This window comes from Saccostrea cucullata, unplaced genomic scaffold (assembly GCF_032062105.1).
Source record: "Saccostrea cucullata isolate Sc308-1 unplaced genomic scaffold, CSIRO_AGI_Scuc_v1 ctg29, whole genome shotgun sequence".
Taxonomy (NCBI): domain Eukaryota; kingdom Metazoa; phylum Mollusca; class Bivalvia; order Ostreida; family Ostreidae; genus Saccostrea; species Saccostrea cuccullata.
Window position 1 is genome coordinate 223,552 of NW_026936770.1, and position 71,530 is coordinate 295,081.

General features: G+C 34.7%; 6 protein-coding genes and 1 non-coding gene across 7 annotated transcripts in view; 4 read left to right on the plus strand and 3 right to left on the minus strand.

The window, feature by feature from the left end:
- Window positions 1-475: 475 nt before the first annotated feature.
- Window positions 476-21,587, minus strand: LOC134246528 (uncharacterized). Its single transcript, XM_062728912.1, has 10 exons — window positions 21,518-21,587; window positions 20,093-20,261; window positions 19,624-19,742; window positions 19,265-19,378; window positions 6,033-6,206; window positions 5,280-5,395; window positions 5,034-5,148; window positions 4,731-4,739; window positions 2,708-2,860; window positions 476-1,375 (listed from the first exon to the last, which is right to left on the minus strand). Exons 1-10 carry the CDS (start codon window positions 21,558-21,560, stop codon window positions 696-698), a joined length of 1,692 nt encoding a protein of 563 aa, XP_062584896.1. The 5' UTR covers window positions 21,561-21,587; the 3' UTR covers window positions 476-695.
- A 2,671-nt stretch (window positions 21,588-24,258) lies between these two features.
- LOC134246529 (L-fucono-1,5-lactonase-like) lies at window positions 24,259-28,629 on the minus strand. Its single transcript, XM_062728913.1, has 8 exons — window positions 28,491-28,629; window positions 28,087-28,248; window positions 27,303-27,379; window positions 26,862-27,019; window positions 26,339-26,386; window positions 25,964-26,077; window positions 25,423-25,489; window positions 24,259-24,606 (listed from the first exon to the last, which is right to left on the minus strand). Exons 1-8 carry the CDS (start codon window positions 28,531-28,533, stop codon window positions 24,415-24,417), a joined length of 861 nt encoding a protein of 286 aa, XP_062584897.1. The 5' UTR covers window positions 28,534-28,629; the 3' UTR covers window positions 24,259-24,414.
- Window positions 28,630-28,886: 257 nt separating this feature from the next.
- On the plus strand, window positions 28,887-37,731 carry LOC134246556 (serine/threonine kinase-like domain-containing protein STKLD1). Its single transcript, XM_062728946.1, has 19 exons — window positions 28,887-28,905; window positions 28,990-29,076; window positions 29,561-29,605; window positions 29,835-29,909; window positions 30,089-30,193; window positions 30,362-30,432; window positions 30,842-30,969; window positions 31,522-31,721; window positions 32,004-32,071; window positions 32,833-32,936; window positions 33,074-33,313; window positions 33,449-33,510; window positions 34,064-34,130; window positions 34,264-34,392; window positions 34,654-34,782; window positions 35,019-35,150; window positions 35,361-35,513; window positions 35,663-35,742; window positions 37,361-37,731. The coding sequence occupies exons 1-19, from the start codon at window positions 28,891-28,893 to the stop codon at window positions 37,433-37,435; spliced, it is 1,965 nt and encodes a 654-aa protein (XP_062584930.1). The 5' UTR covers window positions 28,887-28,890; the 3' UTR covers window positions 37,436-37,731.
- A 7,971-nt stretch (window positions 37,732-45,702) lies between these two features.
- On the minus strand, window positions 45,703-47,656 carry LOC134246557 (mediator of RNA polymerase II transcription subunit 22-like). Its single transcript, XM_062728947.1, has 4 exons — window positions 47,600-47,656; window positions 47,157-47,331; window positions 46,857-46,937; window positions 45,703-46,474 (listed from the first exon to the last, which is right to left on the minus strand). The coding sequence occupies exons 2-4, from the start codon at window positions 47,277-47,279 to the stop codon at window positions 46,256-46,258; spliced, it is 423 nt and encodes a 140-aa protein (XP_062584931.1). The 5' UTR covers window positions 47,280-47,331; window positions 47,600-47,656; the 3' UTR covers window positions 45,703-46,255.
- Window positions 47,657-48,625: 969 nt separating this feature from the next.
- Window positions 48,626-55,071, plus strand: LOC134246540 (large ribosomal subunit protein eL8-like; the record flags this gene model as incomplete). The annotated part of the gene is made up of 6 exons (XM_062728925.1): window positions 48,626-48,782; window positions 50,169-50,324; window positions 52,400-52,620; window positions 53,145-53,275; window positions 53,759-53,828; window positions 54,938-55,071. Coding segments are annotated over 6 exons (840 nt in total), but the record flags the coding sequence as incomplete, so codon positions are not given.
- Window positions 53,881-53,955, plus strand: LOC134246572 (small nucleolar RNA SNORD36). The gene has a single exon (XR_009987648.1). It is a non-coding gene; the product is annotated as a small nucleolar RNA SNORD36 (small nucleolar RNA).
- An 11,613-nt stretch (window positions 55,072-66,684) lies between the features above and the next one.
- LOC134246541 (atrial natriuretic peptide receptor 1-like) overlaps window positions 66,685-71,530 on the plus strand; it is a 10,360-nt gene continuing 5,514 nt past the window's right edge. Inside the window, exons 1-8 of the mRNA XM_062728926.1 lie at window positions 66,685-67,024; window positions 67,203-67,562; window positions 67,655-67,815; window positions 68,098-68,238; window positions 68,501-68,728; window positions 70,519-70,651; window positions 70,902-70,986; window positions 71,303-71,408. Of these exons, the coding sequence (XP_062584910.1) occupies window positions 66,721-67,024; window positions 67,203-67,562; window positions 67,655-67,815; window positions 68,098-68,238; window positions 68,501-68,728; window positions 70,519-70,651; window positions 70,902-70,986; window positions 71,303-71,408 (1,518 nt within the window). The 5' untranslated portion in view covers window positions 66,685-66,720. The remainder of the gene's footprint in view (window positions 67,025-67,202; window positions 67,563-67,654; window positions 67,816-68,097; window positions 68,239-68,500; window positions 68,729-70,518; window positions 70,652-70,901; window positions 70,987-71,302; window positions 71,409-71,530) is intronic.

Genomic DNA, 71,530 nt, shown 5'->3' on the forward strand with positions numbered 1-71,530 from the left:
ATTCCCTTGCATGTATTTCAGGTCTCATCTCTGCAAAAATACCAAACTCGACCTCCATAACAACTTGAAGGAGACGCTAACAACAGCCTATTTAGCCGGAAGTATGAATGGTGGGCAGAACTTCCGGCGATGGAAGAACTATCTCACGAGACACTGCCGATTTACCCGGCACGAGTACACCACAATTAGGAGGGACTTTATTTACTTAGAGAAGAATGGCATGCTTTCTGTGGGGGACTACAAGTTCCTGATCAAAATGTTTGAACATATAGATGTAAGGGCTATACCTCTAATCAAAAAGGTTGCCCTCAAAATCAACGAGGCACCCATTGTAAGACATAAAACTGGTTTCATTTACGATTTTAAGCTTTAGCTATTGTTTTTTTTACCAATTATTTTGTATGTTTATTATTTTAATTTATTAAAAGTTATTGTAATACACAGTACAGCACTAAATATGCCATATTTGGTTATTTCTACTGTTGTCTAGATTTGTTTTTGGATGGACAGTCATCTTGTATAATTATGTTTTATTACAAAAATATACTAGTAAATGTTTAATGTTTTGTTTCATGATGTGATCAAGGGATTGGCTTGCATGATGATTTGCAGAAACGCCAAAATCTTATGTACATACAATATAATAACGAATATTATTCTACACTTATTATTTTTAAATGATAAACTATAATAAACTATCCTTCAGCCATCACAAAATTGTACAAACTAGGCACTTGTGGTTCAGTATTTTGACCATGTGACACAGGGCGCACCTTGTTGTACGTTGATCTGCTGGCCCTAGACAATGTCTTATTCCTATCCGTAATCTCTGGCTCCGGGAATATAGTTCTGCCATCATCACTTCCAAAACCAGACGACGCTAAGGACTTGGCGTCTTGTTTGCTGGATAAACTGTAAATGGATAGTCTCACACTAGATGAACTCCTCATGGAGGGAAGCGTCCCCGAATAAAGACTACCGTCTGTCAATGTTTGTGTAGAACCTCGATGTAAGGTCCTAGATCGAGGCATGGAAGATTGTCTGCTGGCTACCGTCGGACGATAAAGAGAATGTTGGCTACTGTTGCGACTGAAGACTTGAGAAACTTTATGCATTTCTTTGTGGCGATAGCTTTGAAGTTTATCGATTCTCGGAACCTTCTTACTGATATAAAACCTAGATAGAGGACGAACATTGGCATTAGGTATAGGCACGATGTTATTCATTCTGTCTTCCATCAGTCTTGTTTGTGGTTGTCCTCCACCATCTAGAACGGAGATATGAGTTCCCTCCCGCTTAATGGCGGCGTTAACATCCGTTGTCGTCTCAGACTCGGCTAGAAGTTCATGTCCACCAGTCGGCAGCTCTTTTGGAACTGGAAAGGAATGTTCATCGTCATCAAAGCTATATTCCTGTTTGCTCATAATTATGTTGTTCTCAAGTAAAACTCATTACTTGATTAACTTTATTGTTTCTATAATATTAATGTTAATTCTCCATTTCTGCCTATTTGAGGTTTGAAAAAAGCTAATAATTCTTACAAACCTGATATCTTTGTTGTCCCCCGCTTGAAAAGTGGGGGATATTAATTTGGGTTTGTCCGTCCGTCCGTCTTTCTGTCTGTCTGTAACGCTTTCGTTTCCACACGATATCTCGAGAACCCTTTGAGCTTTTGCAATGAAATTTAGCATAGCAACTCCCTATGGACTAAAGAAGACCCCTATTGATTTTGAGGTCAAAAGGTCAAAGGTCAAGGTCATAAATAAGCAAATTCTGTCTGTTAAAACACTTTCGTTTCCACACGATATCTCTAGAACCATTTGAGCTATCGCAATGAAATTTTACATAACAACTCCCTGTGGCCTAAAGAAGACCCCTATTGATTTTGAGGTCAAAAGATCAAAGTTCAAGGTCGTAAATTTATACATTCTGTCTGTGTGTAACACTATCAGAATTTCAAGAAGATTTTGAGCTTATGCAATGTAATTTTATACCAAAACTCCATAGGACTTCTCTCACACCTCTCAAAGTGCCCCACCCCGTTTGTTTTATTAGTATTTATAGTATTACATGTCGCTATTTTTAGCGCAGGGGCATGAGGAGAGTTATTGCGTATAAAAAGGTTCTCGGCGGACTTTATGTTCTTATTTCATCTATTATAACTGTTTAATAAAGGCTAAATAAATCAAACACCATGGATTGTGTAAAATTTTGAGAATACCGAACATGAAAACATGAATATATACATGTATGTGACTTCAGTTCTGCATATACTTCACTCCATATACAGTGACTTCGTGGTCTGGTGGTTATGTCTCAGTTCAAATGTGAGAGGTTTTCAATAAACTTTTTTTTTTTTAAATTTTTTTTTTTACTAAATGATAGTATTCAGCATGTGAAATGAAAAATTTATGAGGTTATAAAATCATCATTACAGTGTGATAAATATTCCATATAAAAAAATCTTCTATACACATAATAAAGAATAAGCAATCAAATCTTTATATGCATATTGACATACATGTATTTTATTTCCTTCAGTATACATGTATACATTTAATAATTCTACAAATTCAGTCAGGGGGATCCGACTTTTTCCCTAAGCGGGGGACACGAATTCTCTGAATTAGCTTGTTTCACTAGGGGTTGGATGTGTACCAATGAAAGCGACAAGGAATTACCACAATAACAATTCCCTGTTACTTACTAATTAAAGGTTTCCTCTCCATCCTTTTCTTCCAGTAGGTTCGCCTATAACAATACAGGGATACAACCACGATCACGTAGATAACAAACAGAACGGCCAGGACAGACAAAACAATTGCTAACGTATCGTCATCCTCGGCTAAAGAAGTTGGAGCTGCGGAAAATAGAATTAAACAGGGAATTAAATCTTACCAACTTGAGGGCTCTTGAGAGTGTTCTCTAAATCAGTTTCTAATTTGTTCCATTTCTTGTAATGTATTTCTTTATAGTTTATGCTTGATACTGGTACGAGGAACATTTCAAAAGTTCTGAGAACTGGTACTGTAAAGGGGGAAATAACACACAGTGTAAACATTCGCTATATTTACGGTGTTAAAAAATCCGCGAATTCAAGAAACAGTTAAATAAGTTTTCAATAAACATTTTCTTTTAAAATTTGATTATAGACTCGATCGGATAGGTACACCAAAACTCGGTTATTACGAAGTCGCTGGGACCTATGAAATAAGTTCGCCATATCCGTAATTCGTTAAAACCGTATATGAAATTCATTAATTTATATAGCTGGGGATCCAAGACGACTTCGCTATATCCATGAATTCGCAATATCCGTGTTCGTACTTAACGAGTTTTACTATATGAGTCATTCAGTAATTACGAGTGGTACTTGTTATTCACTTATTTTAATCATTAAAGTCAATAGCTGAATTCCACACTTTTCTAAAGTTATGTCCTTTGGCCGCCATCTTTGGGGAAAAACCCATAGAATGCTCACAAAAATGGCAATCCTCAGCTGACTCCGCTACGCTCCATGTTATGTGCGAGGCATCCGAGGAACTCTGTGTGGAATCCTCACAGTAACCTTTGTAGTTTTCTGGTTTTAACTTCCTTATTTGACTGAAAAAAAATCTGTGCATCTTGTTTATTGATTGCCCTAGGATGGGGCTACCCATACATCAAAAGAAAAAATTAATCACGGTGGATTTATGGAAGCACGCCCAAATCTTTGGTAGCATATGAAGGAAAATGGCATTTCTTTCCCTTTTGCTTGACCCCGCAAAGGGACACAACTTTTGTAAAGTGTGGATTGGTCTATTGAAGATGACTCCCCTTCGGAGCGACCAGTTTGTGCAAATGGCGAAAAAGAAATCGTCGCTGTTCAAAATGCAATTGCTTATGATGCTAGATATACAGTTGAGGAAATAGCAGACTTAACTAGCATTATTTCATCAGCAGTTTCCGTATTCTAAATGAAAATTTAAAGCTTAGAAAAGTCTGCTTTTCGGAAGAGCAAGACACATCCGGGTAGCAATGGCTTCATCCTTACTAATAGTTTATGAAGATTGTGACCAGATGCGAATAAAGGAGATTGTAACTGGTGATGAAACATGGCTATATTTTTTTGAACTAGCTCAATAATAAAGTTTGGATCGGTGAAAATGACAAAAGGTCTCAAATTGCACGCAGAAACTGGACTCTCTGAAGAGTAATGTACGCCTTATTCTTGATTCCAAAGTTCCTGTTACTCAGGTTCCGGTTCCAGAACACAGCAGTGTTACTGGTCAATTTTATGTAGAAATTTTTTTTTCTCAGGTTATTGAGCATGAGTATGAAGGGTATATCAAAAGAGGACTAAACGACGGCATTTTCCATGTGGATTTCAAGACTAAAAAGTGTGTCAAGGTCAAGGGAGACAATTTTGACTGTTTGATATAATTTAATTTATGATATTGCTGTTCATTAATTTACCACTCACCGTTCTCATAACTTTTGAAATTCCCCTTGTATGTGAATTACTGTAAACTTTTATTCGCGACGACTTTACTTCGCGATTAACCGGGCGTAAACTCGTTCCCGACGATTAATTTTCGCGATCAAGCCCTTTTTGGATCTGTTATTTGTAAACACGGAGCTTTTCGGATCGGTTCGCGGCGAGAAAAACTCGCGAGGACGAGGCTCTCGCGAAATTTCTCGCACGCGAATAAAAATTTGTTGACAGTATAATATGAATATAGTTTACTTACCACAGGAAACTGAAAATACAAGGAAAACAAAACTTAAATCATTTACATAATCAATAAGAAGAAAAAAAAGAAACGCGAATTTAGCGTTGAATAAGTTGCATTGAAAATAAAAACAACCTATCAATAGTGTTTCAAAGATGATTTGCAAGATATGTGCTGTTTTGGATTGAGTTATTGCATGTCGTGTTAAGTCCCATTCGAGAATATTTCACTCATTTAGAGATGTCACCATGTATTCTCCACAGAAATCTTGAAACAGTATGTGCACTAAACTTGTCAAGTGCCGCATTTTGCATATTTTACCTGTTTGTGACAAACTAAGTAATGCTCCCGATGTCGGTAACACGCTGGCGGATTGTGACGTTTGGCAGTGGTCAGGTGACTGAGAGACATTGACGTAAGTTCCGGAAGACAAAGCCTGCATTTGATAGTGAAAATAACCATGGGATTGCATTTTTTTGTATACAAAGTTAAAAAAAAAAAGGAATTGAATGAAATTAAGTCAATTATATTTCACATCAATTAACATGATTTTCAAAGTATAATTACCAGACAGGTGTATCTTCTGGTTGCTGCACCATCTACTGTTGAATCAAAGTTATACAACCCTACATAGTAATTAGTTCCGGATTGGATTTTTACTACACATCCAAGCTTACCTCCAGCTGTAACAATGAAAAGCATGACAGCGATCATTTAATAAAACGTTGTTTATTTTAAGGGGGCTCTCTACAACGTCACAAACATGGCGTACTTATGCGTTAAAAAATAGAGAATTAAGAGGGTTTAACAAAATGAATTAAATATTTTAAATATTTTCAAAAAATAAAGTGAAATACTTTGGAACCTTATTTTATTGGATATTTAGCCTATTAGAAACAAATCCATGCAACATAAATCAATTTTCTTTCACAGGTGTAATATAGCATAATTTTTCATCTTATGTAGAGCTGATAAATAAAATCTGCTTCATAAATTTACAAAAACAGATCGGATTGTTCTGAAGTACAAATTGTGCCCATGGATATCCAAAATGAATGTTAAATACATTGTATTCAAAAACTCAGATTGTGTATGTACTTTGTTTTAAAAATCAAAGTATTATTTTAAATATCAATGTGATTTTGTTTCATAGAAGACTTCTACCAAGATATGAAAACGTCCACTTTTCATTCAATTGATGTCTAGGGGAATACCTTTATACTATAAAATTTAAAGTCATACATTTTGATGTTGTTAATATTGGAAAAAAATGTTCAATTAATAGTTCTTTCAACCTTTTTTTGAAACCACGTGACGTACCCGAGTAAGCTACGACCCTGCTACAAAGCGTGTAGTTGAGTGTGATACGTGAGGTATCTGTACATCCGTCCCACTCCGAGTTCGCCCCACATGACGTAGAACTGTCGTAATAAGTGTAGGTAAAAGAACCCAGTAATGGCGTAGGACAGGTCGTCATGGCGTTCTCCTCGGACCCTAAATCGTCAAAAATAAACATGCAGATTTTTTTTTTTAAAATTGAACATATACATATTTCTTACAGATGGAACAACTGAATAAAAAACCTGGAAGCACGTATAATGACAGGTAAGGGATTGTCTCCACCCACTTTTCCCTTTACGTAACCTTTTACTCTTGCCCTTGAAAATGTTTTGAAAGGGAAGTTGCCTTCCCCTCTAATTTTTTGTTGCAGCAAAATAAAATTGTCTGATGAATACATATTAATGTATATAAGATTTTTTGTGGAAAAATCTTACCACCCACAACCCCTGGACACAAGAGAAGACTTTCGATTTTTGGACAATTAACCTTTTTTTAAGTTGTCAACGATTTTTCTGGCAAGTTATCAATATTTTATCTGTCGACTCCCCCGTCCTCTACTTTCAGAAACGATGCCAAACGTGACTGATATGTACACGTTTTAGTATTAAGCTGTACTTTTAGGTTAACAAGATTTGTTTGTGAAACACTGATGCCACCGTATTTAGCAGCTTATGGCGGAGGTGGAAGTTTTTCAAATGCAAAGCAAAACTTTAAGGTCTGTTATACTATTAATTTCAGTTCCGTGTGAAGTTTTGCATTACGTCACGATCTCCTTCGACAGATGCATCCAGCGTAAAGAATTCACGTCATTGGTCAACTCATATTATCAACATTGACAGAGAAATAGTCTGTTGTACGAGCAACCAATCAGCGATTAGAAGAAATTCCAGTCGTAAAGCTTGCGGTTAGGAGACGTGCACTATTTACCTTGAGCGCAGCTGTCAAACTAGATCGTGATGTAATGTAAAACATCACGCAATCTATAGTAAAAGTGTGGCAAACTCTAAGGTCAAGTATGTTGATACCCAAAAGAAATGTCTTGTCACAATTAAGGAATGCACATGTGAATTATAAAGGCCATATCTACAACCAAGTCAATGTTAAAGGGCAAGGGAAATTTTCTTTTTGTGGATAAGCAGACACACAGCTAGACACAGATAGGCAAACGGACAGTGCAAATCAATATATTCCCAAATCAATCTGATTAAAAATCAGATCCTTGGTGGTCCTGTTTAACGGTCGCCCGGTGGCGCAGTGGTTAGAGCGTCTGTTCTAGAGTCGCGAAGTAAAGCGTCGATCCTTACGACACCCGTTTGAATCCCACGGCGGGACGTAAGATCGGTCCTTCGGATGAAACCATATACACCAAGGTCCCGTGTCGAAGTAGGTGCTGGCACGAAAAAGATCCATCACTGCTCAATGGTCCCAAGTGCCACGCCGGCGACAAAATTGACAATCAGAAAGACGCTGGTGATTTATATGCTTTTTATATTGTACAATTGTTTAAGCTTTATTGCACCTGTGTTATCCTGCAAATCATCGCGCCAGCCTCTTGTGGAATTTAATGGACACCAACCAAATGGTTTGCAAAGATGGAACCCTTATGGTCACCAAATTGCATGTGGTATACAGTATAGAGTGACATGAATTCCGATTTTTTTGTTCATCGAGAAAGTAATCATATTTGAACAAAGCTCTCTCTCTCTCTCTCGAGCAGAATTTATATCCCCTTGATAAAAAGAACTCTCCTACAAAAATAAAATTTAAAGAGAGATGGGTTTCTCCAAAAATATTTTGGAAAAGAACAAAAAAATGTAATTTGAAATATTTCTGAGGAACTTTATGTACAATACGAGGGATGATCAAAAAGTTCGCGAACTATCTCTATATTTACAAAACCGCAATTCAGATCAGAATGAAATTTGGCACACATAGAATCATATACATGTTCTATAAAAAGAATATGTGATGGAACGTTTTGTGATGTCACAATGTGAAAATGACGTCATAAGGTAGATCACGTGACAAAAAATGGTTGACTCAGACGTCTTCGAGAAACGAACGGCTGTGAAGTTAAACGTATATCTTAGAAATTCCTTTGTAGAAGTTCATAATAATTTGTACACGGTTTATGAAGACAAAAGACTTGCCATAACTTTTGTGATTATTATAGTTACATTCGCCCGCATGGCGCAGGGGTTTAAGAGCGTCTGCTCTCGCGATGTAAGGATTTGATCCTTACGTCGCGGGGTTTGAATCCCACTGGGGTAAGGGGAGACCGGTTCTTGAGATGAGACCGTTTAAACCGAGTACCTGGTCTAAGTAGGTGCTGGCATGAAAAAGATCAATGGACCTGAGTGTCGAAAAATTGCAGCTGTCATCCGGCAAGATTAGTGGTTGAGTCTCCTTATGATGGAAAAATTCACGAGAGAGGACGTTAAATAGAAAAACAAAAACATTAACCAGAAGTCTCTGTCGAGATTGTAGCTCTACTGGTTTATACTTAAAACAAAGGAAGAGAAAAGTAGCAGTTGTGACTTGAAACCTTAAAACAGCAATAAATAGTATAATGATCCTTGCCACTCATCAAAGCAAAAACCGATGCAGAGAATTATGTATCTTAGTAAAGTATACTTGTGTGCCAAGTTATATTGAAATCAGGCCAAAACTGTAGAAGGAGTAGCATTTTGAAAGAATTTCACAGAAATTTTTATTTTTAGTAACCATGGCAACACCGTTCATCGAAATCAAAAACCGATGCACAGAATTATGTATCTTAGTGTAGTCTACTTGGGTGCCAAGTCATATTGAAATATTGAGTAGCATTTTGAAAAATTGTTTACAGACAGACAGACGGACGGACGGACGCCGGACGCATTACTATCGCATAAGCTCTTCTGGTCTCTGACCAGTAGAGCTAAAAACTGCTTAGTTTGATACGTTTTAGATAAAAACAGTAAGGATTATTAATCTTGAGATTTTCAAAAGCAAATTGGAAAAATGAAATTGCTAGATTAATATGACATTAACTCATTTTGTTCTGCAAGCAGAGAGGATATACTCATCACAAATAATGTTCAGATTAATCTACGAACCCTCTTACCAACCCTAAACAGCTATGCCTCAATCTCAATCTTTTTCCTTACCTGTGGGACGTGTAGACCCGGCATTCGGATGAGACCATATAAACCGAGCTCCCGACTCCCGTGTTGCAGTAGGCGCTGACATGAAAAAGATCCCTCCCTGCCCAATGGCCCCAAGTGCCGAGTAAAGGACAAAATTTGTAACCATCCACCGGCAACTGGTGCCAATATCTTACCGGTACTCATATTTCTCTCCCCGTCGGTTATCTTTCAAAGCTGGAAATAGCCAGAGTTCACAAATTGCCATATCTGGGATTATATGCATATCTGGGCTGTTATGGGATAAGTTAGATTTTCTGTACCCAGTGTTTCTATGATTTCCATCACAACCCGACATTTACTTGGCTGGTAGTCCGATATATCTGACGTTTTCCAGGCTTTTTTGTATGGTTTTTAAATCGTACCAAAAAAAAAAAAAGCCTGGAAAACGTCATATGTATCGAAATATATTGCTAGGTGCGTTATCCTTGTGCAGAATGACTCCCATCGTCTCTAGCCATGGCCCGGAGTCCGCATATAGTTCTCTCCTACCCGTGGCTGCTTGATCACAAAAAGTGTCGTAATCTTGAATATTTACACCTCTCTATTGTGACGTCATATTCATTCAATGAGAAGTTTTGTTTCCATCGCAATTGAAATTTAAAACAATTTACATAAGCAGTATACAAGAAATATTTTGTACACTGCGATTGGGTATTGAAAGGTCACATCAAAGTTCATTATCCGACTATGCTTTACTCGCATTGGTCAATACTGTAATGAACTACGAGAAATTCTCTTCTCATTCAACCACGGCCAGAATACGAGAGAGTCGTGCATTTTGGCCTTGGTTTGCGACGATGAATGACTCCAGATTTGTACGATCTTGACGCTATCACTTTACTGTTCTCATCAAATCTGATTTGATAACCCGCGCCAAGTAGTCTCCAGTTACGGAAGTCAGTTTTGGGTAGTACAATGTGATTCAGAATACTAGTAATTTCGTTGATGTCACAGAAAACAACATAGCATAACATTCCCTGCTGTTTTCGTTACACGTGCTTTCAATGTTGATGGCGAGGATTGATTAATTGCATGTTGTTTAATGTTCATCTCGAGATTTTTTTTCACTCGTATGGAGACGCAACCACTTGCCGGTGGAAAGCTGCAAATGCAAATTCTGTCCTGTACTTGGCACTCAGGTTTATTGAGCAGGAAGGGATCTTTTTCGTGCCAGCACCTACTGAGACAAGGGAGCTTGGTTTATACGGTTTCATCCGAAGGACTGGTATCCACGTCCCACAGTGGGATTCAAACCCGCGTCGTAAGGATCAACTCCTTTCTTTGCGACCCCAAGCAGACGCTCAAACCACTGTGCCACGCGGGCAACATGATGACGAGGAAGGATACTTCCAAAAATAATTTTATTGCTTACTTTCTGGTTAATAAATTATATGCAGGTTTCATCACGTGTAACTATTTCATTAATAAAGAAATTTCCTGTAAAGGAACGGTCTCCATGTCCCAAAAGGCTCGAACCCGGTTCGCCCTGGGGATCGGTCCTTCAGATGAGACCGTTTAAACCGCAGTAGGTGCTGGCACGAGAAAGACCCCTCATTGCTCAATGGCCCTAAGTGCCGAGTATAGAACAAAATTTGCAGCTCTCCACCGGCAACTTGATCCTTATGAGTGAAAAATTCTCTCGAGAAACATGTAAAAAAAACAAACAAACGTAAGACTGGCACACAGGTCTATTGAGCAGGAAGGGATCTTTTTCGTGCTAGCACCTACTATGTTGTTCAATGTGCACCTGGAGAATTTTTCACTCATATGGAGACGCCACCACTTGCCGGTAGAGAGTTGCAAATTTGTCCTATGCTTGGTACTCAGGGCCATTGAGCAGTGAGGGATCTTTTTAGTGCCAGCACCTCTTGCACCTCGAGACCTCGGTTTATGAGGTATCATCCGAAGGACAGGTCTCCATGTTCCACAGTGGGATTCGAACCCGTGCACCGCGACGAACGGATCGAGTCCTTATTTCGCGACTGTAAAGCAGACGCTCTCACCACTACGTCAAGCGGGCGACTGTGTATAACTTTTCTTCCGATCGTATGTTTTCTTCTTTCCATCCAGTGCAAAACCACTTAAGTATTCTCTGCGTGATGGGGTGACTGTCTATATACAGTGCTCATAAAAGATTAAAAGCGTAGAGATGTGATGTCAAGTGGCTGGCACTGGCCAGCTGGGTCTTAAAGCTGTCCAGGGTTCTGGTCATCACCATTCCTCCTGGTAAGGAATTCCACAGCCAGATGGCTTAAGGGAAGAAGGAGGTCTTATACACTTCTGTCCTTGTGTGTGATACCAGGAATCGCGGGGTGTTGCCTCTGGTCCTCAGCGATGCTGGGTGTAAGTAGCTCTCCGCCGGGATGTCCACAAGATGGTAAACTATCCTATATATCATGAAAACTTTCCCGACGGATCTGAAGTGACTGCCATTAGAGCTGCTGTAGCATGGATGTTACACTGCTTGTGCGTTAGTAATCTCCAATGGTGAGTCTAGCTGCCCTACGTTGCACTGTCTCGATCTTCTTGATACTCTCCTTCTTAGCTGGGTTTATACGCTGGACATATGGAGAATTGGTGTTCATTCTGCTCATTTACATATTTGCCACATTGAAGCTATAATAGCGGCAGATTCCATAAAGGATTATACAGAGAACTTACAAAAAATTACAATTTTTTTTTTATAAACCAACTATTTCGGATAAAGTTCTTCCGTCGATTTTTTTTTTGTTTTTAGCTCACCTGAGCCGAAGGCTCAAGTGAGCTTTTCTGATCACATTTTGTCCGTCGTCCGTCCGTCTGTCTGTCTGTCTGTCTGTCTGTCTGTCCGTCTGTAAACTTTTCACATTTTCGACTTCTTCTCAAGAACCATTGGGCCAATTTTGACCAAACTTGGTACAAAGCATCCTTGGGTGAAGGGGAATTTAAATTATTAAAATAAAGGGCCGAGTCCCCTCACAAGGGGAGATAATCAAGAAAAGACAAAAATAGGGTGTGGTCATTAAAAAGTCTTCTTCTCAAGAACCACAGGGCCAGGAAAGCTGAAACTTATGTGAAAGCATCCTAGGGTAGTGTAGATTCTAAATTGTTCAAATCATGACCCCCGGGGATAGGGCGGGGCCACAATGGGGAATCAAAATTTTACATAGAAATATATAGGAAAAATCTTTGAAAATCTTCTTCTCAAGAACCACTGGGCCAGGAAAGCTGAAACTTATGTGGAAGCATCCTAGGGTAGCGTAGATTCTAAATTGTTCAAATCATGACCCCCGGGGGAAAGGCGGGGCCACAATGGGGTATCAAAGTTTTACATAGTAATATATAGGAAAAATCTTTGAAAATCATCTTCTCAAGAACCATTGGGCCAGAAAAGCTGAAACTTATGTGGAAGCATCCTGGTATAGTGTAGATTCGAAATTGTTCAAATCGTGACCCCTGGGGGAAGGGCGGGGCCACAATGGGGAATCAAAGTTTTATATAGAAATATATAGGAAAATCTTTGAAAATCTTCTTCTCAAGAACCACTGGGCCAGGAAAGCTGAAACTTATGTGGAAGCATCCTGGTATAGTGTAGATTCTAAGTTATTCAAATCATGACCCCCGGGGGAAGGGCAGGGCCACAATGGGGAATCAAAGTTTTACATAGAAATATATAGGAAAAATCTTTGAAAATCTTCTTCTCAAGAACCACTGGGCCAGAAAAGCTGAAACTTATGTGGAAGTATCCTGGGGTAGCGTAGATTCTAAATTGTACAAATCATGACCCTGGGGGAAGGGCAGGGCCACAATTAGTAATCAAAGTTTTGCATAGAAATATATAGGAAAAATCTTTGAAAATCTTCTTCCCAACAACCACTGGGCCAGAAAAGCTGAAACTTATGTGCACATGGAAGGATCATGGGGTAGTGTAAATTTCAAAATGTCTGAATTATGATCAGTGGGGTAGGATGGGGATGCATTATGTATTACAAGGGGGAAATCTGGTAAAGAACAGAATGGTCAAAGCTTCTCAGGTGAGTGATGTGGCCCATGGGCCTCTTGTTCTTTATTGCTAGCGCTCTCGAGCGCTAGCAACTACGTTAGTCCAAATTCCTTGAATACGCATGCTCGGCTTCACGGTCGTGCATTCTGGGAAAACTACTAAAGATAGACTCTATAAAATAGAGTTGCACGTTTTACAATTTTAAAAATTAAAGAAATTGTACATTTTGAGTTTTTGCAGGATCTTATGAAAATAAATGAAAAGTAAATCAGGTGAGAGCAACCTCATTAATAAACTGCACATTATTCCATATGGGGAATTCCCGATCGTGGGTCGTACCAGTTTGGAATAGCAATGTGCCTTGATATTAGTTGGACATCGGCTGATATTTCTGCCGGGGAAGGTCAGGGTGGAATTGGAGGTCTTAGTAATCTTATCGATGTGGGTATCCCAGCTAAGATTCTTGTGGATTGTGAGACCAAGATACTTGGCAGAGTCGACAGTGTTCAGGACTCGGTCGTTATGGTATAATCGGCGCAAAATGGGGATTTCCGGTTTGTAACTTCACACTTATCCGGGTTGAACTGCATGAGCCATTTGTCCTCCCACTCCTGAAGGTTATTTAAGTCGAGACGAGTGGTAGATGACACTGTTGATGGCAAGTCATTGATGAAGATCAAGAAGAGTAGTGGACCTAAGACAGTTCCCTAGGGGTCTCCCGATGAAACGATGGTGGCTGCTGACGATTGGCCATCGAGTACAACACGCTGGTTGCGTCCGGTAAGGAAACTCGAGGTCCAATGGTGGGTTTGACTTCTAATGCCATAATGGTGTAGTTTCATCAGAAGTCGGTTGTGGGGGACTTTGTCAAAGGCCTTGGAGATATCCAGGAGTACGCAATCCATTTGTTCTCTGATGTCTAGGCTCTGTGCAAGGTCGTTGACTGATAGGCTGAACTGTGTCTCAGTAGATCGATGCTTCCTGAAGCCATGCTGGCTATTCGCCAAGAGCCCATGGCTGTGTAAGTGACCAATGATGTGGCTATGGATTATATGCTCCATGACCTTGCTAAAAAACAGAAGTCAGGGACACTGGGCGGTAGTTGACTGCTGCACTCCTATCTCCCTTCTTAAAAAGTGGCGTGATGTTAGCCGACTTCCATTCATCTGGCAACCTGCTTTGGTCTAATTTAGCTTGGTATAGCAGGGTCAAGGCTGTGCTATCTGGTGGGAGGTTTCTTGCAGTAGTCATGCAGACTTCATCAGGTCCTGTGGACTTGTGGGGGTCGAGCTGTTCCAGTAGATTCTCCATCCCATTTTGATGAACGTTAATGCTTGGAACTGTCGGATTTGGGCTGGGTCCCATATATGGAAGTGGGTTGCTGGGATTCTCAGTAGTGAATACGGATGTGAATTGTTGGTTAAGGATATCTGCCTTCACCCTGGCACCCTTGTATGTTAATCCATCGCGTATTAGTGTTGCCACTCCGCATGCATCAGTTTGTTTACTTTTAATTAAGTTCCACAGTCGATTTGGTTTATGGTCTTCATCCATGATGATGTTGTGTAAATATTCATGATATCTTAGTTTGCGCCGAACATGTACAGCTTCTTAAGGTGCTTATACCGTGAGTGGTCCTGAGTAGATCTGGTTTTCACGTATTGCCTATAGGCAAGATCTTTTCTTCTGGACAGGGGCTTTAGATCTCCTGTGACCCAGGGCTGCTTGAAGTGTGTCGTTGTCATCTTTGATGGAACATTCCTATTCAGGGCATCAAGGCATCCACTTTTAAGGCTGGACTACAGATCCTCGATTGGGTGTAAGATTGGGTGGGACTAAAGGCAGTTATATTGTTTCTGAGGTCCTCCAAGTCTGCTTTGTTCCACAGGTACAACTTCCGACAAATAGGTCATTGAACCTGGACATCACTGTCGATAAATAATGCTTCGTGGTCACTTATGCCTGGGAGTGGTCTCGGACGATTTACTAGTAAGGGTCTGTTTGTAAGGAATAGGTCGAGGGTTGAATTATTCTTTGTTGGGAACTCCACCATTTGCAGTAGGCTAGAATCAGCAAAAAAGTTTAGGAAAACGTTGTTCAGCCCTTTTTGGATTTTGATTCCCATTGATAGAGTTGTTTGACCAGGAGATATCTGGGAGATTGATTTCACAAGTCAGTCAAAATTGGGAGGTAGGGTGTGCTTGTATGATGCTATGGAGCTCTTCACATATTCGTTTCGCTGCCTCTTGGTTGCTACTGGGCGGTCTGTATAGTCATGCTATATTCAGTGACTTGCATGTCCCTCTCTTCACCGATATCATCTCTGATGTTTTAGAGATATGGAGTTCATCGCATGGTGTATTTGCCTTTGTTATGATTATGACACCTCCAGAACCATCTTCACGATCCCTCCTATCTTTGACGACATAATCCGTAGGAAAGAATTCACTGTCATGAACATCAGGTCGTAACCACGACTCAGTGCCTACATTGATGCCAGGGCTAGCAGAAACTACAAGGTTCATGAAGCTCGCCTTTCTTTTCCGCACGTATGCTTTGTAAGTTGAGTGAGATAATGCGAAATTTGTGTTGTGGCGGTTTTGCTGTGGTACCTGGTGACGTTCCCTTCTTAGGCGAGGATGATTGTAATGGTGAGCCGGGATCCCCTGAACTACTCCTGCTAGAGTCAGTGTTGAAGCTGTTATAGGTGTTCGATGTGTCTATGATAAAGAACTCGGAAAGAGAAGTAGAAAAGTTCGGCAGGCCACACGAACAGCATATCCAGCTGACGTCAGAGTGAGCGTTGCATTGGTACATTTGACTTGGCATACCTAGGCATCACGTGGTACCACTGGTCACAGTTATCACATGCAATAGCACGCTGACCCCATCTGTAGGCCTTGTGACAAACCTGATATGGGTACTTGGGTGGGCGAGGGCCAGGGTTAAGCTCACAGTCAGCTGATCTAAGCAGTAGTAAAATGCTTATGTATAGGAAATGGTCATTCTTGCTGCGCTTCATAAGTGATTTAGCGCCACACCATTGTTTACGTTTTGCAAAACCGTAAGATACCGGTGAACTGATTCAAGTTTATGTTCAAAAAAAATGTTTTTTAGCATTTACATAGTAGATATTTATACCCCATGCAACAAGTTGTGTGAGGTATAATGTTTTTGACCCGTCCGTCAGTAAGTCAGTCAGTGTGTCAGTCCTGTTTTTGTCAGCGGAACTCCTCATAAATGGCTGCACAGAATTTCGTCAAATGCAGTTATTAAGAACACAGTGTGTAGATGTGCATATTACCAGGAAATTCCGATTCCTTAATTTTTTCCGGGAATTTCAGCACTTTTACAATTAGATTTTTGGCCATATCTTGAATATTGAGATGAACAGTTTGTCAGCGCAACTCCTCATAAACCGCTGCACAGAATGTTGTCAAACTTTGAAGATATTTGGACACAATGTTAAGATGTGCATATTACCAGAAAATTCGGATTTCCTGGGAATTTCCGCAATTTTCAACTTATATATTTTGCCATACCTTGAATATAGAGATGATCAGATTGTCAGCCGACTCCTCTGCACAGAATTTTCTCAAACTTTGTAGATATGTAGTACACGGTGTGTGTATATGTGCATATTACCAGGAAATTCCGATTCCATTATTTTTCTGGGAATTTCGACACTTTTCAACTTAGATTTTTGGCCATACCTTGAATATAGATTTACAGGAAATTGGGATTCCTTTAGTTTTCCCGGCTATTTCAGCACTTCGAGTTTTGGGGGAACGTGGGGTATGTGAGCTTGCTCACTTTTTTCTATTATCTTATCTGGATGGCTTGGTAGCTTGTTTGGAATCTGTTTTCAGAGAGATGTATCTTCTAAATTTTTGTTCTAAAGTACTTATATTGTGTGGGCCTCATGGACAAGAAGAGGTTTGCCTTGCAAAAAGGGACTTGTTCTAAATTTTCTTATGCTTTTTTTTCTGGTAACAAAGCAAGCAAAACAGATCCCTTGCTGAGTTACCGGAGCAAAATTATTTCAATACCATTGTGTAACTTTAAATATTCCAAGGATACTCATTCTAACTAGGCTTTCCCAATCTAAAAGCATTAAATAGTAAATACATCCATTTAGAGATGTTGTTGAAAGCTCTGTTGTCCTCTCCTGTCTAAAATCTGCTTATCATTTTAATTGTTAAAAGTTAATTATAAAATAATAGTTTTTTAAATTTTAAAAAAATCTGTCTATTATGTCTCTCAATATTTTGTACACATTTGAAGATAAACTAGAGGTACTGTGAGCAATGAGCTCACTAAATGATACCCCCCGCCTCCCATATGAATATGAATATAATGGCAGTGTCCATGTTTTGCTCTGGAAAATCAAAAATATATGTCAGATCAAAAAGTAAAATAGGAGGTGCACAATGGCAATATGTAATTAAGAATCTGTGAAAGTTTCATTAAATTCCCTGCAGTGGTATGAGAGGAGTTGCGGATAAGAGATGGGTACCCCAAAGCGTAACAGACGGACGGACGGAAATACTGATTACTATATACCTCCCACTTTTCAAGCGGGGGGTATAACTAGAGGTACTGTGAGCAATGAGCTCACTAAATGATAACCCCCTCCCCCGCCTCCCATATGTATAAAATGGCAGTGTCCACGTTTTGCTGTGGGAAACCCAAAATATGTGTTGGATCAAAAAGTAAAATAAGAGGTGCACAATGGCAATATGTAATCAATATTCTGTGAAAGTTTCATCAAATTTCATTCAGTGGTTTGAGAGGAGTTGCGGATAAGAGATTGGTACCCCAAAGCGTAACAGACAGACGGACGGACGGACATACCGATTACTATATACCCTCCCGCTTTTCAAGCGGGGGTATAATAAACCAATAATTGCATACTAATTGTTGACTTTTAGTAATAAAGAAGGTCGATTGAACCAGACCCTACTCCATTCATGTCAATCAGATGCAATAATGTTGTTTACAAAGCTTGATACAAGAGTTTATCTTGTTTTTGGTTTTCAGAACCCATACACAGTTAGTGGATGCCCCCGTATGGCAGATTTTGGCGAAGGTTTAAGTTTCTCAGATGCAAGTTCAACTCTCAAGGTCAAAACCAAACGTTACGGCCAAGGTAAAAGATTTTTAAATGTGGGTCAAACTAAAAGGTCAAAAATATATACTCAGTATATCGTTAGAAACGTCTTGTTATAAAAGATTCTAAGTGAAGGACGAAACTAGGAGCAAGTGCTCAAAAACTGTGGCCAAGGTAAAAGTTTCTTCTTTTAAATGTGGGTCAGACTAAAAGGCCAGGAGGTTAAGTATGTGTGTAGTCAAGGGAAGATTGATTGTAGATTGTTTTAACGTCCCTCTGCAGAATTTTTCACTCATATGGCGACGCCACCTCTTGTCGGTGGAGAGCTGCAAATTTTGTCCTATACCGGGCACTTAGGGCCATTGAGCCGTGAGGGGTCTTTTTGTACCAGCACATACTGCGACACGGGATTTCGGTTTATAGTCATTTGCATGGTCTCATCCAAGAGACCGGTCTCCACGTTCCAAGGTGGGATTTGAACCCGCGACGTAAGGATCAACTCCTTATACTGAATACTCCGCAACTCTAGAGCAGACGCCCTAACCACTGCGCCACGCGATTCGAAGATGAACTGTCACCAGGAATAGTAAACACATTTGACCTGCAAAAGTCATAGCTCCAACCAGTCAAAAGTTAAGGGCAATATTAAAGTTTTTGCAGACAAACAGCTAGACAGACGAACAGTTAGACAGACAGACGGACAGGGCAAAAACTATATACCCTTCATCTTTGTTGATTACGGGGGCTTAAGAAGTATATACACAAATTTGCCTGCTTTGCCAAAATGATTTTCTGATTTTGCACGAGTTTTTTAGTTTTGGGTTTAAATTACCGTACTGTGCGAGAACGAGAGTGCATATATGCAAAATCAACCTTTTGTGCATAATTTTGCATATTTTACAAATTTATGACGGTTACATTTTAAACAATGTACCTTGTTTAACAAGAACTTGGAAAAGTTCTACTGGAGTAGTTGTCGTGCACACGTCAGAAATTCCATAGGAATCAGACACGCTCCCTTTCATTCGCCCCAGATCGACGCTGTCCTCTATGATTCAAATCCAGAGAGAAGGTAAACATTTTTTGCAATGAACACAGTTTGTAGAATAAAAGATCGAGGAGAACGATGATACAGAAAATAAACATAATCAAAAAGGTAAATCTTTTATTCTATAAACAAAGCAGAAGAATGAATGCTGGCAAACATAGGTCATGAACAGATCACTTCAGCGGAAGTTTACTTAAGAAAAAAAAGCTTTTGAAGATTTGTAAACTTAAATGCAAAAGTTTTACCTGTTTGCTGGTAGTAATAATAAGAATATTGCGTAACCGTAGTAATATCCATACACAAATACAGGTACAGCTGAAGAGTTCCTATGGATCCATACGTCAGAGATACCGTGGTGGTGGTTCTATTATAGAAAGTCCGTTTATTGTTTATAGTATTTTATGTAGGACTTTAAACATTAACTAATATAAAGCTGAGAAAAATTAATGCACAATGATTGTGAAAAATGTTATATTAACTATTTTAAATAAAATTTCTTTGATATAATAAATATGAAAGTACATGATCATGAATTGTGTAAAATTCCTGAATGTTTATAGTCTTGAAATTGATAATTTAGTATGGCAATAGGAATTAGTGTTTTCTTATTTTCTTGAAAGCACATCTAAATATTAGTAACTCGAATACAAGTTTAACTTGTTAAAGATCCTCATTTTCATCTTTTATACAATTGAAGCTAAAATGTTCGGTTACCTTGCTAGATATTTAGACCCACTGACAGTTACACACGTCCAGTTTGTACTTGTAGCCCCTGTGCCGTACCCCTTCTGTGACATAAACATAATGCTTCCTGAAAAATGCACTGTTCCATATTTGCTGTCTGTCCAGCTCCCAGTGGAGAGCGGAAATGTACAGGTGTATACTTTAAAAAGAAAAAAATATACAGGTGTATACTGCTATAGGAAATTGCAAAGGTGTATAATGCTAAAGGGAAATGTACGGGTGTATACTGTTAATAGAAAAAATACAGGTGTATACTGCTTATGGAAAATGTACTGGTGTATAGTGCTAATGGAAATTGTACATGCACATTCTCCATTAGCAGTACATTTACCATAATCGCATACATACTTCTGCATAAGCAATTCCCAGAATGTAAGTGTACATCTGTACATTTTATAATTAGCAGTAAAAACTTGTACATTTCCATTAGCAGTATACGCCTCTTCATTTTCCATCAGCTCTATCTTCTAATTGGAAAGAATAATGCTGGTGGGAAAAGACAGATTATTTGAGAAATGTATATATTACTTGATGAAACCCCGCGCAAGCGCGGGATAATTTGTTTAAAACTTGTATCAAAACTATTCCAAAAAGTATCTTTCACATTCTACGGACTTTCTAGATCTTTCAATAAAGAGTGAGATCGGACGTAAACGGAAAGAATTTGCACATTTTGTTTCTTAATCAGTAATCGCATTTTATTTCTTTTATATTACATAAATCAAGTTTTGATTGAATAATTCATTAATGATGTTTTATGGAATAATTTTAAAACGCTTTCTTGATGTCAGCTTCATTAGAAAATGTCAGTAACTTGGATCCGCTAACCGGAACCACCACCGTACTCTCTTTTGTGCTATTTCGAGGCTGTTTACTAAAAATGAAAGTATACTTTTAATTAAATTCATTATAATTTCTATGCGAGTGAATTTTGAGTAAAGTTTACGGACATCACCTTATACCTGTGTATTTCTAGAGGATTAAGTAAGAACTCTGGTGTTGTCGTTTATTAGCAAAAATTTATTAAAATATAAGTATAGATATATGCATGATATGTGTACTCTAACAATACAACAGTACAGTAGTTAACAGGAATTTGATATACCGCAAAAATATGTTACAGTATTATATGTTTATATTGTTATGGGAAATAATGAGATATATACTGTATATAAAACGTGTATTTTTAAACGGAAATGACATCAGATATTAAAAAAAATGAAAGAAAATTATTATATGTTCAAACAATTTTAGTTTGTATTAATTTTTAATAACAATAAGCAAACTTTATGTTTGAATTAAAATTCATGTAATGCTGTTATCAACATTATTATCACAAGAACCTTCTATGATATTATAAGGTATCCTTGATATATATAAACATCAAAATCATACCTGCGGATGGAAGTAAGCTGAGGATAATATAATGTAGCATCATCCCTGTAAATCATGTGACTGAGTTGTGGATAACAGTCATACTGTAATAAGATTCGTTACTATTTAGTTCTATTTAAAGACTTGAAAGCTAAATTAGTTAATCAGTACTGTCAAATTGTCGTATCTAAGCCTTTTAAAGAACCTCTTACATTTAAAAGACATGAAAAAGTGTAGAATTTCAAAAGAATTCACTGGTCTGTAGGGAACAATACAAATCTAATGAATGAACTCTTTCTATTGTTCTATTAAATTAAATGTCGCAATTTATTGAAGTAATAGAACACAAGACAAAAATAGAACTGTAAATGCAATTGTGAATTAAGTTTTGTTTTCTCTAAAAGCGGGCAATATTTATTTGATTATATTCGTCTGTTATTACGTATATGTCTGTAAGACTTTTATATCTAAATTCTTTATAATCTGATAAAAAAAAACTTTTACTTTTGAGGTATAAAGGTCAAGGTCAGAAATTCACGTTACATATAATACCAGTAGTCTTCTTAATTCAAGTTGTTCAATCAGTTTTAAGGACATTTGAAAAGTAATAAATTATTGTTTCTCTCAAATCATTATACAAGCATGCTTCAATATACTCTATATCCATTGGAGCAGAAAGCATCATGCATATTTTGAATAATTCATAATCGAAGATTCAGGGGCACTTATATGTAGTTTTTGCTCTTTCTATCTGCCTGTCTGTCTGATTGCAAAAACTATAACATTCCTCATATCTGTTGATTGGTTTGAGGTATGGTTTTTATTTTTTTCATGTGTCTGTCTTTCCATTTGCTTGCAAATACTATAATTTACCCTCTTCATAACTTTTGATTAGTTGGAGTATTTGCTCTAATGTTTCCGTCTTTCTGTTTCTTTGCAAAATCTATAACCTTTAAACATTATTCTTGTGACCAGAGCTTTCTTTGGGTATTAACATTTTTGGTGTCTTGATCTTAAGGTTTTCACTTGAATTTAAGAAACTTTAACCTTTGCCATAAGCTGTTGGGAGCATCAGTGATTTAAAAACACATCTTGTTTCGATCCTCTAGCATCCTACATCAAAGCATTAGAGATCCATAATGTCTTTGTATAACATCTATGTTTAAATGATAAAAAGCAAATTCAAAGATAAGTTTAGTTTACTCAAATGACAATGTGGTTATGTGCCCCTTTTAATTGGAGATTCATTGTTCAGTGGGAATTCAGTTTTTAGGTCACCTGAGTCACTCATCAGGTGACCTATTGCCATTGCTATCCGTTTTCGTCCGTCGCCGTGCGTCGTGTGTTAACATTTGAACATTTCAGCGTCTTCTCTGAAACCACTGAACCAATTTCAACCAAATTTGGTATACAGCATTTATGGTTGAAGGGGAACAAAAGTTGTGAAAAAATGACCCCAGGGTCAGGGGTTCTGGGGTTAGGGTGGGGCTCTATTGATTATATAGTGAAAATACATTAATTCTGTGAAAATCTGTTCCTTTGCTCCTGGGTACTATGCCAATGATCTAAGTATATATATTTATGATGAAAACAGATGCATCTAGCGAAATGGTTAATTTCATGCCCCCTGGGTCAGGGGTTTCGGGTGGGGTGGGGTGGGGGGAGGGGTGAAGGCTACATAGTCTGAAAATAAATTAATGCTTTGAAATCTGCTCTTTGGTATTAATCAACCATTTATGATGAAAATAAAATTTCAAAAATTTTGAAATAAGTGGCCCCAGGGTCAGTGGTTCCTTTGGGGTGGGATGCACAACTGGTTATAAAGTGGAAGTGCATTTTCTCTTTGTTTCTCTGATCTACCTCTGGGTATACAGTAAAGTAACTAGAGTAAGCATGCTAAGTGTATAATTATGATAATGGTGCCTCTTTCAAACTTGTCAATTTCATGGCCTCTGGTTTAAAACACGAAACCAATTTCAATTGTTCAAAAGTTGCTACATGATACTCAGGTGACCTATAAGGCCCTTGGGCCTCTTGTTGTTTAATATCTGCCCTGCCTGTCTGTTTAGCTGTTTGTTGACATAAACTTTTGACCTTGACTTAGAGGTTTGCTTACGTATGAAAAATTTTAATGATGGCCATGGCCAATTGGCCATATCTTTTAAATGGTGGATACTAAGACTTTTTTAAAATATCATACAAGCATTCATTGTGTCAATTCTTTTCCCAGGGTACCAAGATTCTTTACCCCATGGAATTTAAGGCCCCTTGGAATTTTACCTACATTTGAAAAAAAAATAACATTAAATGTTGAAAAGGCCTTCATTTTGTGACAAGACTTTTTCTTTGATACCATTTCCCTGCTCCCATGCTACCTTGGAGTGTAGCCCTCTTTTTGAAAAATCTTAAGCCTTGCCAATATTTTTGAATGGTTGATACATCTTTAACTACCAGGTAATTTATAGCTAAATACAAGCATATTCCCTGTAACTAAGTCTATCTGAGGTAGGCTTGTCCTTGCAGTTTGACCTACGTTAAAAAAAAACTAAATCTTGAGCTACCTGACTTTAGGATCAGTGTTTCAAAACCCATCTTGATTTTTCTTCCTCCTGTACAGTTCGGATAAAAATATCAACACAGGAGACAAAATGCTTTTTTTGTTAAGACTTTTATTTTTAGGAATAGGAATTTGACACCATACTCTCTCAAAGAGTTGAAATAAGGGTACAATGAACAATCTGTAAGTAATAATTAAAACATAAAACAATCATTTTGATTTATTTTCAAGTACATGTATATTTAAATCATTTAATGATTGATTTCAGAGTTGTCACAGAATTATAAATGTTTAAAAACTTCAAAGATGAAATGACCATGATTAAAGCTTGATTATATGAATCATGTTTTATGTAAATAAACTATTTCAAGTCCAGCTTGTAAAATTCAAATGCATTCAATTTGAAAATCTTTTTCTTGTCTTCAAAAGTCATGGAAGCAAGAAGACTCTGCAGCAAATCAAACACTGTTTTATAGTCAGCTTTGGCAAGATTGCACACTGGCCAATCAGATCCAAACATACATCTATCCACTCCAAAGCATGCTAAAACATGCTGAAATACAAATGTACATGTTAAATCTAATGTCTGGAATACTTCTCCAACACAATAATGCTTTAAGGATATCCAATCCTCAGCCAGGAAGGATAACTCCAAAAATTAATATTTAATTAAAAAAGCACCAATATGAGGCTTGAAAATGAAATCTTTTCATGCAGCAATTTTTATAATATTCATCTTTGTATGATTCAAGGTTTATGGAAGTCTTAGAAAAGGTCTTATAAAAAGTTGACATTTGCACCCCATAAAAGGAAAAAAAATAAATACCGTTTTAGAGAAGTAAGATTTTCTTGAATCGAGACTTGGATACCAATACTTATTAGCATGATATGAAATTAGAAGTGATTTGTGATGTCTTGCAATGATAGCAAATACCTTTAAAGTATGTATTATATAATACATGAAGGAAATAGAGGACATAGAATACCAATTTATACAAATCATGACAGTTTCTCTGAATGTCTGGATACCTATTGTTTTTTAACCTAAAATATTTTTGTTGGTCAATTTGCAATTAGAAATTGCATAGCCGATATTCTTTTTTGCTTTTTCTGAATATATATTAGAGATTTGACAATTTCCTCTATATAATATGATTAACTTTAATGTTTGAATTCAAAGAAATACTGTGGGCAAATTTACATTACTTCGTGGATTCCGAGATATTTTAATGAGTATTTTTGATTACTCAACTGCTAATTTTATGAGCCTGGGGTTCGGACTACCTTAAATGTATAAATCCAATTTTCTTTCCAAAAAATATGGTAGTTATTAAAAAAACTTTTCCAGAAAAGTATGAAAACTACTTACATCTATGTATGGTTTGAAGTCTTCCATTTTCCAGCAGTTCCAGTCTGCTTCTGTTACAAGGCCAGATCTAAAACAGTCATTCAAAGTGATAAAATTATTGTAATCATATATAATAACTAACTCCTCTTTATCAAATGTTTGAAAACAAAAGGTACTAAATTCATGCAAGGCTTGTTTGCAAAAAGTATTTGCATATAACTTAAATAATGGAATAAGGTACTTGAAAAGACGATAAAAAAAACCCCTGATCAGATGAATGTTTTTTGAAACTACTAACTTAAAATATACAGTTGGTACATATGTCTGACTTATTGAGTACCAATTCAAATTCAATATTCATTTTCAAGACCTTTATTTGCTCACTAGAACTTCTTAAACAGGTAAAGCTTTTAAGAATTTACAAAGCTGCTGGAAGTTTTACAAAGATGAATCTACTGGGATTTGTACATGTATCAAATCTAATCAAAGAAATATACATGTAAGACCCCTTTAGTGATTAAGAGGCATTCATTTTGCTATCTCAATTAAACCAATGACTCACAATTTGCAGTAGACATTTGGGTATTTTGCTATCTCAGCAATTTCTTCTCTCCATCCTTCAATCTTTTTGTCCTTGATGTATGGCTTTGCAATGTGATCAACAACAAATTTTAACCTGAAGAAGAGTAAATAAACAAAACTGGCTGTTAAAAATTATCAAATCGTTTTAAGTTATCAAATCATGTTAAACTGATTCTTCTGACTCTGTGAAATACTTCACACATGTATATTCATAGATTGTAGTAATGTCTACAAACCATTGAAGAAACATATGATGTAAAATGACAAATATTCAATTCTTATATAAAAGGGTTTGTTTTGAAAACAGTATTCAATTTTTTATGACACATTTTACAGAAAACCAACAGTAAATTACCTTGGAAACTTTGATACAACACTTGGAATGTATTTCAGAAGAGGAGGTCTGTAAGATATAATGATTTTGAAATCAACTGGAATGATGAATTAATGAATAATTGAAAAAAAAAATGAATTAAATTAGTATGCACCAGTAAAACCTCATGTATACATTATATAATTTCATTAAATTCTATGTGAATCATTGAAATATTATCTTTCTTTTCTTCTTTTTTTTACCTATTTATAGTCTTTTCTATAAACAATAAACCCTGAATTTTACCATTTACCTTCTAACTCTTCAAAAGCTTTATCCTTCTAAAGTTGTGCAATAAAGATTTAAATTTTAGACAAATATATTAAACCATAGATCCTTGGGGCCACAATGCTCACTGAAATAACCTTGCTCCTTCTGTTTATAAAGATTTTTGGCTCTCTTTATTCCCAATAAACTTTTGTTGAGTGAGGTATGATAAAAGTGCTACAAATAAAAGTCATCCCTTCCAAGCAACTAACCATGAATTTTTAATACAATAAAATACCTTAGGAGTAAGTCATAGGGAATTCCCCTCTCTTCCAGTACTTTCAGTCCTTTGTAAACATCCTCTCTTGTGATCCAGTCAGGTTTTTCCATATCCAGAATATGGCGGACTCCCTTAAATAAGGCATACTTTTGCATATCATCAAGGACTTCTGGAAGCTGCAAAGAATAACCCCGTTCTGACAAAATTATTAATATCCCTTTGTGACAATTCTGTTAAAAAGATGTAAACAATGTGGTAATAAAAGCCACCCTACCTCCTCCAAAAGATCAATAAGAAAGCTCATTAAATCGCAAGTGATCATTCAACACTTTTGAAAATATCAAACTCTAATAAAGATTTTTATGTTATTCTGTGTTTCAAATATAATTCAAGGTCATTTTAAAATCTCTTTTCATGCACTTTGATTTTTCTAAAAAGGATTTATTTTCAATTACTTGCCTTAGGACTGGTCAGGTCTATTCCAGCTACAACTCCTTTAATGAAAGGATAATTGTCTGCTTGGCTAATGACCCATTCTGAAATGCAATATATTAGCAAATTAATCTGTATTTTGAAAAATTCTGAAGTGTAAAAGACTGTGGGTTACCCTATCCTTGGCAGCTTTCATGGTATGACCCCACAATACAAAGGGTTTTGTAAAACATTTCTATGAGGATAAATGATATATTATACACCTATTTACTAGCTATGGGGACAATAGCATGCAAACTATTTCCCGAAGCGAGGGAAATATCATAAGGACTATTCCCCAAACACAAAAACTTTTTCCTGTAAGCACAGCTGAGGGATAATAGTTGCTGCTATGAGGACAATAGCATGTTTATCATCGCCCAAGACAGCAACTATTCCTGAAGCACACCGAGGGAAATAGTTGCTGTTGAGGGGGTCTATAAACTTACTATTGTCCGAATAGTCAGTGAATAGCGTGTTTTATTATACCGAAGAATACTTTACTTGTGTTACGTCACAATCTGGATAAAACCAGAAGAGTTCCGAAATGAAAAGTGAGGGAAACAGAATGCTGACGATGAATAGTTTGATGACTATTGTACCATGGGTAAATAGCACAAAAACTATTCCCCTACCTCGTCCCCCATGGTAGGACTTGTTTAATTTGGAAAAAAATAACAGGTTTATTCATCATATTTTTATAAAGAAAAAAAAATCACAGAGGTATAATCATGATATGTCTATCTGAAGTAGGTAACAATAAAAATATTACTTGCTTCATCTGGAGTCCCATTCAGACACTGTACAAACACAGCATGCTTGACTGGAGTCTTTGTCAAGTTTGTTTCCAAGTCATGGGGAGAAAAGTTTTGGAATATTGCCTCTTCTGCTGAAGTTGGCCAAGGATACTGGAAATTTTTCAAATCCCATATGTCTGGAAAAGTATATAAAAATGTAACAGAAAAGGAGATACAGTAAGGCTGGACCGGGACCACTTTATCATTATTGTCAAATTGACTTGATACTTGTATGTAACAGGTCACCCTCTTTACCGATCAATATTTCATGGACCAAGACCCAAGTATCTGTCACAATCCCTTTGGGTATTTTTTTTAATTTTAGTTTGCACTGATCAAACAACAGAATATAAATTGCAGTGTATATCGAAAATCTTACGGAAATGTGAATCCACACAGTCTATTTCGTTTATATCACACATTTTTCTCCATGCTTTATCTTAAAACCAGATAAGACAAACCAATTTCTATCTTGTGACAGTGTATACATCGGAAATACTTTATGAACGGTAAAATATAAAGTGAAGACGGATCCTATCAGAAGTTCCGCATATATTTATGGATCCCTTAGATAATTCCATGTGCTTATATATCCTTTTAAATTTTATTCTTTTTAATCATTTGATGTTATATACAAAGAAGAATTATTGTATAACTTTCTCCACTTATGGTGAAAATCCGGAATTCCGACTTTTTTGTTTTCAATTTTATATAAAATCGCGGGAAATGATTTTTGATAAAATACGCATGCGCATTTACTTAGCTTCATGTTGTCAAGTATGGAGAACTTCAAGGTACTCGCATTATGTTTACATTTTTAAAAATGAATATTTGTTGCTATTTTAGGGACTTGACTTCATAGTTTTGGTTTTATTTAGATTTTGGAACAGCTTGGCAAGGGTGTCCAGTTCACTATATTAAAGGCGGAGAGCAAAATAGATGGGAAAACCTATGTCCTCAAAAAGGTATCACTAGTATAGATAGTTGATGAAAATGGTTTCTTAGTTCCATCCGTTAATAAATGTCTAACATCTAATATCTAAAGGTCTTTATGGCTTGGCAACCTTGCTAAGTGGTTTTATGCAAGATACATAAGCTGTTTAGCTTTCAATTATGAATAAGGGAATGCTGTACTAATATACTCTAATTAAGAATTTTTAAAAAAATGAGCTTTTCTATACTAATATAGTGCACATGGCTATGTTATATCATAAGATGTGGGAACTAAGTTCTGCTTTTATTATTTTTTCGTGCAGAAATGTTTTTTTTTGTATCGGTTTTCTGTTAGTTTGAAATATGGATGTCCACAGTATTGCTATTGTACGTACCATTGTGCATTTACTGAAAAACCTCAGATGTATCAGATCATAGACATACTTAGATTTAATATCTTGATATGTAAAAAAATGAATGATGTTGTCCTCAATTTTATAAATATTTCTTTGACAGGTTGAATGCCATGATGAAAGTCAAGCAAATTTAGCCTTTCGAGAGGTAAAACTAAGTTAATTCCTAATTACAAAGTTAGACATTATACTTTATTGAATGATATAAATAAGAACAATTTGTCTGTATTCAGGATTTAGAAAGTATGTAATTTTACTTCATATATATTATACATTATATCACTCTTTTATACATGTGTTTCCTTCATTTGAATAACAAATTATGCATCTATTATATTAAAATGATATTTCGTTCATAAAATTAATTTGCACTACAGGCAGTAGCATTACAAGCTTTGGATCATCCTTACATCTCTGGTTATAAGGAATTCTTTGTGACATGGGAAAAAGAGGTACATGAAAAGTTTTACATTCTCTTTTTGAAAAACCAAAGCTTTAAATTCCAACATTATCTTTTTTTTCTCAGTGAATTTAATTGAGAGACAAATACATTTTGGATGGTGTGTCATTGCCATTTTTGTCAGTTGACAGTCCCCAGTGTAACAGATTTTTTCATGAATGCTATTTTTAGGATTCTTCTATGTATATGATAATTGTCATGGAGTATTTCCCAAAAGGACATCTTGGAAATGTGGTTCAGAAAGCAAGAGAAAATAAAGAAGCCATTCCAGAAGAGGTTACATAGAAATTCTACATTTGCAAATTACATAGAATGAAAAACTAGATTTTTATCTCAAGATATCTTAGTATTTCCAGGAGAGTTCAGGTTCATGTTTTTAAATAAGATGAAAGTACAGGTTTATAAATATTTATAAGTATTATATATTTAAAAAACACATTTCAGACTGTGAAAAAATATATTGGACAACTGATGGAAGCCCTGGTATATGTTCATAGTAAAAACATACTACACAGGTAAAAGTTTTTTTTTAACACAGACACACAATGCTTTCTTCAAATGTAATGCAGAGGAGAAAATATTCTTCGCCAAATCTTAAAAAATCCAAAAACAACAAAACTCGCTTATAGGGTATTTCTAGGGACCTGTTATCCGTTATTTGTTAGATCCTTGCCAAGTTAAATATCAAGATTGACATACCCTTGCAGTCTTGATCAATGACAAATTTAAAACTAAAAGAGACAGTCAACATTATTTTCTTTTCTTAACTGGAATTATCCTTTTTTCTAAATTTTTTTAAAACTTAAAAACAGATTGTACATCCTATATTATAGTTCAAGGGTTCCAACTTGAAAAATATGGCCTGAAACATGAAAGAAAATATTTGGTTAAAGACATCTAATCCTTTTATATTTCTTCTTTCAGGGATTTGCGAGTGACCAATGTGTTCCTAGTAGAGGAACCATTACTTCAGGAAGACATCTTAATCCTGGGAGATTTCGCAGTGGCGTCCGTCATGTGTGACACCCGCACCTGCACAAGACGATCCAGCAGTATGTTACCTGTCTTCAATACTATAACCTATTAATGTCCTGACATTTTTTTTTTTTTTTTAAATTATAAATGCTTTTAATGTATGATAAGAAATGATTATGCAAAATTGCATAGTACTTAACTTTTATTTGTGCATGAGAATTTTGATATGATATATGTACACTGTAAATATTTATTTTAGGATTTTGATTCCCATTGCATCAAGTTTATTTATACTTTCAAATACATGTATAATACTGCAGTATAGCTAAATGTAGCATGGTTTTAGTGAATCACCATGGACAATAAATCAAAATTGCATCTCTATGTACATAATTTTATTTGGCCCATGAATATTTCATTATATTGCATTGTAAAATGATTTCACTAAGGAAAATTTACTGCTGCATACATGGAAAATGGGTGTTTACTTAACATGATTAATCTATTTAGCAAAATTAGCAAAATTAATATTGATAGCTCAATAATTTTTGTTTATCCAAATATTGGGAGATTATAAGGAAGTGAGGCTGTAACAGAAGAATTAACAGAGATTTGACTCTTGTTTGTAGAGCTGACAAATTACCTGGCCCCCGAGCTGACAGAACAAGGTGCAGACTTCAGCAAATCAACAGACGTGTGGTCTCTGGGCTGTATCTTATTTGACTTAACAACAGCATCCTTTCTGAGTGAAACAGAGGCTGTCACCCGACTGGGAGAAGTCAGGGAGGACCCCTATAAACTGGAGGAAATATTTGAAGATGTTGCTAAGGTACCATTATTTTTGTTTTATCTATTGCCCAGTAAATTAACTTCTATCCATTAGAAATATTTCAAATGAGGGACAAATATAAAAATGTGCATTTTAAAAAAAAAGTGTCTGATTTAAACAACATTCATGCAAACAAAGAATTATATGGGTGAAATTTTAGTTTGTTTTTCATGACCCATTCTGATTCCAGATCATAGATTTTGACTCAACTTTTAATATTTTTTCATCAAATTATGCCAGTATTTTCAGTATTTAATGTTACTGGAACATTTTCCTTTTCAGCATTTTTCTGGAGATTTAATCAATCTTATTCGTGTTTTGCTGAAGAGAAATAACAGACCCACAGCAAAGTAAGAATTTTTTTTCCGAAAATGAATCATTTGGGGATAAATTAAAGTAAGGCAAAAAAAAAATTAATTTCTTGGTTCTCAGGCCTTTCCTCATCTCTTCCAAGGGTGCCTCATTGACCCTTTTTATTGCTAAATCAATAAAATATAAACACCAAATCAACTCCCTCATCATTTTTTGAGGTTTTGTACAATGTAAAAAGCTGCCTCATCATGTTTTGGGGGCAATAAAAAAGAAAAATAAATGCCTCCCTCCCTCATCATATTTCTTGAAAAAAGGCCTGAGAACCAAGTAATTAACTTTGCATGGCCTAAGCTCTATTCCAAGTAAGTTTATAAGCCTTTCTTGGACCAGTTGAACTTGTGTGGATTTGTTCATTTAGCAGTGCATGCTTATTAGGTTGTTGGAGCAAGTCCTTCAATTAGTTACAAGAGGTCGTACCTGGAATAGCTTAAAGCTTTCATGGATGATTCGTCTATATGTCTCAAGATACATTTTACTGCAGTCGTATTTCATAGTATATGCCATACCATGCTTACTAAATGAAAATGCATGCATAATGAAAAAAATGGGATTATACATTCATTAGATTTGACACCATGCCTCACATATATTTGAGCATTGTATTAATAACTAGTGTTTCAAATCAAAGAATAGCAATAAAATATCCTACATATGAGTAACATGTACATCATGATCTATGTATAATACATGTAAATCATATTTATTTGTTGTAAAATCATTTTCTCTTTTAAATTTTTAGAGATCTTGTGGAAAAAAATGTTTATGTAAAAAGCTGTATTGAGAAAAGTGATGCTTCTCAGTTAGAGAAGAGGAAGAGACAAAAATCTGGGAAAAGGGTAAAAGGTATAAACATCACTGAGTAATAACTAAAAGCAATCCTTCAGAGTCACAAATTACTCTTTATAATTGTCAAGGTGAATATATAGAAAAATCCTTTGATTTATATAGTTGTGCTTATTTTTTTTTAATGAATATTGAAGGTCCTGTACCAAAAGAAGGAAATTTGCTAAAAGTCCTGGAATACATTGCTACAATGGTGGATTTTGAGGACTGTGTTGCAGAAGCTTTAGAGTACATAGTGGAGCTTTCTAAACAAGATGAAAACTTTCAGATGGATGTCAATGGGAAGAGGATGATTAAAGCAGCCATGCGGAACAATCTTCCTGTCAAAGAAATCCAGATTGCTGGATGTAATTTGTTCAACACTCTTGTTATATCAGGTAAACACAAGTACAGTCTCAAATCAATGAGACCAAAAAAAAAAAAAAAACCAAAATTTCTATGATTTTATATTTTCTTTAAATTTCTATATGAGTCAGTAGTGATACACTCATTTCTTTCTTTTAATTTTTCAGCTGACAAAGATGATGTCTTATTTACTTCAGAAATAATATCTGTCATTCCTTTGGCCATGGAGGTTGGTGTCTTAAGCCACGCAAAGTTAATTCCTTGGTTTTCAGGCCTTTTGTAAAAAAAAATATATGATGAGGGAGAGGGGCATTTTTTAGAATACTTTTTTATTGCCCCCAAAACATGATGAGGCAACTTTTTACATTTTACAAAACCTCAAAAAATGATTGCTATTATATGTTTACCTGAAGCTTCTGGATAACATTTGATAGGATATACCGTAAAACAATATATAGCAACAAATGGACATTGATTTTGAGCTTATTTTATTGATTTAGCAAAAAAAAGGGATTTGTTGTTTTTATTTTATTCAATGAGGCACCCTTGGAAGAGATGGGGGAGGGCTTGAGAACCAAGAAATTAATTTTTTTTGGCCTTAGTGATTCTCTTATCAAAACTTTTGGCTACTATCTTGTAAAATTCATTTACATTTTAATCTATATGAATTGCATGGAAATTAATACAGTATGTGTATCTCATATGAAAAAAAAAATAAAGAAGATTTTTAAAAATATATTTATATTAAATTAAAAAACTCCCAATATATTTTTCTTTGATAGGAACATGAGGATTGTGTTGAATTACAGCAGGTGGCTTGTACTTTACTGATGGCAATCGCTGCCCAAGGTAGATAACTCTTCATCCAAAACATTATAAGTTAAAATCAATTGATTGTCTTTGTCACTAAGATAAATCATTGAGATCAGAAAGTTCTCATGCTTCATAGAGAAGTAAAGTTGACATATATTTATCATATCAGATAGTGCTGCCAGTATAGCTGGTTTGTATGGTGCTATAGAGAGAGTGCTGTCGGCTCTAGACAAACACATTGCTAACCCAGAACTCTGTTCCACTGCTTGTCACGCCCTCTGGAGCCTCGCTGTCAATGGTAAATACACTCCACATTACTTACAGAGTTTTGTTATATTTTTTTGAATTACTTTTTATAGAAATACATGTATAGATGTGCTAATAATTTATTATGTACTCATACTGTAAATTATATAAATATCTTTAATCATGCTGATGGTTAAGTTTTTTTTTTTCAAATATACTCTTGGAAATATTGTTATGGTTTTGAAATAGTTTTGTAGCTATAAATATGTTAACAGTTATAAAAAAATTTTTTGTAAATTATATTTCATTACAGAAAACAATGTAAAGATAGCCTCAGATGATGATGCTATGACCAAAGTGTGTAAAGCCCTCAGACTTCACATGAATTCAGCAGAAGTAGCAGAGGCCGCCTCAGCAGCGCTCCTGTCTCTCACACTCAATGGTGGGTTACTGTTACTTAATAAACACAATTTTTAATCCTCATAAATGAGTTGCCATCATGTTCAATTCTTAAAACTATGCATAAAATAATTTAAAAAGAGTATGTCTATTCACAACAGTTCCAAAAAAGGCTTGATCGCGAAAATTAATTGTTGGAAACTAGTTTACTCCTGGTAATTGCGAAATAAAGTCATCACAAATAATAGCTTGTTTACAGTTACTCTTCTATTTCAACAGACAAGAATTTTGATTTTATTGGCGACCTAGAATGTGTAGCTCTCCTCATCAATGCCATAGATACACACTGTAAGAATGCCAAGGTGGTCAAAAACGCCTGTCTGGCTCTGGCTAGTCTAGTAGAACCTGATGGTAAGTACAGAGTCTGTGATAATCTAGCAGCACTGCTGTCATCAATGTATTTTAATATGTTTTTTGAATTTTTTTTTTATAAAAATAAGGAGAATGAGGTGATACATATTTGTAATGTAAACCCAAATGAATATTAAATTTAATTTATACATGATATATTTGAACTAAGGTAAAGTTGCAACTTAATCATACAATTTTATCTTCCTATAGAGGAGAGTGCTTATAGAGTTCTGACAGATGAGGCACCAGATGGGGGCCACATTGCTGGGATTCCAAAGATAATTAAAGCTTACGAACTTCATAAGGATAATGCAGAAGTTGTAGCAAGCATTGTTACGTTGGTCATGGAGCTTGCTGAGTACGGTAAGTAAATTGCAAACAGTATAAAAAGTTAAAAGCTTTTTGAATGATCAGTTAAAAATTATACTGTAAACCATAAAACCACTACACTGTACGTGAGATAGGTCAAAATATTGAAGAATGAATAAAATTGTTTGATGTTATTCTTATAGATGAAATATGTATTGACTTACAAAGTTACCAAATTAAAAGTATAATGAGGGAGGTCCAACAAAAATTTGTTAAGAATGAGGTGAGATGTTGGTCATTGCTGTGTACCAGGTGCTTATGAGCATAATGGTGGTGTTGGGGGTGTAATGGCAATGCTTAATAGAAAATCAAAAGTTCAGTGATTTTTACAAATTTACAGGTTCTAGAATACAGTAAAACTCCTTTATCACAAACTCTGTAATGAGGAATTAAAGGATATTTCATACAGATTTTTAGGGAGTCCTGAGTGGGATTCTTAACACTTTTGTTAAATTTTATGGTTATACCAAAGTCTGGCACAGTGCATAAGAATTTATTTAGTGATTTGGTAAATATTAGTATTTACAATTGAAATTTAATTTAACAAAATTTGTAGTTCTGCTACTTCTCTGAACATATTTGGCAGTGGCACAATGAGGAAAACAATAAAGGATAAAGCAAAGTAAATTCACAGGTCCCCTGGACTTTGTTACAATGGAGTTTTACTGTATATTATTGTTTAAAAACACCCATGGAGTTACATTTGTCTTAATCGTAAATTTTTGTCGAAATACTTTTTATATGTTGATAAAAATGTTTGTGCATGAAGGTGAAAGAATTTAAATCTGTGTTGTATCTTTGATCAGAGGAAAATTTGATTAGTGAATTAATTTTTTGTATCTGATAGATTGTAACACCCATTTTTTGTCCACTCTCAGCAAAAGATTTTTTGTAAATAAAAGAAACAGAAATGCCAAACTTTTAAAATATACAATGTACACATAAATTCCTATTTTAGAAAACTGTTTTTGGGTTAAAATGCATAGTGTTATAAAACTTATAATTGCTGTCTAAAACGGGAGTAACGTACTGTATCACAACAATTAAAAGAAACATTTATATAAGGACAACATTGCAGTTTGTGGACTGAGTACTATAAACTAGAGGACTGTGCTAAAAAGGACTTGGCAATGTACTGTGGATTCTAGCTTTGCTTAATTACACACACTAATTAACAGAGCTTTGCATGTTGTACTTCAGTTTTTGCTGTCTTTGTGAAGGGCTTTCATGTTTTATGTTGCTTAGATGATGTAAGGGCAGAAATGAGGCATTTGAACGTGGGACCAGATTTGCTTTCTGAAATTTTTAAACGTTTCAGAGATAATAGGGTAATGTATTTTTTCTTTCTTATTAAAATGACTAATTAATAAATTCATGAAGTTTAGTTTAAATGTTTAGGAGATTGATTGATATTATATTATACATTAATCTAATGCACATGATGTATTACATGAGCTTAAGAATATTTTATTTATCTGGACTGTTAAATTGTAATTGTAGATTAACTTGCAATTCTTCATTTCAGCGGTCATATAGTTAAATGTTAAAAAAGTTTTATTAAATTGTAAAACATAATTTTTGTGATTGATAAAACAGTATCATATTAATGACTTTTAGGGTTAAATGTGCAAGGCATTGTAAATATTCAATCATATTTTACAATACAAATCAAAGTTGATATGTTTTAATAATAAGGGATAAAGTAAAACAAAAAGTTTTTAAGGTAACAACTCTTTTATTATCATCTATTTTCTTGTCTTATTGTTTCCAAACAACAAGATATATATTATATCCTAAGCATTAACAACATAGCCATTACAAGTAAACTTATTTGTTTTTAGGACATCATGGGTCCCTGTGAGAAGGCCCTGTCAAAGCTACAGCAGTCGTCATCCTCACTGAAAATTTCAGCATAATACCACAGTATGTCATATCAGTGGGACTGTTAATCATGAGCCGAGAGCTTCACAATAATTCACAACCACAAGAAGGAAATGCCAGTATTACCAATGGGAAGAGACTGCTTCATTACCAGATTTTTATACATGCATAAAAAAGTTTGAGACAATTTAAGATATTGTTACTTAGTTATGATGATTGTTTTGTCTCATTTGTTATGTTTTATTGTGATGCATGCTATACTGTGATATGTTTTATTGACTCTACACTATTTTACATGAAGAAAAATTGTATTTAATACAGATTGACTAAAATAAAATCTATGGTACAGTTTTTTTCTTTCATAGTGTTATGCTAAACCTTTTTTTGGGTGTCACAAATTGTAATTGAACGATGAGTGTGTACAAACTCCAAGGTCAAAGCCAAAAGGTCAAAGTTGATGGTATCCAAACGGTCTTGTTATATGGGATATACTTGTGAAACATGAAGTCTCTAGTACTAATTGTTCAAATGTTATGACCAAGGTAAACTCTAAGGTCAAGGTCAATAGGTAAAAAATATTTAGACTTATTGAAAAGTCTTGTCACAATGAATACATCCTGTATGAATTTTAAAGGCGGATTCCGCCTGGAATTTGGGTGGAATTGAGCAGGAATTGGCAAATTACGGGCGTACTTGAGGCGGAGACGGAATTTTCAAAGAGTTACGTCTCAGTAGAAGAGACGTCTTACAGGCGTCATTTGTATTTTCCGGGCGTCAATTGGCAAGTTCAGATTTTCCGGGCGTAAAATGGCAGGAAAATAGAAACAAAAATTACGCCTGGAACTTTCAGGAGAAGTAAAAGCCTCTGATTGGTCAATTTAATTATCAATTAAGGGTCATTTCAGATAGGAGGTTAAGTTTGAATTTGATCATGAAGGAGGGAGTTTAGTGTGAGTGAAACAGGAAATGCAGATATCTCAATGTTAAGGCTTTTACACTTCTTGAGGATGACACAGTGTCTGCTGGTAGGTGTGATATGAATATCTAGTACCTATTTGAGTAAATTTGATTATGATTATGTACAATGATAGTTTATAATAACTGGTTGACCCTAAAATTACTTTAGATATTTGAGTTTGTCAAATTGCACACATTCTGAGAAATATCTGTCTGATAGAGGCTGCAGTGAGAATCTAACTGTAAACTGCTGAGTAAATGAAGAATTGTATTCAGTCAGTAACTAAAATGTTTCAATATAATTACTGAAGTGATAAAATGTACAGGTATTGTAAAAAAGTTTAATTCTAAATACACACTCAATCATGTTTTAGTGTCCCTAATACACAAAATTCATGTTATTTTTCTATACTTGTTAATGATATATGTTAATGACCTGTCATTATGTTTTCTTACAGTTCAAAAAGCTAAATTTTTAGCTTTAACATTGTAAATCATAATCTGAATGTTTTTCTTTGTCAACATGGTAAATATATAGGTTTTTAGGTCACATAGTATTATATAATAATAAGGACATTCCAGGCGTAATTCTATTCCAGGCGTCATTTTAGTTTCCAGGCGTAATTTTTTTACGGGCGTCATTTATTTTTCCGGGCGTAGCTCATTTGCATTTTTCGCCTCAAATTCCTGCCCATTTACGCTTGGTTTCCGCTTAAGTTACGCCCGGAACCTGTGTATCACCATATATGTAGAGAGACAAATTGACGCCTCTCCTCAATTCCCCCTATATTCCAGGCGGAACATTTCGTACAGGATGTGTAAAGTTTGAAGCCCAAGCACTAACTACCGGTATATTCGAAAGTTATGCCCATGCAAGGTTAAAGTTTGGATTAAAAAGGTTAAAAAAAACTCCAAGGTCAATGTCAAGAGGTAAAAGGTGATACCCACAGAAGGTCTTGTCACAAGGAATACAGCTGTGAAATATGAAATCATAATAAGGTTTTCTGTATTATGACAAGTTATGAATAAAAACACTTTTGATTAAAATGTTTTTAGAATATAAAAAAGAAGAATTTTTAGAATAAATTGTTACCTGGGGTAATGTAATTAATTTCATTTTTAATTTCTAGTAAAGATAACACCTTAAAAAGCCAGTTTCTTTGCGACATATGAAGAGTCCAACACCAAGCGTGGTGTTAATTATAAATGAATGTGGTCTGAGGCATTTAACATGAGCATTTATAAGTTCAAATATTTACACTGTACACAGGTACTATGCATGGCTATACAAACTTGAATTACACCTCTTAAAGATTCCACAGGACCAATCCATACATTTTTATGGCCAGTGGGGAAGGGGTGAGGGGAGAGGGTGTTGGAAGGCTGATAGCAACAAGATCTCTTTGTGAAACACTGATGCCCTCGTATTACAGCTTATGGCGAGGGTTGATCGAATTCTCTCAAATGCATGTCAAAGGTCAAAGTCAAAAGTGTTGGTACCCAAAGAGAGGTCTTGTTACAAGGAATACACCTGTGAAATATGAAAGCCCTAGTTCAAACTGTTCAAAAGTTATGACCAAGGTCAAAATGTCAAGGTCAAAAATATTGATACCAGCTGAAAGGTCTTGTCACAATGAATACACATGCGAAGTACGAAAACCCTAGCTCCAACTGTCTAAAAGTTTTGGCCAAGGTTAAAGTGTCGTATTTTTTGTAAAAGTAGGTCAAACTCCAAGGTGGTCCAGAGGTCAAATTTGGTGGTTCCCAAAGAAAGGTCTTGTCACAAGGAATACACAGTGACACCTGTGAAATATGAAAGACATAGCTCCACCCACTCGATAGTTATGGGCTAGGTTGAGGTTGACAACAGACAGAGAGACGAACAGAAAAAAAATCAGACAGACAGGACAAAAACAATAGGCCCGTGGATCTTTCCATCCAGAGGCATAAAATCTTCCTCTTCATATATAAATGAATACATAGAAAGTGAAAACTATAGCGTGACTTTTAAATTCAAGTATTCTTTGAACATTATTAATGATAGACCAAGATGGATATCATAATTAATACTTTAAGGAATAACTGTCTATTATTTTAGTATCTTTGGTTTAAAGGAGGCTGGGGGGTGGGGGTAACAAATTAACCATCAGATATATCTAATTTTATTTAGATGTGATATCTTAAGTTGTCATTTATCATTTGGCAAAGAAAAAATTCATACGTTTTAGTTTTAAAATTTGACCATTTTGCTCTATCTTTATTTGGGGCTCTTCTTATTAAGGAGATTAATATACCCCGGTAGTCTAAAAATGGCCACAACCACCCAGCCCTCTTAAGATATGATCAAGTGATTGGCTTATTTGATAATTTGCCGAAACGCCGAACCAATCGGTTATTTTTATATTTACATCAATCTGTTACAGCTTGGCCCCACCCACAGTTCCTTCTCTCCCTTCCGCTCCGCACGTGATTTGTTTAACTATACGCCTATTTCAAAGAAAAAATATATTTTTAAAATCATTTTAGTTTTATCTAAAGGACAAAGGAATGGGAATATACTCAGTAGATATTTTTATGTGTAACCCGCCATGTTGAAAATATAGTTCACGTCTGTTTTTCTCAATTTTGTTGTATTTGAATTGAAATTGAAGGAATCTACCGGTTTCCTATGTTGAAATGAAATAGAACAACTGAAAATTTACACCTTTAAAAGTCAAATACCACTTTACATTTGCATAGAGAGAAACATTAAAATATGAATATTTATCTAACCATAATGTAAATTATAGATATAGGAATCGAAGACAACTAGCGACTAAAACATGCATTGTACAACTGAAGATTTCTTTAAAGAAAATCATGCATTTCATTTATGATTTTATCCGTATGATAATAATATATAAAGAAAAACAAGCCAGAAAATCCACAATGAAATAAAACAGATGTGTTTGTGTCCAGTTCTTCTCCAATGCCATATTATAAGACTTCGGTTTCAGAAAACCACTTGTTCCTAGATAGCTCTAATTCTCATCAGAAACGACATGGTTTGCATTGGCTGAAAGAAATTTGTATGAAGCCAAATACGTCGGCAGATCATAATTTTGTTCACACGTTTTCGCTGGCCGTTGACTACAACACTCCTGGACACTACCAACTGATTCTGAACAGCAGAAATTTCGAAAAACTGGTTACTATTTCCTCGAAGATCATCATTCAAAAAAATGCATTTGTTCAACAAATTATCCGGAGAAAGAACAAGACACAGGATGACCAGTTCTCGCTTTTGGGCTGTTGTCAGGGTCCAGTACAAGTTGTACTGCTTCAGTCGGTGTAAGTTAGGCGTGTCGGACGTGTCCATCTCTAGAAGCGTACACACACATTCAAAATAATACATCAATTTGGCAACGGGTGAATTCGGTATTGTAACAGTTTTGGAGATGTTTCGAATGTTAAAGTTTGTCCTGTTGAAGCTAAGAGCCATATTGTATATAGTTTAATGATATTTTCTTTTTTTTATGACCCCCTTGGTAGTAACTTGTACAGAATTTGAAGAAAAAAGGTAGATTCACCTATATATATATACATTCTGGAATTGGTCCCCTTTTTCTTCCGAGAAACAGGAAGAGAAATTCTGTTCTTGAACTTTGATACTTATGTACATCAATACTCGATAAACATCAAACTGTCACAAATACCTCATTAATTTGGCAAATTTACGTATGTGAAACTGAAAATGGGTCGCTTCTTCTCTTTTTCTTGGAAACCGGAAGATTTAAAAAAGACAGGAATCCGTTCTTAATTAAATTAGTTCTGCTATTTCTATGTTGACAATTCTGTCAATCAGCAGGTAGAAACTAGCCCATTTTCTTGCAATACCATTATATTCTCTTCAATGCACTCTTTTGTTGAAATTATCGCGTAAACAGCGAAAGTGAATCGCACAGAAAAAGCACGTCTACGGCTACATTTCGTAAATAAACAAGAAACATCGAAATCCAAACTCGGTTATTGTGATGAAGGTTTGAAAATTAATTGATATCTACAAACAAAACGGGGTATATTAAAATAAAATATTTAACCTTTGAAATTCCTTTTTTCGGTCTGTGTATGTATGTATTTTATTATTTGTCTTTTGTATGTAACATTGTTGTATGCCAACATGTTTGGTGAATCAATAGAGAAATTGAAATTGAAAATAAAAATAAGACAAAAATATGAATATAATGACAGTGTCCATGTTTTGCTACGGGAAACCCAAAATATGTGTCGGATCAAAAAGTAAGATAGGAAGTGCACAATGGCAATATGTAATAAAGATTCTCTGAAACTTTCTTCAAATTTCATTCAGTATGAAGGAGTTGCGGATAAGAGATGGGTATATAACCCAAAGCGTAAAAGACGGACGGACGGATGAACATCCTTTTCAAGCGGGGGTTAAAATATAATTCGAGAAGCAATAACTAGCAAGTCCCAGGGTTAAAAATTGGGAAAGGGAGGAGTCCTGTTCACAAGTACCAGTGTAACAAACTATTTAGTGAGCTATAAAAGGTTAGATTTTTATGACTTCCTTTCTTGGGATCAATGAAAAAATATCAATGTTTTTGTCAATCAGCCAAACAGGTTAGGTAAACCCGTTAAAAAAACACCTTTTAGCTAAGTTGTTATCCAGATACATGTATAAATATACCAAACGAAAACCTTTTACCATGTTTCAGCGTATCCTTAGTAAAGAATTTACATATCAGGTAGGTGAAAAGTTCCTTACTTAATTCTGGCTTTTTATTTGTAGCCAATATACAAATATACGAGTACATGTATTACAATCATTAAATAGACGGCGAATGCGGGGACATAGCCCCACCCCACACCCTTTTTCGATTAAAAGTAACATAACAATATCACTGGCTGTTTAAATCAGAACACTAGTGATGCCATTTAGACATATACAGAACAGAACATGTAGAATGCTCTTTGTTCATGTATATTCTCTAAATGTCTAACACACAATACATGTAGCTAGGTCCTCTATCGAAACTTAACTTCATTCTTGTGCCAAAAGAAATTGTGTTCTGACAATACAAGATACAAAATTTGCTGTTCCATTAATTACAAGGCATGTGACGAATTCTGACAGCATTGGCATTACATCTAACAACGCTAAGGACGTTTCCAAGTAGACAAAAATACAGCTAGAAAATATTGAATCTGGATTTGGTCGAAGACGCGATGATTAGATGAGAATGACTCTTTAGTGCAATGATGCAATGACGAGGACGTCCGTCATACATGTATATATAACGCAACGATGCAATGAGAATGCGATGTCATGATGCTTGGTACGATACAGCTTTGAAACACTGATGCGATAACAATATTGCCATGGTGCGATTAACGATGAAACAATCCTCCATCTTGCTATTGAACCTTATTGTATCATCGTTTTTGCTGTATCGTTTCATCGTCATTGCGATGAGGGATAGCGAAGTACGCGATTCCATAGCTTTCAGATGCCATATCACTCCAAAGCCTTAGTCAAGGTTTTGGATGTCTGAAAAATATTGATCTTAATATCTCATTTAATTTTATTCTACTTATCTGTTATTTGTTTTTCTTTTAATTTTTTTTTATCATGTATTGTCTAACACACTATATCTTCATGACAAAGAATCTTTATGACTTCCTTTCTTCGGAATAATTAAATGAATAAAACTTTTGTCCATCTGCCAAACTAGGTGGATTGATTCCTTTTCAAATTGCACTTCAACTTGGTATATATTCAGGGTGTAAGAATACATGCGTTCTAGAAACTATAAAAACAGTAACTGTGACACTCCTGTATAAAACTAGAGAGCAACGAGCTCACTAAATGATACCCCCGCCTCTCATATGATTATAATGACAAAGTCCTTGTTTTACTCTTGGAGACCCATCTTCGCTAGCGAAGGGTTTCCGATCCGATACCTACTCTACAACAGGTTTCGGATCGGAAACCCTTGGCTAGCGAAGATGTTAGGGACCTGAAATAAGTGTCAGATCAAAAAGTAAAATAGGAGGTGCACAATGGCACTATATAACGAAGATTCTGTGAAAGTCTCATTTCATTCAGTGGTAAAAGATGAGTTGCAGATAAGAGATAGGCACCCCAAAGCGTAACAGACGGACGGACGGACAGATGGACGTACCGCTAGACGGACATCCCGATTACTATATTCCCTGCCGCTTTTCAAGCGGGGTATAAAATACTTAATATTAAAATTGGGTTGCATGCATGTAGCCCTCCTTATTGGTAAAAAACTTAAGGAAGAGATATTCAGTTTACTCTGCTTTGACAATCATGCAGACCTCTTGCTGCAATTATCAGTAAAAAGAATGAAAAAAATAAATAAATTGCTAGGTGTTCATAAAGAATCTAATCCAATATTATTATACTCCCGCTTGAAAAGCGGGAAGGTATTTAGTAATCGTGATGTAGGTCCGTCCGTCTGTTACTCTTATGGGTACCCATCTCTTATGCGCAACTCTTCTCATACCACTGAATGAAATTTAATGGAACTTTCACAGAATCTCAATTACATATTGCCATTGTGCACCTTCTATTTTACTTTTTGATCCGACACATTTTTGGGTTTTCTATAGCAAAACATGGACACTGCCATTATATTCATATGCGAGGCGGGGGTTTCATTTAGTGAGCTCATTGCTCACAGTACCTCTAGTTTACGTTAGTTTAACGTGTTCATAAATAAGTCGAGTTTTAATTTTATGCTCCCGTAAGGGAGGATTCGGGGGCATATAGTTTTTGCATTGTCTCACTGTTCATATGTTTGTTTTAACTTTGTAAATTTTGAATGGTCCAATAGAACTGTCATATTTCAGTTTATTGCTTATGACCTTTCGTTAGGTACCAACGTAATTTACCTTTGCCCCTAGCTAAGTTTGGATATAAATTTTGAATAGTTGAAGCTTTGCCTTTTATTTTTCACAACTGTATTTCTTTTTTTTTTTGACAAGACCTTTCTTTTAAGTGACAATGTTGTTGAGTTTGCTCCGTGGTCACCAAACATGTTGATTTTAAAATTAAATATCATGCCTTTTATCAAAACACATGGAATGAAACTTAAAACTTTGAAGAAATAAATATTTTTCATTAAGGTAATGTTCTCATTTTTTAAATTTGTTGAAGTTAATATTACAAAGATTGACAGGGTCCATGAACTTTCCAAACAACTGTTGCCTGAATTCTTCCAATATACTGATATTTCAGTATAATTGCATTTAACTGCACTGTACATGTATAAACATAATCTATAAAGAGGTTTTTATTTTGCAAGTGTTATTTTATTACTGACTATTAATAATAGAATTTATAAGGTTCAAATATGATAATTTTAACAATTACAGTTAACAACAAAACAGAGAAAATTTCCTAGAGAAATTTATCTTCCCATTGATAAACTCAAATTTATTATTCAGGGGTGTGTCATAAGTTATTTGTAATTGAATCATTCCAGTCTGCTTCATTGTACAAAGAAGCATAGTAAACTCATCTTCCTGCAATCAAACTTTACTCAACTAGAGTGATTAAACTTAATCTGATAATCCATGTCATCTCTACAGTGTACATACTGAAATTCAGATAAAATTCATTGACAACTTCATACCTGGCTTTAACAATTAACAATTCTATATTTACTATGACATGAATTTGACATAAATGCCTTTTGGTTCAAAAAAATTATTCTTGCTAGAAAGATATTTACAATATCAATTTTATTAAAAATTGAAATCTTTAATCGACTCCCAAATGGTCACACATCATACATGAACATATTAAGGGTCACTACAGATGGAAATTCCATTAAAAAATACAATGTGTATGTCTATATTCTATAAGAGGTTCACTTGAAGGCAGATGAGTAATATTCATCCTCTAGTTCAAACAAGTCGATGGCCATTTCGTCCCTGAGGGAGGTGAGTTTGTTATCAAGGTCCTGTTGAAGAGACTTGCAGTTCTTGGCATTCCTGATAATGGACTCATTAACAGAGGGGAAGTCATTCAGAATCATAAACTGTTTCAGATCAGACACAGACTTCATCAGAGATTCTCCTGCTCTCACCTACACAGAAAAATTCATACAATTTCATTGATAGCTTGACTTTAATAGCCTATGGCATGGTAAGTCACGTCACATCACCCAGTCAGATGAGGTTATATGCAGTATCACATCAGAGAATATTTTAGCAGAAGAAAGTACACTGTACTGCCATTTCATTAAACATTTCTATCTTTTAGAGCTGTGTCAGCAAAATAAGAAAGGATGAACTATCAATTAAAAGATTTACATATATTTCCTCTAAGATCAAGTTGCAAAAAGCTTCACATAAAAATTATTTCAAATAAAGAAAGAATCAAATCTTAAAATGTAACTTTTTAAACTTTGAATGAAAAATTGACAAGTATATTAATAAGCAGGAGATGCTGGAGAGGATGAAACTCACTATATTGGCTGCCCGGACCTGCATTTCGTACTGATCTTCCTCTGTCTGTGTATACTTGGATATCTGAGAATCTTCATCCATCTGAGTTAACAGATTTTTTTCTTTTTAAGATATGCATTTGTATCATAATATAATTTAAAATGGCATTTATATGATATAATTTGATAATTTTCTTACTGCTAACTTACTAGACTAAAAACAAATATTAGGACTAATTAAGTTAAAAAAAAGTTTTATCATAAAAAGAATTTAAAGAAAATCCATGAATATATAATTAAACAACAATTTCATTGAGCTTACTCTGGCTAGTTTGATTATCTCTTCAAAATTGACAAGCATTGACTGGATGTTATCCTTTAACTTTTTGTTGTAAGACTTTAGAAGGGCTTCTTTGCTCTGAGGCAGGCTCCTTGCTTGAGACATTTTGGAATGCTTTCCTCCAAGATCCAAAAGGTTACATTATACTGATAATTTTCTAAAATAAAAGAGAGCACAGGTCAAACTTTTATGGTATTAAGTTAAAGCATAAGTAATGTCTTACCCTTAACTGATATCTAACGTTTACTGTATTTTGTCTGTTTTTGTTTCACACTACGCACTGACGAAAAAATTGTGTCTTTTCTCAGAATTGATTCATAATAAGTCTTTACTAATTTTAATGCTAAATTTTATTAACTTTGTTTATTTAACCCGAACAAAGCAGTCAAAAATCAGTAAATAGCTCAAAATGAAAAAAAAAAAACCCACCGAGGATCCGCTTTGTTGAAATCGAAAGTAGAATGAGATAACTCGTCCGTTTTTAAATTCGTCTATCAAAATAAAACGAAAGAAATTAACAAAATTGCATAAAATAATAATTTAGTGTCCCTAAAAAAGTATATTTCGAGCCAAAAAAAATAGTTAAGCTTCAAGTCATAAATTTCATTATTCCCTGACACAAGAGAATCTTGGTTCAACTTGCTTAACATTGTGAAAACGAGATTCGGTCTCTTCCGGGTCAGTTAAAATGGTATGGAAGACGTGAAATCATTATGTTCAAGACAAATCGAGCGTCATCTTAGACAATCTTTTATTTGTTGTAAACTTTAGTTAAATATTTCATTTTGTCAATGATATTTGATGTATGAAAACTCAGTTTATGCATCAACATTGACTTATTTTCGTTAAAAAAATTATACTGAGTCAACATACTATTTGACAACAAACATGGAAAAACAGCTCAAATCAAGAAAATATAACATTCCTCGTTATTTTGATCTAGAAAAGCAACCATAAATATAATGAAATGATTATACAGAAAGGAAATGATATATGGCTATCTATGTAAGTCCCTTGTGTGTAAGTAAAAACAAAATCGTGTGCACAATCATTTGAATCATCCCCCCCTCTTCCAAACACCAATTCTGCTCTAAATCTGATTATGAGAACAGTATTATTTGGATGATTAAGCACAAAGATCAGTATATGTTTGGTAGATATCTCAAGTACTGTATTTTTCAACACTGTTATTTTCATCGTGGCCATTGGCCAATGTGAACAGCCAGGCAACAGCATTTGTAACTAAGGCTTCTGATCCCATCCATGCTTTCTCAAGGGTCCATGTTTTTTGTCCTTAACTTGCATTGTTTCAGCATTTATAAGTGATTATCACTGTTTATTTTCTTCACCTCTTTCTTAGCAGCTTGAAACAGGTTATGAATACAATTGTGAAATTTATTCCTTTCACATCAAGTTTCTCAATTCAATCAGTTTCCTGATCTGTATAAAACAATGACATTCTTGAAATAAAGATTTTTTTTCTGCAGCCTGTTAAAAAAAAGGGGAAGAAGAAGGTGGCAGCAGCCCCACTGGTGGCTAAGAAAGCTGCGGAACCCAAAAAAGTAGCAAACCCCCTGCTTGAAAAAAGACCACGAAACTTTGGAATAGGTAAGGCCATCCTTAAAAAAATGTTTGTTTGGAATTGCCGCCTGGGGGTTTTCAGACCCAGGAGGGAGGGAGGGAATTTTTTTTTTTTTTTTTTACAAACTGAAGCTAAATAATACAAAAAATGTAAACAGTGGTGATTTTCTTTAATTTTCCTTTTTCTTTTATTTTATTAATATAATTTTTGTTTGATTTTCAAAACAATATATAGCCCTACACAGAACGGTACTCAAATATCAATCCAATTTAGATTTTAGAGCTGCTCATTTATTTAAAGTCAAATTTCAGCATCAAAATTCTTTTTTTTTTTTTTATCTTTTTTAAACAATAATTTTATAGGTCTATTTTAAAGCATTTCTCTTTGAAATTTAGCCCTTTGTTACAACTCTTACAAACGGTGCGAACCACACAAAATTTCTTAACTGCTCAAGAATTGTTGGGATGATTTGTGGAAAAGCGGGAGGGGTGCTTGGTACATGTCTGTTTTTGAGTGTCAATCAATTTTAACATTACGTTTCAAATACTTGTCATCTATACTGTCAGACACACAACATTTTCCTGTAGTATTTGGGATAGAACATTTCTAATCCATGTAATTTTTTAACTGGGACCTGTCAGAACGATCATTTTTAATTTCAACATGACGCACTTAGCCTATCAAGTTCAGTGTGCAATCTATAGAATAGCTCGTTCCAGGTGGGTATTGTTGTAACATTCCATTTAATTTTTTATTCACCTTTTAATTTTATGGACATGCATAAATGTTCTGCTCTTCACCGCTTGAATGTTTTATCTATTCACTGATCCAACCTGGTCTGACATTTTGGCGGCTTTTATTTTGTCAAATCGCCACCTCTTATCTCTATATCATAAATACTATGAAGAAAGCGTTTTATTGACCGGTGTTGTTAAATTAATGCGAGCTCAAACCCGACTTTAAAAAGCTATTTTGACGAACGAACTGACTTGTAATAAACAATGCAAGACGATAGAACGATAAAAAAAATATCTGTAATATTTCGCCAATTAAATTTTTTGAGCGGGGGGTATTTCAATGAGGCGGGCGGCAATTCCAAACAAACTATAATTTTATTTTGGCCTAAGTTGCAAAACAAATTGGTAAAAATCAGTAAAAATGACAAATTGTTTGATAAGGAACATTTTTAGCGGCAATCTTTGGTTTAAATACACGGTAAGATTGAATGAAGTGCATTTTCATTTAGTGAGAACTTTCATAATATTAAAAAAGTTGTTGGCTTAGTGGATAAAGGTGGGTGATTCTGTTATGTCATTGTTAAATTCTGGTTTAGGTAAATGGTAGATAAAAAATCAATGATTTCTGTGTTGGCCAGCTGTGGGATCAATTTTAAATAAATCAGTTATTTACAGGTCAGGATATTCAGCCTAAACGTGATCTGAGTCGCTTTGTAAGATGGCCCAAATACATTCGTCTCCAACGCCAGAAAGCAGTGCTGATGCAGAGATTGAAGGTCCCTCCCCCCATCAACCAGTTCAGTGGATCACAAGCTCTTGATAGGCAGACAGGTACAAGAAAACATCTGAGGATGTATAATCCTTTTTATTATAATGAAATAAAATTTGCTTGTAATAATGACATTTCATTCACTTTATTTTACCTAAAAATTAAATCTTGTGCTACTTTCTGTGGAAGTCCAAGCTATGATTAAAATCTAATTGCTGATGATGGTAGAGACCATTTTTGAAGGAATTTTTAACTACCAAGATCTCTGAGCTTGGATTCTGCAGTTTACTATAGCATGTTTAAACATTTGCTGTTCAATAAACTCTTTTGAAAGTAGTGCTTGTACATATACCTTAAAGGACAAAGTATGTACATGTATCAGTGGCATCTGTTTACTTCATACCTTGACTGGTTACTTATCCAAAAAAAAAAAAAAAGCTTTTGGAAGTATGAATTGAATTATGTCCTTTATGAGAGGATGCTCTGCCTTGCAGTGCTCTTGTTCATAAAGCTTACTTCCAATAGCAATATCCTGCAAAAAAGAGAAGAAAATAAAATTTTCTTTTCTTTTATTATCTAACATAAAAAAGGGTTTGGGAATTTAATATCAGTTTAGATCCTCAGGGTCCGACACTCGTCAAAATTTGGTCTCGCCATTTGGGCAACCTTGTACTGATCACAGGTTGCCCGAATGAATTTCAGGTCGTCCAAATAAAATATCAAATGAAAGAAATCTTAATATGCAATTGTTTAAAATTTGTTAAGATAATTAACAGAACTTGTGTTTTTGTATTGAAAAATGTAAACCAGGCATTTTTGGAATGTCAAGATGTCTTCCAGTATTTTATCAAACAAAAATATAAGCAGAATCGGACATGCAGAATGCTAAAATTTGCAGTTTAAAACATTCATTTTCACTTACCATGAAGGCCTTAATAAAGGGGGTCAAATATCCCTGGACTGAATTAACCAGGTGTGATATTATAGTGGACACCCAAAATGGCTGTCTAGCAGCAGAAAACGATCATCATCATCAGATGATCAGAAAGTTGTGTAGGGAAATGCAAGCTGTTACAATGATGATTATTTAAGGAATGAAGCTAATTTCAACTTATGTTATCCGATATAACATAACTTGGGGCAGTTTACGCTTTATAAACCGCGAAGCGGTTGATAAAAAAGCGTAAACTGCCCCAAGTTTTGTTATATCGGATAACATAAGTTGAAATTAGCTTCATTCCTTATAATTTAATTCCAGTGTAGACAATGAGACTATATTTCCACCGGAAAAAGACTTCAAATTGAGCATTTTTTAAAAAGTAACGTCAAGCGGAGTAATACGTTTTTGACGTAACTCATTGGGACGTAGGCAAGTTATGTTATCCAAAATATTATATGTTCCTCTGAATGATTCAGCCAATGAAACTGCTTGATACAAGTGAAATTAAATTATTACCCTTTATATTTAAGGTGATTGTTGACTAAGTTGACATATTTTATATCTCAAATAAAACTTTATTAAAGACTTTTAGTAAAAATTGCATCAGCTGATTGATCGAACACAGATTTGGCAGGAAAAAAAATTTACGCAGCTGCAATTTGAACATGTTGAATGTGTTGGTTTGGTTACAGGAAAATGTGTTTTAAGGCCTTATGAAGTTTATTTTAAAATATTAAACATTTTTATTAAATATTCCCGACTTGTCCCAGATCGTCATTTGGGCGAGCCAGACTGAAAATCAGGTCGTCCGAAATCATTTCTGGGTGGAAATGACGAGGTGACGAGCGTGAATGTCGAACCCAGGATCCTAAATAGCATATTATATTTTCTGTTGTTTTAATACCCAAATTTAACTTAGTATTGAATTAATCAAAACTGTTACCTGTAAACTTAATTGGATTTTGTTGAACTGTTTCTTCAAGATAACGTGGAATTTTGGATTGTAATGAATTTTGTTTTTATTAAAATTATCATTCAAGTTTAATCCAAGTGATGATGTTAAAAATGCACTGAGAATTCCATGATATATATAAAAAATCTACACACTTGATCTCTGAACTTGGATAACCAAAAAAACAAAGTAAACGTATCTCTTTGATATTTGATCTTATAGACCTTTATTCTTTGATATTGTAGCCACCCAGCTGTTCCGCCTGATGGACAAGTACAGGCCCGAGTCCAAACAACAGAAGAAGGCTCGACTAAAGGCTAGAGCTGAGGAAAGGGCAGCAGGAAAGGAGGACAAGCCCACTAAACGACCCCCAGTCATGAGGTCAGGGGTCAACACAGTGACCGCCCTCGTAGAGCAGAAGAAAGCTCAGCTGGTTGTCATTGCACACGATGTTGACCCAATTGAAGTGAGTAGATTTTGTGGCAGCTGTTCTGACTTGGGTGTTTTAGAGTTCATGAATGATCCCTTCAGTCCTCCACTAAATATGTTATGAAAAGCTCCAAAGTTTGCCACTGATCATAAATATTTTTTAAAAAATGATCAATTTTAGATAAGTGATAGATAAATTTTGATACAATGAAAACAAAATAATGAACTTGATTCAGTGCAAGCAATGTCTCACATATAATATAAAAAAACAATGTTAACCATAGTACAATGTCATGAATAACTTACATTTTAATGATTTATTCAGGGAACTTTCAAAATACTCTTTGATAGCAAATTAAAGGAATAAAAAGAATAGAAAATTCTGAAAGTAAAAAAACAAACTTTTGTTTATTAGTTTTTAACAGAGAAAATGATGTGAAGTTTAAAATTTATTAACTAGAACACATCAACAATTATGTCAAATATATTGAACAGTTTTATTATTATTTATTAAAATGTAAGCATCTGACAGTGATTGATACATAAAATGCTTTTTTGTAGATTGTTATATTCTTACCAGCCTTGTGTAGGAAGATGGGGGTACCCTACTGCATTGTAAAAGGAAAAGCAAGATTAGGACGTGTTGTACACAGAAAAACAGCTACCTGTCTGGCCTTCACAAATGTTAATTCGTAAGTATAGTAAAATAAATATATTGGTAGGAACTAGAACATGACATCTTTGGAGAGGCAAAGCTGTTTATCGTAGTGGAAATTCTGTATTTATCTGGATTGATATATATAAAATATGTTTTCTTTTAAGAAGTTAACCAATATTCCAGGAGAGTTTTAAATACAAAATTTACCTTGAATAAATGAATTTTCTGATGAGATGAATTGAAATAGATGTGAATGCTTACAAAAATTAATTTCAATTCAGATTTAATTTTTTATATCCAACTCCTAATTGGTTAAAGTTCATATAATATGTGAACTTGAAAATTCTTTATAAAGAAACCTTGAAGAGAATAAATCACATCCATAAATAGTCTTAAAATTTTAAACTGAAATTCTGTCCATCAAGGCTTTATTACAAACAGAAAATAGAAATCTCTTTGAAAGTTTACTGGTTGGTAAACAAAAGTATTTTTGCTTTGTCATTAAATAATATTTCAGAGAGGATAAAAATGCCCTGAATAAACTTTCTGAAGCTGTCAAGACCAACTTTAACGACAGATTTGATGAGGTGAGTTTATTTGTATGTAAGAAGTACAGTATATGGGTTGATCAGATCTGAGACACAATGATGTTTGAATTTCTTCGCCTGAAGACTTGTGTTGAATAATTTTACGAGCTTTTTAACTCTGAGTGTCTCCAATAAATAGATCTGTCTAAAATTAGATGGAATACTTTTTTAAGTGTTTGATTCCCAATACAATTAAGGTATGAATTGATGACTGTAAATATGATGAATATTCATGATCAGAAGTGTCCAATCCTACAGACTTGGATCCATTTTTTGGCTCAGCTCCAGGAAATCAAAAATTCAAGACACATTTATGTGAAAACTTACATTTTAAATTGTATGTGCCCTTGGATAAAATTTTGGAAGATTTATTTTTAAATTATTGAGCTTACCTGGTTCAAATTTTAAGAATACATCTGGAGGTGTTAATTACTAAAGTTATGCTTCAGATACTTCATCTAACATTTATTTTGTAGAGGTGTAAACTGTAAAAGTGATCTAATCATTGTAAAAGTTATTAATTGAAGAAAGATTAGGTTTCAAGTGGCCTCTGAAGTTAAAAGCCATGGCAATATCTGATAAAATACAGTTTAGGACAGAAATAAATATTATGAATAGTTTTTCAGGTCCCACCGCTTTAGATCAGAAACTGCCACAATGGTAAAAAAGATGTTGACATTTCAAAAAAACAAATAACTAAATTTTCTGTTTTTCCAAGTTGGAAAAAGAAATTGGCTTTTTTCATTTTCTTAACTATTAATAGGTAGATGTTTTTATTAATATTGATTGGAAATGCATTAGGCAATATTTTCCATCATATCGTTATTCAAATATAAATGCTAGCAAGTGTTCTTTCCTTTTTGATACCCCTCCCATCTTTCCCTTAATTCTTGATTGTTATGTTGATTTACACAGTTTTATGTATGAGTGTCTTAGAATTCTGAAGTTAAATATGATGATGTAAACTTTTCCCGAAGCTGATCTTCCTTTGAAGAAGCTTATTTACAATCTGATGACTTCAGGTTTGAAAGAATTCACCAAAGAAAAACAAAACTATATTCACCACAATTTTATTTTCATCCAATAATTTTTTTCTCTTTTTTTTCCAGATTCGTCGTCACTGGGGAGGTGGTCAGATGGGATCTAAATCTCAAGCACGCATTAACAAACTGGAAAAAGCAAAGGCTCGTGAACTTGCCCAAAAAATGGGTTAAAAACACTGAAAATAAATTATGGCTGAATAGTGGTGTGTGTTTTCTTTTTTCAAGAAGTTGCGAGGGGATGAGATTTAATCTCATGAGTAATCATCTTTCTTTTCTGTGAAGCCAAGCGACGGTGGCTTCTGAGATATGGGTCCAGCGGTTCTGTCTCTTTCTTTTGAAAATACTTTGCTGTTTGTCTCTTTCTTTTGAAAATCCCATGCATAACAGTTTCCAAGGATATTTTTTTATATTCAACCGAAATTAGTCCAATTTGGACAATTTGCTGTACATATGTAATTCTTGGAAAAGTTCTCCAAGCTTCCAAACTGGGAAGGGGGGGGGTTAAACAGCCAATTTACGAATGTAACAGGTCACTGAGTGTCAACCCATTTTGACCTGTTGATATTATAAATTCACTCAAGTGATTGTCGCATAATGTCATAAAATGATGTGTGCAAGAAATTGATTGGATTGTGGAAGTTCTTAGCTCACCTGAGCTGAAGGCTCAAGTGAACTTTTCTGAACAAAATTTATCTGTGGTCTTTCATCACACTGATAGAAATTGAGGGATTATCTCTGACATTAAAAAAAAATTTAACTTGATAAACAGCATGATATTTATACCCCACTCAACAAGTTGCGGGAGGTATGTTTTTGACCCGTCTGTTCGTCAGTAAGTCCTATTTTTAGCTCACCTGAGCTGAAAGCTCAAGTGAGCTTTTCTGATCACATATTGTCCGGCATCCGTCTATCTGTAAACTTTTCACATTTTCATCTTCTTCTCAAGAACTACTGGGCCAATTTCAACCAAACTTGCCACAAAGTATCCTTAGGTGAAGGGGATTCAAGTTTGTTCAAATGAAGGGCCACGCCCTCTTCCAAGGGGGAGATAATTATGAATTGGTGAAAAATTAACAAGCATTTTTAAAAAATCTTCTTCTCAAGAACCACTGGGCCCTGGGCCAGGAAAGATGAAACTCATGTGGAATCATCCTCAGGTAGTGTAGATTTAAATTTGTTCAAATCATGACCCCCAGGGGTTGGGCGGGGCCACAATGGCCGACCAAAGTTTTACATAGAAATATATAGGAAAATTCTTTAAAAATCTTCTTCTCAAGAATAACAAAGCCATGATTGCTCATATTTATATGGAAGCATCCTCAGGTAGTGTAGATTCAAGGTTGTTCAAATCATGACCCCCGGGGGTTGGGCGGGGCCACAATGGCCGACCAAAGTTTTACATAGAAATATATAGGAAAATTCTTTAAAAATCTTCTTCTCAAGAATAACAAATCCATGATTGCTCATATTTATATGGAAGCATCCTCAGGTAGTGTAGATTCAAGGTTGTTCAAATCATGACCCCCGGGGGTAGGGCGGGGCCACAATGGCCGGCCAAAGTTTTACATAGAAATATATAGGAAAATTCTTTAAAAATCTTCTTCTCAAGAATAACAAATCCATGATTGCTCATATTTATATGGAAGCATCCTCAGGTAGTGTAGATTCAAGTTTGTTCAAATCATACCCTCTCCCCTTTAAGGAATGGTTGGGACTCTTTTTGGGTTTAAACTTTTCAATAATAAACTAATTTCTGCTTTTATGCTGGCCACAGTGCTCAGGTGAGCGATGTGGCCCATGGGCCTCTTGTTTTTTTGTCAACGCAACTCCTCATACATATTAACCGCTACACAGAATTTGGTCAAACTTTCCAGATATTTAGGACACAGTATGATTGATTGTATATTGTTTAACGTCCCTCTCAAGAATTTTTCACTCATATGGAGACGCCACCACTTGCAGGTGGAGAGCTGCAAATTTTGTACTATACTCGGCCGTCAGGGCCATTGAGCAGGGAGGGATCTTTTTCTTGCCAGCACCTACAGCGATATAGGACCTCGGTTTATATGGTCTCATCTGAAGGACCGGTCTCCACGTCCCACAGTAGGATTCGAACCCGCGACGTAAGGATTGACTCTTTACTTCCCGAATCTAGAGCAGACGCTGTAACCACTGCGCCACGCAGGTGACCTGGACACAATATGTAAATGTGCGTATTACCAAGAAATTCCGATTCCTTTATTTTTTCCGGGAATTTCGACACTTTTCAACTTCGATTTTTGGCCGTACCTTGAATGAAGAGATGATCAGTTTGTCAGCGCAACTCCTCACAGAAATTTGTCAAACTTGGCAGTTACTCAGTATTTAGGACACAATGTGTAGATGTGCATTTTACAGGAAATTCCGATTCGTTTATTTTTTGCGGGATTTTCGGCACTCTTCCACTTAGATTTTTGGCTATACCTTGATTAAAGAGATGAACAGTTTGGCAGCGAAACTTTGCAGACATTTAGGACACAATATGTAGATGTGCATCAGGAAATTCTAATTCTTTTATTTTTTTTCGGGATTTTCGGCACTGAGTTTTGGGGGAGCGTGGGGTATGTGAGGTTGCTCACTTTTTCTTTCATTATTTTGTGTTTTGCTATTCTGATCTATAATTAGTTATACACAGGATATTTAAAATGTAGGCCTACTTGGAAAGTCATGACAAAATTAACATTTTCAAATTTCCGTCCGTAAAATCTAACATTGAAAAATGTTTTGGTTATTTTCAGAGAAATCACTTTTATAATTTATAAGTTCACAATATCACCACACATTTATTTCACGACGGACGATAATATTTTATGAAAATTTAGGTACCATGGCAACATCGTTCATCAAAATCAAAAGCACAAAACTGATAACAACATGTATGTATCTCAATGTAGTCTACTTGCATGCCAAATTATAATCAGACTAAAACTGTATTTGTAGTAGCATTTTGAAAGTATTTCATAGAAATTTCTATTTTTAGTAACCACGACAACACGATTCATCGAAAGCAAAAACCGATAAATAGGATTGTGTATCTTAGTGTAGTCTACTCGTGTACCAAGTTAAATTGAAATCAGACCAAAACTGTAGGAGGAGTAGCATTTTAAATGTATTTCACAGAAATTTCTATTTTTAGTAACAACGACAACACCATTCATTGAAATCAAAAACCGATAGGAAGAATTATGTATCTTAGTGTAGTCTACTTGTGTGCCAAGTTATATTGAGATCACACCAGAGTTGTAGGAGGAGTAGCATTTTTAAAGTATTTCACGGAAATTTCTATTTTTCGAAAATATTAATTTAATAAAAATTAATATATCATTAGGAAGTAGAACATGACTTCTTTGGAGATACAAAACTGTTTATTGTATTGGAAATTCTGTATTTATCTGGATTGATGTTTATGAAACATGTTCTTTTGTTAGCTAGTTTATCAAATATGTCTGGGAAAGTATTAACCGTGGATAAGTGAATTTTACTGATATATGAATTGAATTAGATGTAAATGCTTGCAAAAAATATAAAGTTTTCCTATATATTTCTATGTAAAACTTTGATCAGCCGTTGTGGCCCCGCCCTTACCCGAGGGGTCATGATTTGAATAAAGTTGAATCTGCACTACCTGAAGATGTTTCCCTATAAGTTTCACCTTTCCTGCCACAGTGGTTCTTGAGAAGAAGATTTTTAAAACATGCAACCAAATTTTTTACAATTTCTGAATTATCTCCTTTTGAATAAAGGCGTGGTCCTTCATTTGAACAAACTTGAATCCCTTTCACCCAAGGATGCTTTGTGGCAAGTTTGGTTGAAATTGGCCCAAGGTTCTTGAGAAGAAGTCGAAAATTTGAAAAATTTACAGACGGACGCCGGTGAGCTAAAAATACATGTAATATGGTTTTCTCCAAAAAGGTAGAATACATTTGTTTTATTCCTGGAAAAAATAACGAAGACGCGTCATTTCATTATTTTTTTTATGTATATTGTACTCTACCTTAGAACTCTGATGCATAAAGCCCCCAAAAGTAACAACGTTGTGGTAAAACTGAATTAATTCACCACAAAACTTGTACAATTGGGGGGCCCTCCAGACTTCCCTCTCCCCCTGCTAGCACACCGAGTCCGATGTGAATGCGCGGCCGCTCAGGGAGAGGTCCGTCTTTCAGGCCCGTGTTGTGTTGCCGCATGTCTCCCAGGTCTCTGTGTAGGTGTTGGTGAATGTGTCGCCAAAAGATGTTGAACAGTACGGCCCGGGTTCCTCTTCAAACAGAGGCCAACCCGGGCCCCTGGGTTATCTGTATGTAAAGCTGGATACTAGGAAGTAAGCGGCTGAGAAACACCCCTCAAACCCGATGTATCTCACCATTATAGGGAGATCATGTCGGGTCTGAGTTCAGCGGTGATCTGAGGAAATATGTTTAATATTTTTATATATATATACCGGTATATACAGACTTATCCGCTCTCTATAAAAAGCTCCTCATCCGGTAGAAACTTTCCTGAGATGGGAATTATATTAAAGTGGAGACTGTTACAAAATAAACATGCGGAAATTGTCTTTTTATTTAGAATTATTGTAAAAAGGCAATTTTCTAACAAACCTTGTTCAAATGCACTCTCACACTCGCCCTATAATGGTCTAGCTTGTATTTGTTGCCCGAGTGTGGTTAGAGCGTCTGCCCTAGAGTCGCAAAGTAAGGAGTTGATCCTTACGTCGCGGGTTTGAATCTCACTGTGGGACGTGGAAACTGGTCCTTCGGATGAGAGCGTATAAACTGAGGCCCCGTGTCGCACTACGCGTAGATCTGAGAGGCATTCTAATCTCTGCAAGAACAATGAATTTGGAAATGAGTTTCATTACTTATATGTATCCTTGTTTTAAGAATTGAAAGACATACCTAGCAAAGATCTTATGAAGCTAAAAACAATATATATCTTTTTTTTTTTTTATTCACATCTCTTTTTACAATATCACACATTGAATTAATACATGATGTGTTTTTTTTTTAATAGAAAGAGGTAGAAGGAAGAATAAAGGAAAGCAAGAGAAAGAGAGGAGAGAGAGAAGGAGAGAGGAGTGAAAGAGAGAGTTTAGTAGAAAAGTTGGTTCCATCTGTTCCACTGGGCATCAAATTTTTCTTTTTCACTATTTCTATAAGATATGAATTTGTGTGTTTCATAATAAAACTTCATTTGTGATATTGCAGCACATAAATTCAAAGGTTTCTTAGTACATCTTGATGTGTAAACATAATATTTCAGCCAAAGGATAATAGTATTTTGAATATCAGTATAATTCTCAATGTAACCTAAAATAAATGATCTTTTAGTAATATTGATGACTAGATCAGTCTTATCTTCAAGGAAAAGTACAAATTCTTCTAGAAATAATTGTGTATAATCACATTCCCATAAAAGGTGTTCTATTGTTTCTTCTTCTGAGTGGCAAAAATTGCAGTATCTAGAGTTATTTTTGTTAATTTTGAATAAAAATGAATTTGTTGCTAAAATTCTGTTTATAATTCTATATTGAAACCATTGGAATTTTCAGTCTTTTGTCACTCTGAAGGGTATTTTGTGGATTTTTTTCCATTCTTTATTGTCAGTCTGTAAAATCTCACTCCACTTTGTTTTACCTGTTGATACAGAAGAGTTATGATTAAGAATTTCATAAAAACATTTGGATTTGTTACATTTCTAGCTTTTTAATAGGTGTGACAATGCCAGAATTTTTTATCCAAAATTTATTTTTCAAAGTCTTCAGAAAGGTTGTGACATAATCAATTCCACAGTTTAAAAATTTTCCTAAGTTAAAATTTGGGATGAGATGTTCCATACCCCTATTTGTAAAAATGAGCTGTCTTATCCAAAATAAGTTCATAGAAGATATAAAAGACTTTAGGTTTAACATTTTCAATCCCCCATCTTCATAATTTTTAATAATAACTTCTTTTTTTAACCCTATGAATTGAATTATTCCATAGAAATGAGAAGAATATTTTATCTAATTCTTTGCAGTATGATTCAGTGGGATTTGGTATTGACATTAAAATGTGATTTAATAAAGGTAAAACTAATGTCTTAATGACTGTAATTTTCCCTATTGGAGTTAGGTACCTTTTCTCCCATTGTTTAAGTATTGATTTAATCTGTACTAGCTTGGGATCATAATTTAAATGTAGTAACTTATCCAACTCCACATCAAAATGTATTCCTAGAAGGGTAAATCTAGTAGTTCCCCAGTTAAGATTGTAATTTGGCAGTAGTATTTCATTGCTAAACTTTTTGGAGCCTATCCATACTATATGAGTTTTGGCATAATTAATGTGTAACCCAGACATTTCTGAAAAACTCTTTAGTGTTTTTAATCTTTCCGTAAGGGATTCTTTACTACCATCAAGAATAAGAGAAGTGTCATCAGCTATCTTTTTTTTTTTTTTATAATTTGATGATTGTACAAACTGTTAGCTCTAGCTAAGTTATGGAAAGCTGCTCCTAGATCATATCACGACTTAACTTCCCGCACATAAACATTAATGATTTTCAACATCTGAGTGACGGTGCTGTAAATAATAGATATTTTCTGTTCATTATGCTAATTGTAAACGTGTTGATTTGATCAATTGTTTAATTCTCAGTGTACTAAAAATATAAGCCAAGTTGGTGGCTTTATTAAGAAAAAAGTTTCAGAGTTTCAAGGACATTGTTTAGTTATGTTTATAAGGATACAAGAAATAAAGGGAAATGTAAATCAATAAAGAGGTAGTTATACATGTATGAATAAATGGAAAATTGGTGCATTGACAAAAACATCATTCTTTTCGGAGGGGGTGTTCAGGTTTAAAGAGTCTAAAAAGGACCGTGACTACCCAGCTGTGATCTTGAAAAAAAAAAACCCCATTAGTATGTAACATTTAATCTTAAACACGCTTTCCTTAATTATTGAAATGTTTTTTTCTTACAAACAGATAAAAGCTGAAGTCGATATCTGATGCAGGCTTTTTATTTTAGACATACTTCTCCTTGATCAAATGATTGTTTAAATCATGTGTTTCAAGGTAGCCACAGTACACAAAACCAAACCAAACAATCTATATTTATTACAAACTAGTGCATGGGGAATAAAGCAGATAAAAGATAATTCAATGTTCAAGTATTCAAAGTATGTCTAATTATAAACAAAATACAGGCTTAATTCGGCATATCTTCCTTTCAATCTTTGTTTCTTCATGATATATATGATATCAAAATATGCAAGAAAAAAATTATATAATTTCATAACGCATAAAAAACAATAGTTACAAACCTTTTCTCACTCCAATGATATTATGAACCCCCAAAAGTGACAAAGTCGTGGTAAAACTTAATTAATTCGCCACAAAACTTGTACAATTGGGGGGCCCTCCAGACTTCCCTCTCCCCCCTGCTAGCACACCGAGTCCGATGTGAATGCGCGGCCGCTTAGGGAGAGGTCCGTCTTTCAGGCCCGTGTTGCCGCATGTCTCCCAGGTCTCTGTGTAGATGTTGGTGAATGTGTCGAATGTAACAGTAACTTATGATGCAAATCTTTTAATAACGAAGTAAGCGGTTGAGAAACACCCCTCAAACCCGATGTTCTTCACCACGAAAGGGAGATCATGTCGGGTCTGAGGTCAGTGGTGATCTGAGGAAACTGCTTTGGTATGTTCTCTATATATACAGATTAATTTCCTAAACCGGAAATAACATCCATAAAATTCCATGATATCATGATCGAGAGTTACGTGTGGAAATTATTTTGTTTTTTATATGGAGTTATTCCAAAAATGGCAACTTTTTAACAAGCATATACAAGTGCACTCACATACTCGTCTTCCGATTGGATATCACCTTGTGGTTCTGATGGGAAACTCATATGTGAAAACATACTTAAGCCATTATTTAAAAGAAAATGCTAAAATTCAAAATGTAATTGATCACATGTTTGCCAATTGAATTTTCTAAACGATTTGGCTGAATTTGTAATTTCCATGTTTATGTCAAATGTCTTTGATGGTCTGGTATATGTATTGGATAAACAAATCATCTAGAATATATGTTTAGTATTTTTAAAAATATTTTCATTTTACAGGAATTCTCATCAATTTATATCTTTTCAAAATCCCTGGTATGCATGCTACAATGTTGTCAACGAACATTTGATGGCACTATAATTTTAAATTAAGAAAATCTTGAAAAAGTATCAACAGGACGTACGTTGCGTATGTCCATAATGAATTAAGGGAAATTGGCGAACAAAAAAACCATTCTTTTCCGAGGAGTTCTCAGTTTTAAAAAAATCTAAAAAGGACCGTGAGTGACGACACAGTCAATGAGTCATGATTTTGAATAAACCCATTGTAGAAAAGATCAGCAAAGATCAGCATGTCCAAAAACTATTTTTACAATAGCTCCAAATCTGTGTGGTTTATAAAGTTCAAACTTTATTAACAAATACTTCAAAAAATATTTATCGAGAAAAATTCTTTTAAAAAATGCAATTTAAAAAAAAAAATACACCTAATTAATTCCGTACTTTAAGTCAAAGCCATCATTGCAGAAACAATATATGTTATCAATGAAGGGGAAGTTGGAATTTGATAGCCTCTTAATTTGTCCATTTTTTAAAAAAAAAGATTTGAAACCGAAAGTACATTGCAAATGGCGGATTTTTTAGGAGTCTTGTCTTATACATGTCATGCTTTCAATATAACAGCATTTAAGAGACCATTTACGTCCAATCAACTTGCCCTTAATTGATAAACATATACGCAGTATTTTCCTGCAATTATGGTGTTCACTAAAAGTACAAATCGAGTAGGTGCAAAATACTACTGAGTAATATACAAATTTTTTGATATATTTTTAGCTCACCTGCTGAAAATTCAAGTTAGCTTTTCTGATCACCCAATGTCCCTTGTCCTTGGGTAATGGGAATGTAAATTGTTAAAATGAAGGGCCAAGTCCCCTTACAAGACGAGATAATCAAGAAAAAATAAAAATAGAGTGGGGTTATAAAAATTCTTCTCAAGAACCACTTGATCACAAAAGCTGAAACTTATGTGGAAGCATCCTGGGGTGGTGTAAATTTTAAATTGTTAAAATCATGACCCACGGGGGCAGGACAGGGCTGCAATAGGGAATCTAAGTTTTACATTGAAATATAATGGAAAATCTTTAAGAATATTCCCAAGATCAACAGGGCCAGGAAAGCTGAAACAAATGTGGAAGCTTCCTGGAATAGTGTAGATTCTAAATTGTTCAAATCATTCCCATAAGTAGGGCGGGCCACAAGAGGGAATCCAAGTTCTACATTGAAATATATAGTAAAATTCTTAAAAAATCTTCTTCTCAGGAACCACAGCTCCTGGGGCAGTGTAAGATTCTAATTTTTTCATTTCATGACCCCCAGGGCAAGCCACAAAAGAAAATCCAAGTTTTACATTGAATTATGTAAGAAAATTCTTTTAAAAATCTTCTCTCAAGAACCACTTGATAAGAACAGCTGAAACTTATGTGGAAGCATCCTGGGGTAGTGTAGATTCTCAGTTGTTCAAATCATGATCCCCCGGGGTAGGACGGGGCCACAAAAGATATTTCAAAGGGGAAAATCTAGTAAAGAACAAAGTAACTTAGGTAAGCGATGTAATCCATGGGACTCTTGTTTTTCTTTTTAAAATTCATATATTTTTTATTTTTGTTTGAAAGTGATATTTTCTATCTGATTATCAATGATATATTTATACACTGTAAAAGTTTTTACTTTATACATGTACCTCACATAGTTTTGGAGCTATTGTAAAAATTGATTGTGTGACATCTTTACCTTTGGCAATATCTTAAGTTTCATGTAATCAAACACACACTACTTATTTATAGGGTTATCTATGGTATTATCATGTTTTTCTTACATGTATAGACAGATAAAAGCAGGAATAGATATCTGCTCAGTAGGATTTTGTTTATTTTATGCATGGTTCTCTACGACGAATTGATTGTTTGACTGTTTAAATCATGCGGTGTCCAGGTAGGCATAGTACACATAGCCAAACAAAACAGTCTAGATTACACACTGGTGCATGGAGAATGAATCAACAATTAAAAAAATATTCAACAAGTATTCAAAGCATGTCTAATCATCATTAAAGAAATTGCAAGTAATGGTATACATGTATATCTTCCATTCAATCTTTATTTCCTCATGATTTATGTTATATAGATATGATATCAAAAATGTAACAAAAAGATTTATATTGCATTACGCATAAAAAACAAAAGTTACAAACCTTGTCACCCCGATGATATGAATCCCCAAAAGTAACAACGTTGTGGTAAAACTGAAATAATTCACCACAAAACTTGTACAATTGGGGGGCCCTCCAGACTTCCCTCTCCCCCCTGCTAGCACACCGAGTCCGATGTGAATGCGCGGCCGCTCAGGGAGAGGTCCGTCTTTCAGACCCGTGTTGCCGCATGTCTCCCAGGTCTCTGTGTAGATGTTGGTGAATGTGTCGCCAAAAGATGTTGAACAGTAAGGCCCGGGTTCCTCTTCAAAAAAAGGCCAACCCGGGCCCCTGGGTCAGTTGTTACCGTCGTCAGTCGGATTGACGAAGTAAGCGGCTGAGAAACGCCCCCGAATCCCTCCGTGTCTCGCCATGATGGAGAGACGTTGTCAGGCTCGAGTTGAGTAGCGATCTAATCTAAGTTGGCAACGTTTGGTATTAAATAGACGAGGTATTGCACAATTAAATAAATTCGTGTTGCGAAATACCGGTTTAAAATGGCTGAGCTCAGCAGATTATACGTTAACAACAAAGATACCGGGTCTTGCTTTATAAATATGCATAAATCTGACCTATTGATACACATATCAATAGGTATAGATGATACTGGGTTTGGTTTATGAATATGCATAGATCCGACCTATTGACATGCATGTCAATATAGGTATACTTTAATTCATTTATAAACGAAAACTCAAGCACCTGTGGTAAACAACGGTTACACGCACAAAAGGGAACATATATATACTAGTATAGCTTTTAATAATATATGTCTTAGAGTTTAGATCCTTAGAGTTTGTGAAATATACAGATTCAAAAATCATATATTAACATATAATTCGTTTTCCTTAATTAATATCATTTTATTTTTTAAAAAAAAATATGTATTTCAATCTGTTCCTTTTTTTCAATTGGGATAGATTCAAGTAATATTTATTTTTGAATTATTGGTACTTCAAAAACAATTTTCTATTAATTTTATGATCGAGATTTATGAATTCAGGTTTTGGTGCTTTGGTAGAAAGTGACCAACATTACTTTACATTATACATTCTCTAAATGAACTTTATAAAAATTCTATCATCAATAATCACTTTTAAAGTAATAAACGTTTTGTGCAGTATTTTGTTTTGAAAATCTTAAAAGTTTAATTCTTCAGTATATATTTCTTTGCCAAAAAGAACAAATTTTGTCTGAAATTTAATTTGTTTGATTTATGATTTCTTTTTTCTTTATTAAACAAAATATAATGAGAGACTGACAGAGAGCAAGCTTTTGATCATACCTGTTTCAATCACCTTAGTATGCTTTAGAAATTGCAATTTGTTGGATTTGATTTAAAAACTTAGTTCATAATTAAATAAAAAAAAAGATAAATGAATAAAAAATTCTGTTATTAAGGTATATAAACTGATCTTGTATTCATTTAATATTTATGACGAAATCTATATCAGCCGAAAAAGGTTTGTTTTAAACGAAGACAAATAAAGAAAAATCGCTGAAGTAGATATGTCACAAAAGCAACTTTTATTCTTGGTATTCCTGTACTCTTTGCATTGCACGTCTTGCAATAAACTTGAAATAAATCTAAGCGTTTTCCTGGCGAATGGATCAACAGCCCCATGGAGTATAGCAAGAACCGAGAAGGCGTTAGAATTAGGACAAAGTAAATTAACAGAAATGCTGGATGGGATGGCAACTGTTCGCTTCTTCCAAAGCATGCCCAAACTCATTGGATGTACAAAGTACGACTACGGAGCACTTGGAGCAGAGCATCGTTATATAAGAAACACAACGGCTTTTATTGGACCTGGTAATTTTCTAAAAAAAAAAAAAAAAAGGAAGAGAATATATTAAATCAAATATCTTTAAAGATGAAAGAATCTGTACTTTTTGTATTCGAATATTTTTAATTAAGCGCAACATAAAAAATGTTGATTTTTTAACCTTGCAAAATTAATTGAATTATTTTTCGTGGTTTTTCTCCTCAGGTTGCAGCACTGGCGTTGAATTGATCGGAAGAATGGCAGCCGACTGGAATATTCCTCTCATCACCCCTGTGGGAATCAACTCTTTGTTTGACAATAAGACATTCTTTCCTACATTAACAAGAATTTCCTATTCATTTGATATGGTAGGACAATTTTACCTGAAACTATTTCAGATGTACAAATGGGAGGATATTGCCATTGTACAAGATACTTACGTTCCGTTATCAAGGCTGACAAACACTTTCCAAAGTGAGAATCTTTTAGAACACTTTACTGAAAATGGACTTCGAGCGACTTTATGTGATGTTCCAAGTATAAAATTCAACCAAGCCCTGAAAGCTGCAGCTAAAGTATCAAGAGGCAAAAACAATTTTACTTTGTTATCATTTTGATTCTCTGATGTGTTTGATGGGCTGTTTTACATTTTAATTCAGATAATTATTGTATTTCAGTGATTGTATTAGCGGTCGCCTTTTTTCGCATAAGAGACTTATTGTTGGATGCTCATGATTTGGGAATGACGAATGGTGAATTTGTTTTCTTATTCTTTAAAACATTTTCACCTTTCATGGCTGACCAGTGGTATGTAGAAGGAGATGAAAGGAGAAACGAGGCAAGTATTTTTTTCTTCAAATTTCTTTCATATGCATACATGTACTTGTATTTCATTTCATATTTTCAATTTCGAAGCAATTAATTTGTTAAAACAGAACAAAATGTTTAATGCACTTCCTCAATAAACATGTCAAATATTTTTAAAAAGATGCATTTTATTTAATCTAATAACAATCAAATAAAAAATACTTTATGGATAAATAATAGAAAAAAAATACTCTGAACACATTTGTTACCTTTTGGCGTATAATTAAGATACTAACTGGAAATGTATTCACAGATTGCGAAGAAAGCATTTAATTCACTACTGGTGGCTCTTCCAAATAACCCAGAAAGTCCGGAGTTTAAAGTCTTTGAGGCCGCCGTGAAGAACCATTCTCTTACTAAACACAACTACGATTTTGACGCCGAGAAAACAGATGTGAATAAAAATAATTAAACATAATGAATTTTTTCCAGAAAAAGAACACAGAAAAAAATCTCTATTTTAATGTATTAAAGGAAAATATCTTGGAAAAACTCTTATAACAAAAATAACAGATTGATTGATTGTATGTTGTTGAACGTCCCTCTCGAGAATTTTTCACTCAAACGGAGTTGCCTTAAAAAGAGCATAGAAAGAATTTTAATAATGATAAAAAACAGGGATCAAGGTTAAACTCCTCTTTTGCTTTATATCTAAGGTGCAGCACTATATAACCGGATACCATGATGTTTTCCTAATCTATGGCACAACAATAAAGGAAATGATTCAAAATGGCGAGGATGTTTATGACGGGCGACTAGTGACGAAAAGATTGAGAAATAAAACATATAGTGGACTTATGGCTGGAAGGTTCAGGATCAACGAAAACGGCGATGGAGAGCGAGATGTGTCAGTTCTTGATTTCGATGCTGAGGGAAGACTTTGGGTAAAAGATTTTGTATCATTAGCTCTACCGGTCAGAGACTAGAAGAGCTTATGCGATAGTAATGCGTCCGTCTTCCGTCCGTCCGTCCGCCTGTCTGTCTGTCTGTTTGTAAACAATTTTTCAAAATGCTTCTCCTCTGACAGTTTTGGTCTTATTTCAATATAACTTGGGAAACAAGTAGACTACACTAAGATACATAATTCTGTGTATCGGTTTTTGATTTCGATGAACAGTGTTGCTGCAGTTACTAAAAATAGAAATTTCTGTGAAATACATTAAAATGCTATTCCCTATACAAAGTCTTTAGTCTGATTTCAATATGACTTTGCAAACAAATAGACAATACTAACATACATAATTCTGTGTGTCAGTTTTTGATTTCGATGAATGGTGTAGCCATGGTTACTAAAAATAGAAATTTCTATGAAATACTTTCAAAATGCTACTCCAAATACAGGTTTTAGTCTAAATTAAGTAACGTAGACAATGGAAAAGTTGAAATCACTACGTTTATCATTAAGCTTTGTTATTTAATTACCATTTATGCATTTTCTTGTAAAAATATTCAAATATGAAACATATTTGTCATACTCTGTGGTCTTTTATTTCAAATTTACATATATATGTTACAGCTCTATCAAATTTGGAAGCAATTTAAGATAATACGAATGACACAGTTTAGATATACGACCAAGACAATAGACTTTTCTTTGTAAAGGTTTTAGGAAAATCAAAGGAATGGTCTCCCATGCATGTTTCTTCTACAAGCGCATTTATCATCATATTCAGACATTTTACATATTTCAAATTTAAAATAGTCATCTATTATCGAATTTTCACGGGAAATGTAAGAATACTCAGTATCCTAAGGAGGGATTCTCCTCATATTTTTATATTTGAAAATTACTAGTTATGAAATTTTCATAGATTTAAGAAGACAATATCACTAAGTGATGGCATCAGTCAGATTAAATTTGACTATTTCATGTAGGAAGGAAGTCAGGGCAAGGTGATTATCTTTTCCTTGGACACGAAGAATGAAAAAATAATGTTGCTAATCATGCGATGCCTACTTCTATTTAACAATTCAATTGTTATATATCGGTAGGGTCTATTAGATGATATTACTAAATTGACATTAATAAATTCGAAACTTAACACTCTTATAATTAATGTTACGTACATTTGAAAATTTATTCAAGTCTTTGATTATGTAAAATTTATTATCTATAATAATATCAATTTGAGAAGCATATTTTCATACGCCGCCGTTCCCCCCAAATACGTATAGTCCCTGCTCGATTTTTGTCTCAGTTTACCATTTCTAATTAAAGTTGTACAACTGTAACCCGGAAAGAAAAATATGATCTTATAACGCTTTTATAAATGTTTTAAACAATAAAGCAAATATACTCTTTTAGAAACTGTAATCTCACCCCTGAACCACTTTAATAATAATCTTACTTAGATGCTGAATTGTGGACATATTCTTCCCGTTATTTCCCGATCATGACAAGGAGCACAAGCCGAGTGTTTCTGCTCGACAGGGGATGCTCACTCCTCCATGGCTCCTGATCTCACCTCTGGTGTATTAGTTGTCTGTGTTTGCTCTACTCCTGATTTGTATTGTTTAATTGGCTTTTGAGCATGAAAACTATTCATTATTTCCATATATTTCATTACATTTAAATAACACTGGAAATGAATGTATGAATATGAACTATATTTTCTGTAAGTAGCCACATTTAATTTCTGAACATATTTAACTATAAGAAACTTTCTTAATCCAGAAAGTGGGGGACTATTTAGGAGATTTGCGGATGGAGACAGAAAGAAGTATAAAATGGCCGATGGACAAAGGACCTCCCGTGAATCGACCGAGGTGTGGATTCACTGGTGACGACCCAATTTGTTTTCCAAAAGGTCATACAATGTATATTTTTCAATTTGTTTTAGGTTAAATTTGTTTATGATACTTATTTAAGTCATGCATTGTAAGTATATATAATAGAATCTTTGAATGAGTACATTTAACTCCCTTAAATAGTAGGTGAAGGAAATGTAGCTATCAAATAATGAACATACAGCCAATGTATCAAAACCATGTTAACCGCGAATAATTCATTATGAAGATGTTATTCTACCCTTACGCATTAAAACGTATATATTTTAGATGAATCTAATCTATTGATTGTTCTCCCCATCGTCTTTGGTGCCATTATCATTATATTCTTGGCGGCAGGAAGACCGATTTACAAGTAAGTAATAAAATATGTTAATGAATTTTATATGAAGCCCAAAAAATATTCTCACTCAGAGAAGAAGATATAAAAAGAATATTATATATAATTATGGTTCAACAAAATTTCTTAACTTTTTGTTGTTGTGTAAAATACTGTATACGTAGTATTCATTTTGTACACACAAGCACTCTGAAGTTGATAACAAAATCTCTGTAGGAATTCCAGCTTTGCAAAATATGTCGTAAAGTTGTACGAATTACTCATATTAAGTCTCCCATATTTGATTTTATTTAAAACCAGTAAATCTGTTTTATTTAAACAATGATTTTAGGCAGCTAAAACTACGCGCGGATTTACAAAGCAACTGGTGGAGAATAGAATGGGAAGCATTAGAAAAGAACCCTGAAAGAAACAAATCTGTATTTGGGAGTTCAAAGGTTATTCAAATCTTGATCATTAAAGAGATATATTCAAAACAATACAATAAGCGTTAAATTTAATATCCATGTTTTTTGTAAACAACATTTAAAATTAAAAAAAAAAGGCATCAAATATCTTA

Excerpts from the sequence above, each read along its gene's own strand:
- LOC134246528 (XM_062728912.1), bottom strand. The coding sequence starts at position 21,560 with ATGATGCTACATTATATTATCCTCAGCTTACTTCCATCCGCAG. Across the intron at positions 6,207-19,264 it reads CCAAGTTCTTGTTAAACAAG|GGTCCGAGGAGAACGCCATG; the intron begins GTACATTGTTTA and ends TTGACGATTTAG. Across the intron at positions 5,149-5,279 it reads CCAGAAGATACACCTGTCTG|GCTTTGTCTTCCGGAACTTA; the intron begins GTAATTATACTT and ends TATCAAATGCAG.
- LOC134246529 (XM_062728913.1), bottom strand. The coding sequence starts at position 28,533 with ATGTGTGATATAAACGAAATAGACTGTGTGGATTCACATTTCC. Across the intron at positions 27,380-28,086 it reads TGGGACTCCAGATGAAGCAA|AATGGGTCATTAGCCAAGCA; the intron begins GTAATATTTTTA and ends ATTGCATTTCAG. Across the intron at positions 24,607-25,422 it reads ACTTCAAACCATACATAGAT|CATGTTTTAGCATGCTTTGG; the intron begins GTAAGTAGTTTT and ends TTTGTATTTCAG.
- LOC134246556 (XM_062728946.1), top strand. Across the intron at positions 29,606-29,834 it reads CAAATTTAGCCTTTCGAGAG|GCAGTAGCATTACAAGCTTT; the intron begins GTAAAACTAAGT and ends TTTGCACTACAG. Across the intron at positions 32,937-33,073 it reads ATCTGGGAAAAGGGTAAAAG|GTCCTGTACCAAAAGAAGGA; the intron begins GTATAAACATCA and ends TGAATATTGAAG.
- LOC134246557 (XM_062728947.1), bottom strand. The coding sequence starts at position 47,279 with ATGTCTCAAGCAAGGAGCCTGCCTCAGAGCAAAGAAGCCCTTCTAAAG. Across the intron at positions 46,938-47,156 it reads AGATAATCAAACTAGCCAGA|ATGGATGAAGATTCTCAGAT; the intron begins GTAAGCTCAATG and ends CTGTTAACTCAG. Across the intron at positions 46,475-46,856 it reads AGGTCCGGGCAGCCAATATA|GTGAGAGCAGGAGAATCTCT; the intron begins GTGAGTTTCATC and ends TTTTCTGTGTAG.